Source organism: Bidens hawaiensis, unplaced genomic scaffold (assembly GCF_021521415.1).
Source record: "Bidens hawaiensis isolate Kalapana, Puna unplaced genomic scaffold, B.hawaiensis_p1.1 tig00038007_1, whole genome shotgun sequence".
Classification (NCBI taxonomy): Eukaryota; Viridiplantae; Streptophyta; class Magnoliopsida; order Asterales; family Asteraceae; genus Bidens; species Bidens hawaiensis.
Genome location: NW_027496644.1, coordinates 129505 through 180330, shown reverse-complemented (window position 1 = coordinate 180330; position 50826 = coordinate 129505). Strand labels below are relative to the sequence as shown.

Below are 50826 nucleotides of genomic sequence, written 5' to 3'. Positions count from 1 at the left end.
ATGTCAAACGGGTCAGATGGGTTGTTGAAGACCTGGTAGTAGATGACCGATTAAATTGGAATTGGAATTGGAATTGAACGTGGAGTTTTATGCATGTGCTTTTATCTCTCTTTGGTTTTTTATAAATAGACGCATTATTTATTTTGTTTGAAGACCTGGTAGTAGATACGTTAGTGTGTAGCTTGGGGCCTACCTGCCGATACTGTTTTTGGCGAGACTTGATTTATTTGACCAACAAAATACAACACTAATCAGATTATAAAGCATTATATAGGTTGACCAAGTCAAAGGAGGTCGTTAATTTTACTTGAGGCTTTTGTGGTGGAAGATGGCACGCGTGTACATAAGTGTACGAGTTATATAATCAATCCGTTGCCACAGCAAGAAATTTGCCAAGATCTCCAGAGTGATTTTAGTTCTCTCTTTCTTTTAGACGTTAATAAAGTATAAATTAAACTGAAAAGCAGTGATTACATCAAAACAGAAGGCAAGCAGGCAACAAGCTGTTTGTCTTATATGGTGTACCCGATAGGCCGCGTATAGTGTACCCGATAATATTAAGGGGTGTGTGGGACATCCCAGACACCCTTTAATAGCGGCCTATATCACTATAAACCCCCTATTAAGGGGTGTTTGTCTTATATGGTGTACCCGATAGGCCACGTATAGTGCAATACGCGACCTATATGATACAATATGACAACTTAGGTTATTTCAAAAACAGTCCTACGTTGTTAGTCATACCCTATCTATGCGCGGCCTATTGGTCCAGATTAAATAATAATATTAAATAATTAATAATTAATAATAATAGTAATTAAATAATAATAATAATAATAAATAATGATAATAATATTAAATAATAATAGATATTATAAAAAATAATAATAATTAAATAATAACAATAGCCAAACCAATTTTAATGAAATGGAGGGTTAAAAAGACCTTATAAGCCGCGTATAGTGCTATACGCGGCCTATAAAGACCCTTATAACCCTCCCTTTCATCAAAAGAGATCACATCTACACACAAACATTTAAACAAACACACACGTAAACACACCCATCGCTGTCTATTACTTCTTTTTTTAATTATTATTATTATTTAATCATTATTATTAATTATTATTTAATAATATTTATTATTATTTATTTATTAAAGATGGCAGACAAGGTGGAGATGGAGATCGGCATGCGCCCCTTACATCCAGTGCCTTTAGTCTAGCATGCCTCAATAGCAGCAGCGCCTCTTACCACCGCCATCTACATTTGTCACGAGGCGAGCACGTCGGGCGTTAGACGCGAATGAAGCGCCAACGTGGACGACGCCGGTCAGGAATCGGCCGTAGACGCAGGGCCGACAACCACGCCGATGTTCACGATGCGATGTTTACGGACCCCGACATCGACGCCACCCCCGCTTTTATAGTTTGTATATATATATTTTTTATTTTGTACAAACTCGATATTTTGTATATAATAATGTTTTGGTTTGGTATATATACGTGTTTATTGTTGTGATGTATACGTGTTTATTGTTTTGTTTTGAAAAAAAATTATTAAAAAACACACATCATTGTAAAAAAAATATTATTATATAAATAAAAAAAGGAAACAAAAAAATAAATGAAAAGAAAAAACCATAACAAAATTATAATAAAAATATAATAAGACAAAAATGATAAGTTTTTCTACAAAACCCCCCCTCATAGGCCGTATATAGTCCTATAAGGGGTTTTTTTTAGAATAACCTTATGGTGTCCCATATGTTAACGATACGACGTTTACGGCCTCCAACATCGACGACACCCCTGTTTTTATAGTTTGTATATAATTTGTTTTATTTTGTAAAAACTCGATATTTTGTATATAATAATGTTTTGGTTTGGTGTATATACGTGTTTATTGTTTTGGTGTATACGTGTTTATTTTTTTGTTTTGAAAATTTTTTTGTTACAAAAAACACATCTTTTTTTTTTAAAAAAAAGTTATTATATAAATAAAAAAAGAACAAAAACATAAAATTAAAACATAAAAAGAAAAGAAAGAAAACATAAAAATATTAAAATAAAAAACATAATAAGACAACATGATGGGTTTTTCTAAAAAAACCCCTCATAGGCCGCATGTAGTCCTATAAGGTGTTTTTTTAGAAAAACCCATGGTGTCCATAGAAAATGGCAATATTAATTGCAGAATTTTCCACAAGACTATTAAATGCAGAAATATAAGTCATCGCTACAGTTATTTAGGAACATGTTGGTCGTACTAATACGGGTCGGGCGTCAGTTTTGGTGAATGGGTCCCCGATACTTGCTTTCGGGGTCTCTGCCAAGGTGACCCTTTATCACCATTCTTATTCATCATTGCCATGGAGGCGTTAACGGTGATGATGAAGCGGGCAGAAGATACATGTGTCTTCCGGGGGCTGAGATGTGGTCATCATGGGCCGAACGTGTCTCATCTCATCTATGCTGATGATGTGGTTTTTGTGGGGGAGTGGGGAGATTTAAACGCTCAAAATATTTGTCGTATACTTAGATGTTTTCACATGGTGTAGGGGTTAAGAGTGAATATGTCAAAGTGTCGGGTCTTTGGGATGTGTGTGTCTCCGGAAGATATACAACAGATTGCGAGTTTGCTCCGATGTCGGGTGGGGAATTTCCCGTTCAAACATCTAGGTCTACAAATTGGTGGTAATATGAACCTCATCTCGGCATGGGATCCGGTAGTGGAATGTTTCAAAAAAAAGGTTGTCAATTTGGAAAGCGAAGGTGTTGTCTTTTGGGGGGCGGGCCATGTAACATTCGTCAATTTCGGGTCTTGATTCGTATTCATTTTGTAAACTTTTATTATGTAAACCGACCCGTTTTGTAAACCGAAACCTTGGATATAATCAAAATGATGGATTTTATGTTACCATATAGTTTTACACTTGTTGGGTCTTGAAAACATTCATTTCGGTCCTTAAAACGCGTAAAAACCACTTAAAACGAACTTCGGGGACCAAATCTGCCATTTTTCAAAGTTTTGGAAAATCTGTTATTCAACCCCATCGCGCCACGCGATGGGGGATAAACATGGTGGTCGCGTAGCGCGATGGGCTGCAGATCAGAAGCCCGCTAATTTGTTTGTTTGTGCTTTGTTTTGATCATTTTTGCATGAAAACTCTTGTGTTTAACACCCATATTTGACCACCAACATCACTCTATATATACACCCTCATTTCCCTTCATTTTTTCCTGCTACATCTCTAAGTTCTCTCTCAAATTTCATAGATTCAAGGTTGTTTATTTATGTGTTTTTGAAGGTTTGACTTCCAAAAGTCAAATTGAGTTTATTCTTTCATTCTAATTAGCTTGTGTAGTTGGATTAATACTTGTTTATGATGGCACAACATATATATAATATAATACCCCTTGTTACCTTTGGTAGTTAATTCTCTGGTTCTGATCGTTGAGGTTTCGGACCTTGTAAGGCAAGGCTTCATGGAGGACTTCGTGTCCTTGATATATATATATATATATATATATACACCTATATAACTTGTTTATACATATTATTCATGCTTAACTTCTACTCATTTATATTTATTTACAAGTTCCATGGTTATGGGTTTCAAGAGTTTATGCTTCGGTTTAACCGTAAATAGCTCAACGTCGTAAACCGAACTTTGCTTTACTAGTTTTTGTTAAATACTTGTTTAAACATGTTTAATGTTAGATCTCAGTTTATAAAATCATTTTTATGAGTTCTATGGTTATGGGTTTGTAGATTCTAAACTCGGTCTTAACCCGAAACTAGATCCGAACCGTAAACCGAACTTTTGTTTAAAGACTTTATTGTTAACTTCTTGGTTGTAAAACTTGGGTATTTTCATTTATACATTATTATACAAGATCTAAGGTATTTGGGGATGTGGAAACCATATATGAACTTGTTGTGAGATGGAAACCAAAGAAATCCGATTTTTACTCGCTTAAGACACACAAGTGTGTTTCTAGCTATCAAGACTTGTATATATCTTTAAAAATAGCTTACAAAATGATTTTAATTATTTTCTTAAGTACTTGGAAATGTTGGATCCTACTTGATCTCATAATAAAGTTTGGACCGACAAAACCGAACACTCGCTTAACGTACGTTGTTAGTTCTAAAACAATAGATCTACATACTTGGTTAAGTCTTATTAAGTTTTATTGAGTTATCTCATAACATTCATTATTTTGGAAAGTTGACTTTGGGTTTGACCAATTATCAAGACCTGAATCAACAACCCGAACACTCGTTAAAGACCCGTTTTAGTATCTTTAACCCAAAGGAACTTGCATTTTTGCATTTTTCCCACCTTATTACTTAACATGTGTTGAGTAAATATTAAGGTTAGATACATTAACCCGATTTCGAGCAAACTTACATTTTTAAAGAATTATTATTATAAATTCTTAAATAGTTACATTTTAAACCTTGAACTTTAATTGTTTACTTTTCGCAACAATTATTTTATTTAAAGATCTTCAAGACAACCTTTCTAAATCCAAGACTTCTTTCCTTTTAGGCATTGTTCGTTAAACTCGTCGTTCCAGCAAATCTCCAAATTATCAACTTTTCAAATTTATTACTTGAACGTGAGTACTTCATCCCCCGTTTTCCATCTATTGTTTTGGGGGTGACATTTCATACTTATTCAACTAAATGTTTTATACTTGAATCTTAAACCACAAACGTTATTGTATACTTTACTTAAATGATTGCTCGATTTGGTGTTCTATGATTATATGCTTATGTGTTTATCGCTTTTGGTTGGTGGAACTATAAAATCCTAGTCTATTTGGCATCCCCTTATAGCAAGGTGTCGTTAACGTAATGCAATTAACGATAACTATAAAATCCTAGACTATTTGACATCCCCTTATAGTTAGGTGTCGCTAACTTAATTCTATTAGCGATTTTATCCAAATTATTGCTTTTATTTATTGTTTCGTATACGAGTTTTGTGACTTTTCTTATTATATATTTATATGCTCAAAATTATGAATTGTTCACCAACCTTTGTGTTGATAAACTTTATTTTATGAAATGTTACAGGTTTGCATCATGGTTGATTTGGGATTGTGAAGAAAACGTCATCAATACCTTTAGGATATTAGCAAAAATGAACAATATCTGATTTGCTATGTTTTGTTATATTTTGTTGTGACTATCTTATGAATATTGTTATGAGACATTTTAGATGTTGAGAAATGAATTGAGTTTGTTAAATATTGTCGATTTAAATAGTGTCATGCGCTTATGAGCAATCGTTGCACCCCGACATGTTCCTCCGCCTCTGGTCGGGTGTGACAGGCCACGGTTATTAAGTCAGTTGAACGCCTTACAGACTTACTATATCTCTTTGTTTCATCCCAGATGGAGTGTTAGAAAAGTTGGAGCATCTTAGAAGAATTTCCTTTTGTGTGTGTGTGGTGGTGGTGGTGGGGGTGGGGGGGAAGATAAATAGAAGATTAATTGGGTTGCTTGGCATCGGGTTACCGCGCCAAAGGAATATGGTGGACTCGGCTTTGGTTCACTCAGGGTTCAAATTTCGCTATGTTGACAAAATGGTGGTGACGATTTAAAGGAGAGCGAGATAGATCGTGGAGAAGGGTGGTTTGGTCGATACATCATTCATCAAGGGACTGGCAAAGTATTCCGGCGAAACTTTCGGTTCCAGGATCATGGAAACGGATTAAGAGGTCAGTGGATGAGTTGGCTTTGTTGGGTTAGATTGGATGTACTGATAAAACTAGTGCTAAAAAGTGGAAACAACACGTTATTTTGGCTCGATTAATGGATTGGAGATGATATACTTCGGGTCAAATTCCCCCTTTTGTATGGATTAGAGAGACAAAAAGGGTGTAATGTAGCAAGTCGTTTGGTGATGGTGGATGGTGTTATTTGCAGCACTTCGAGTTGGGCGAGAGCGCCGCAACTGGGGCCGGAAATTGAGGAGCTAAGACAATTGCTTCTGCTATGTCAAGAAGTGGTTCTAGTGGCTGGATCCGACTCGATAAATTGGGTTTTGGATAATACAGGAGCGTATTCAACTTCTACATTGAAAGAGAAAATTAGAGAAGTTTGTTATGTTAACCCAAGTTATACATTTGTATGGAATAATCGGTGAAGAAACGTGGATCTACTCGCTGGTAGCAGATCTACTTTCCTCGGGTTTTGATTGTACTATTTCACCGATGGTTCTTCTGGATCTGTGTTCTTCCACCTACAAAATGAACAACGCCGTTAACTTACCCCTCAGAAAGGGACAGAGGGGTCCTCTTTGGGGTAACCCTCCGGCGTGAGAATAAGTATATGGTGGAGAAGATAATAATAATGTGTGAGTAAGGGAATCTCAAGAGTATTGCTTAATAGCTGAATACTGTATGATTGTGTGACTGTGTGTTTGTATGTAACTGACTGTGAGTGAATGTAATTCAATATGATTGAATGTGATATCACTGCCTGTAACTGTCAATGATTTGAGTATGAATGTGTCCATCAAAGTGGAGTTGATGCTGTATTTATAGTGCTAGGGTTTCCACTGGTTGGGCTCAACCTCGTTGGCCTCCTCCAATCGCACTGCGCCACGTGTCCTCTGGGACACCTGGCGCTTTCTCGTTGGTTGTAATCACGTGGTAGCACATGTGTCATGCTGAGTTGTCGACCTTTCATTTGGCAGCTGTCAACATCAGCATATTCTTACTCCTTAAAAAGATGCCTTCTGGAAGGTTGTCTGACGTGCACAATCAAGGTTGCCCTAATCCTGATTTGGATAAGGACGAGGTCGATTACGTGCATGTGTGATATGCGCCAATCCTGAGGATGCGCGAGGTCTTCTCTTTATTCTCACGCGCAGATATTTCATGCGCAGATGTGATATGCACGAGCATGTGATATGCGCCGCGCGCATATGTGATGCGCGAGCATATGTGTGCCTGGGCAGATGTGATATGCACGAGCATGTGATATGCGCCGCGCGCATATGTGATGCGCGAGCATATGTGTGCCTGGGCATATGATGCCTGAGCATGTTTTGTATGCGCCATGCGCATAGGTTTTGGCTTTGTGCCTTCATAATGTGTTTATCTTGTGGGTTGACCCGCCTTGCTCGGTGTTGAGGCGGGTACATACCTCTTCAAGCCCCCCCAGTCTAATGTGTGTCTTATCTCGCGCTAGCGCGGTAAGATAGATATTAGACTTACTGATGGGGTTTTGTCGTTTTCTTGGTTGTTTCCATCGTTGCGCGAAGTTCTATCCATTTGGTTGAAACGAAGGGTCCAAACACGTGGTTGGTTGGTGGTGTCGTGCGCCGTAAACGTGTCAGACGTTTCGTGTGCTCGAGGTGCTACAGTTGCCTTTCATGTCCCCTCGCACAGCTGTCTGGAACACGTGTCGCGCTCTCATTGGTTTGCACCTGCGAGTGGGGGCGCGTCTCTGCTCCGTGGCAGGTCCGTTACGTTTTTATGTCCCCTCAACAGTGTTAGGGACACGTGCCGCGCCCTCGTTGGCTTACACCTGCGAGTGGGGGCGCGTGAAATCCGATCAGTTACCACTTTTCTCTCTCCTGGGCCTATAAAAGCAGGCCCTTAGGAAAAATTTTTTATCTTCATCTTCATTGTTGCTAATTTTCGAATTTCTGCCTTTCATATTCTGAGTTGAGTGTATTCATCGTTTCGAATCTTCAATTATCTGCTGCTGCAGTTGTATGTCTGATAGTTCAGACTCCTCTAACCCCTCAATCACCTCTATTGCCTCTCGAAGACGCCGTGTGAAATCTGTGGTGATGTCGACATTAAAGCAAAAGGGCAAGGGGAAGAGGGTTGTTGAGACCACATCGGAGGAAGTAGGGAGGACCAATGCCACGAAAAGGTGGAATGAAATCCCCTGCAAATTGAGGCAGGCCGATCTCGACAGCCTCATCTCGTCACAGGGTTTTCTCCCTGTGTTTGGCTGCATGTTGCCTGTAGCCGGGCAAACGGCGGCGGACCCGCCTCCCGGCTATATTTCATTGTACACCCATTTTTTCACCCACTGCAACCTTCGTCTTCCGATGACAAGGTTTGTAGGCGCGGTGTTACGGTTTTTCGGGATTCATATATCCCAAGTCCATCCGTTTGGACTTGTGCGCATGACTCATTTCGAGTTCATGTGCAAATCACAGCGCGAGGAGCCCACCCCTCGGCGCTTTCAATTTTTTTACAAGCCCAAGATCCAAGATTCTTGGATCTCCTTTATTCCTCGCAGTCAGAAGGTTAAGTGCAGCACCGTGTCATTCAAGAGCCTTCATGACTGGTCTGAGAGGTTCTTCTACATCAGGGCTGGTGTAATCCCCATCCGCGTGACGATGCGCGCGATCGATTCTGCGCCCGCGGATGCGGATGTTATTAAGAACCCAACCGGCGCCTGGGTTAAGAAACTGACCACCGAACCATCCCCCGCCAAGAAAATTCGCGAGGAGGCGCTGGTGGGGGTCGGCATGAGTAAGCTGTGGACCGACAGCGCGCTTGAGCCCGTTATCCAAGTCGACGGGTTGTGTAAGTTTATTTCATTGCTTTATTTCTTTTTCTGCGCGAACATAATTCTTTTTGCTGATATCACTTGACTTGTTTTTGCGCAGTCACCAAGGATTATATCCACGCCGCTTATGATGATCAAGTGGAGGGTGGCTCCGTCGCGCTTGGCGCTGGGGAGGTGGGCTTCCCAGATCGCTTCGATGACATGTTCATCCCTGTCGATCTGGCATTTGACTTTGATAGCGACGCGCCTGGTAAGCCTTCGCACTTATGCTTATACCTTTAGAATACCAAATTTTGCTAACACTTGTGTTGCATGTATTGTAGATGCGCTGGAGAACTACGAGCTGGAGCTCGCGGAAGAGGAGGAGGAGGAAGAGGAGGCGCCCCTACTAAAGCGCAAAGCTAAGGGGAAATCCGGCGCAGGGGGCAGTAAGAGACAGAAGAAAGACGACACCCTTGTCGCTCATCCCCCATGCTCAAACGAAGGGACCTGAGGAAACCCAGGTGTTTACCACCAAGGTTTCTTTAGCTTCCCTGCCTGTGAAAGTGGGCAGACCTCCTGTCCACTTGAGGTATGGTGGCGTGACCTCCTCCCTTCGCGCGGCTGAAGAAAGAAGCAGTGCCGCGCCTGCGAAAGGTATACTTTGCTTACCCATAATTCTGATTGAACTTTTATTACATCTTTTCGCATTTGAATGTTTGCAGGACCGGCGACGGTAGCAGATCAACCTCAGGCGCAACAAGGTGCTGAGGCTGCGCCGGGGGCTGCTTCGAAGTCCCCTGTTCTACCATCAGAAAAGGGTAGAATGAATTTTATGGCGATGTTCAACGCGCGAACTGAATTGCGCGAAGGTATGTTTTGCGCCATTGTCTTCTGAATTTTTTTGTTTTGATCAAATCATAAACCTTCTTTTGTTGTTGATTTGTTCATAGGAGTTGTAGCTGGCGTACAAGCTGCTGGTGACACTCCTGGCGCCGTTGCCGGCGCCGCTGGTTCTGGTCCTGCTCCTGCTAGTGCTGAGTCTCCCCTTATTGGGATTACAAAGGAGCAGGAAGCCGTATTGCGCGCCGAACTGGCGGCGTCGAGACCTCCCTCACCTCCTCCTACGCGCAGCCCTCTCCGCGAGGCTGGTTTGGAGCCCTCCAGGTCGCAGGAGAAGAGGCCTATTGAAGAAGATGAGGAGGATGAGGGGGCTCAAGCTGAAGACTCCTTGGGAGACCGCGCCAGCCCTGCGATGCCACAAGACTTCGCAGCGCAGACTTCTGGTGGGGCTGGCGCTAACTTTTCTGCTTCATCCCCGCAGGTATGTTTTAATTTGTTGCTCCGCTGTGCGTACCTCCATATAAGTATGTTTTATGACTTAGAACATTTCTTGTGTTTTGCAGGAAGGTGACCACGTTTACCGCCCGAGATGGAATATTAATGAAGACAGTTCCTTCCAATCCATGGGCGTATGCGAGGACTTCTGGGCTCATGCCGTGCCTCCTACTGAAAGGAGGTATCAGGAGGAGCGCACCCGCGCTGACTTGCTCAACGATCACATTTTCGCTGGGTCAGCTTTCTTTGCTGCCTCCCAAGAGCTTCATCGTGATTATATTAAAGTACGCGATGCTCTTGTGGCAACCCAGCAAGAGGCTAAGGTGGCTGCCTGGAACCTTTCTGATGCTCGCGCACGAGCTGAGAAACTCCAGGCGGAGCTCAGCAAAAACCGAGCAAGTGCCAACACCGCCTTTATTAAGCGCGGGCATGAGCTCCAAGCTGCGCGGGAGAAGCAGCAGGTGGCGGAGGCCGAAGTTGCCAAGTACGCGCGGAGAGTGCGTGTCTTGGAACAGCAGGCGGAGGCGCGTGACCAAGCTATCGTCCAGAGTATCACTGAGAAATCATCACTGGAGAGCGAGGTTGCGCGCCTGAAGAAGGAGTTGGCGGCCGCGCAGGCCGATAGGGATGAGGCCTTGGTGACGGCAGCGTCTAGCCAGGAAGCACTTGATGCTGCGCAGGCGGAGAAAGAAAAAATTTTGGCGGCAGCAGCGTCTGATAAAGAGGAGCTAAAAAAGACCAAGGAAACTGTTGAGTTATTAAACTCCCAGGTTCCTGCCCTCGAGACGTCTGTTGCTGGCCTCGCGTAGGATCGCCAATGGCTGGTGTCACAGGGCATGACTCGTTGCGCTTTGGCGATGCAATATTCTGCCGAGTTTCAGGCCCTTGTGATGGACTGCAATGCTGCCGCGCGCCTTGTGGGTCGAGCTGAAGGGTTTACGGATGGGTATGAATATGGGATGTTGAAGAAGAACCCATCCGAGTACCCTTACAAGAGCGACGCGGCCTGCGCGGACATGGCCGCGGTGGGGGAGAAGTACATGAATACTCCCATCCCCATCCTTGTGCAGGTACCTTGACCTTAATGAATTTTTCTTGATTAATTTTCCAAGTTTTTTGTACTCAATCCTTTTTTAATGATTTGCAGATAGCTGCGCTTGCTGACCAGCCCGACCTCGGCGCGCTAAAGAAGTTGCTCGATGAATGCGAGGGGGCTGGTGGCGATGATGGTGGCGCGGGGGATGTTGCCCCTGCCAGCGGCTCTGGCGCGGCGAAAGAATCTGCTCCTGACACCGTCGTGATAGAAGACTCCATTGAGGAGGAAGAACTTGACTATGGTCAGTTCGGAGATGAGGAGCGGGCCGCGCCAGATGCTGCGGGAGATGATGAGGGTGATGAAGTGGCTGACGTCGACGTGGAGACTTGAGAAGCCCTTCATCTTTCTAATTTTTTTTTTTTGTTTTTTGTTATACTTGTAATTTGTAACCCATCACACTTGTAAATTTCAATGCTATGGAATGAAATTTGTTTTCCCTTTTTCACATCTTGCGCATTTCCATTCATCTCTTCATGTTTGCTTGTATAGATATAAGATATGCTTGCACGTTAAAATAAGAACAAGGTTGTAAGGAAATTATTTACTTAACCATAGTCCTATTTTGTAAGTGGTTTCGCAGTATCTTGTTTATGCTGACATGCGCGATGACTTTTCACTACTCCTTTTTTGCGCGTGTTTGTCGCGCGTTTTTTATATGAGTTTTAGCCATTACATGTCAGCATGTGTTACTCAGATATCCACTTTTATTCCGCGCGCGACCTCGACCTGAGACCTTAACAACTATGATTTGGCATGTACTTTGCCTTAGTTGTGTTTAGGGATTTTTATGATCAGGCTGCGCGGGATGTAAGATGGATGTTTGTGAGTGTTTTGAGCTAAGGCTCTTTGTTTTGGGCTAAGGCCCTGACGTTTTTAGAGTTAAGACTCGTTAACGTGTTTGAGCTAAGGCTCGTAGGTTTGGGCTAATGCCCTGACGTTTTAGAGTTAAGACTCGTTAACGCGTTTGAGCTAAGGCTCGCGCATGTATGTTTTACTTCGTTTTATTTTGTTTTTGAAGTCAATATAGTGTTGTCATATTGCTCCAAATTAACAAAGGAAGTGTGAAACATGTATGCAAAGGTAATAGAACAAATATTGAAAGATAGCGCGAATCATCATTCATGATGGCTTAAAAGCCTTGATTACATATTTGAATTTTTACATGAAGCATTTTCTAAGCTGTGCTGCGTTCCACGCGCGCGGTATCTTTTTTCCATTCAAATCTTTTAAAGTGTACGCGCCTTTCCCCAATTCTTCTGAGATTTGATAAGGTCCTTCCCAATTGGGGGACATTTTTCCTGGGGGTATTGCGCGGCTAGCTTCATTGTTTCGAAGGACAAAATCATTTTTCTTGAAGTGGCACTCTTTAACGCGCTGATTATAATATTTTTCCAGCTTTTTCTTGTATTTGGCTTCATTGATGATAGCCGCTTCTCTGCGCCCTTCAAGCAAGTTAAGGTCCAATCTTCTTTCGCGCTCGTTATCAGTCTTGCTCATCATGAGTACCCTATGGGATGGGCATCCAATTTCTGCTGGGATCATAGCCTCTGTCCCATAGGTTAGGCTGAACGGGGATTCGCCATTGCTAGTTTTGCTTAATGTCCTGTGCGCCCACGGGACATTAGGTAACTCTTCGACCCAAGAATGGGATTCTCCCTCCAACCTTTTCTTCAGCCCATTTAACAAACTTTGATTCGCGCGCTCCACTTGGCCATTCCCCTGAGGGTGGTAGACCGAAGTGAAGATTTGGTTGATGTGTAATTCTTTGAGCCAGCTGGATATCTTCCTGTCAGTGAATTGTTTGCCATTGTCGCTCACAATTTCCATAGGAAGGCCAAAACGGCAAATGATGTGGCTCCAGATAAATTGCTTCATCGCCTCAGCTGTGATTTTTGCTAGTGGCTTGGCCTCAACCCATTTAGTGAAATAGTCTACCGCCACTACCAAAAATTTCACTCGCCCTTGCGCTTGCGGCAGGGGCCCCACAATATCAATGGCCCATTTGTGGAAAGGCCATGCGGAGGTCACTGGAATCAAGTTGTTCTTTGGCCGCATGGTGCTTGGCGCGTAGCTCTGACATGCCTTGCATTTTTGGATTTCTTTTAGCGCATCCAAGTACATGCCTGGCCAATAGTAGCCTGAGCTCATTGCCTTGGCAACCACCATGCGCGGGCCAGCGTGTATTCCGCAGATTCCTTCGTGAATTTCCCTAATCACATAGCTTGCTTCTTCAGCATCCAGGCATTTCATGAGTGGTCCAAGATAAGAGCGTCGATATAATGTACCATCAAGTAGTTCATAGTTCTGCGCCTTGTGTCTTATCTTTCTCGCCTGTGCGCGATCGTCCGGTAACTTCCCCTCCTTCAGGAATTCCATTATTGGAGTTATCCAGGATGAAGGGGTTGTATGAATTACAAGGACAGATTGCGTTTGCACTGACGGGTTGCTCATCACTTCCACCCTGACATCTTTGCCAAAGTGATCAAAATTAGTTGATGCCATCTTACTCAACGCGTCAGCGGCCTTGTTTTCGCTGCGCGAGATGTGTATGATTTTGAAGAAGTCAAAATGCTCAACGAGCTTTTTTGCCTGCTCTAGATATAGAGGCATGGTGTTCTCATTGGCATCGTAAAGGCCATTGACCTGTGCAGCTACCAAGTAAGAATCAACATGGGCCTCTAGCCTTTTAACTCCAAACTTGCGCGCAATGCGCAGACCAGCCAGCAGGGCTTCATACTCAGCCTCATTGTTGGTACTCTTGAAGTCCAACCTAATAGCATAAGTATATTCATGATTATCAGGGTCCACCAGTTTGAGGCCTGCGCCGGACCCTTCGCTGTTGGAGGCTCCATCAGTGAATAGCCTCCAAACATCTTCTTCATCATTTGCTCGCGGAGGGTCTACCTCGCGCTGAGCTTCTTTAATCTTTCCCTCTGGGATTTCCGTGATGAAATCCGCTAAAACTTGACCCTTTATTGCTGGACGGGGCTTATAAGTGATCGTGTGTTCACCCAATTCCAGCGCCCACTTTGTCAGTCTTCCGGAGAGCGCGGGGCGTCGCAAGACTTGCTGGATGTTGTAACCTGTCAGAACTTCAATCGGATGACCATTGAAGTATCTGTGAAGCTTGCGCGACGCGTGTGTTAGTGACAAAACTAACTTTTCCATGATGGAATAGCGCGTCTCAGGGTCTGTCAGCACCCGACTCACGTAGTATATTGGCGTTTGGATCCCCTTGCGATCCACCAATAATACTGCGCCGATGGCGCGGTCTCCAGCTGACAAGTACAATGTAAGGGCTTCGCCAGGAAGTGGAGCTGTGAGCGCGGGCAGCTTTATGAGACATTCTTTTATCTCACTGAAAGCTTGCTCAGCCTCAGGCGTCCACTTGAATTGGCTCTTCTTCAAGCAGTTCCTCAAAGTGTTAACGAATGGAGTAGATTTGCTGGCGTGGTTCGCTAGGAACCTGTTGATTGACACCAATCTACCATTCAGCTTCTGAACCTCTTTCATGGTGGATGGTGAAGGCATGTCAAGGATGGCTTCCACCTTTTCAGGGTTCACCTTGAAACCATCCTTAGTGACCATTACACCAAGAAATTTCCCCTCTTCCGCGCCGAAAGTACATTTGCTCGGGTTGAGCTTCATGTTGACTTCCGTTAACCGCTGAAGAGTTTCCTCGATGTCTTTGAGCATTTGTCTCTCCTCCCTGCTCTTGATCACCAAATCATCAACGTAGACTTCTAGATTTCTTCCGATTTGTTCACTGAAAACCGAATCCATAAGTCTCTGATAAGTGGCGCCCGCATTCTTTAAACCAAAGGGCATTTTTGTGTAACAAAAAACACCCTTGTCGGTTCTGAAGGCAGTCTTGTCTTCGTCTTGTGGTGCCATTTGAATCTGGTGATAGCCTTTGTAGGCATCCAGGAAACATTTGAGCTTGAATGGCGCCACGGAGTCCACCTTTGCGTCGATGTTTGGGAGGGGGTAACAGTCTTTCGGACATGCTTTGTTGAGGTCCTTGAAGTCAATACACATCCTCCATGACCCGTTGCTTTTCTTTACCATCACAGGATTGGCTACCCACGTCTGGTATCGGATCGGGCGGATGATGTTTGCGCGCAACAGGTCCTCAACTTGCTCATTCATGGCCTTCGCCTTTTCATCCCCCATGATTCTCTTTTTCTGAGCAATTGGCTCCACCGATTTGAACGTGTTAAGAGAATGTTGCGCCAAGTCTCGCGGGACCCCAGTCATATCGGAGTGTTGCCACGCGAAGACCGACGTGTATTTTGTGAGCAACCTTTTCATTCTCAATCTCGTTTCGTCTGAAATGGTAGCGCCAATTGTGACCGTTTGTTCTGGGAATTTTGGGTTTAAAATCCACTTCTCTGGCGCATTGTCCGCCATTGGAAGTTTCATTCTCCCTTCCCGCGGCGTACTTGTCACTGCGCACAAATGATCGCGGTAAACAAATGTTACGCCTGTTGGTGTAGGGAACCCCAATGCGCCGTGCGCTGGCGACGGTACAGCATTAAATTGGGCAATCGTTCCCCTACCCAGGATCATATTGTGACATGACGTGGTGGGCAAGACCAAGAAGTTGACAACCTCGGCTCGCTTGTGCTCATCATCCCCCATAGTCAATTCAAACTGAATTTGACCTAGGGGATGGATGATTTCATTTGAAACACCACAAATTGGTGCGTTCACTATCTCTAGCCGCGCTTGGTCTGCCGGGTCTAACTTTCTGAAACATTGCTCATACATAATGTCAGATTCGCTTCCAGTGTCCACCAGGACCTTTGACACTTCGTAATGAGCAATGTGTGTGGTGATGACGAGAGGGCTGCTGATTGAAGGGCCTCCCCTGATTCTTGGGAAGATAACTTGCTGCTCGCGCCAATCTCCGCTGATTTGGGCGCTTCTCTTTTTTGACGTCTGCCCTTGTCGCCCCCCCTCAGCCACACAGATTCTTTTGTATTTCTTGCTGGCAGAGGCTCCTTCCGGTTGCTCATCTTCTATTCTTGGGTTTTTCACCAAGTGAGCCAGCCTGCCTGCTTTTACATCCTTCTCGATCGCATCCTTTAAATGATGGCATGCGTCGGTGTTGTGGCCCGGGGACCTGTGAAATTCACAATATTTGCCACTGTTTTGCGGTCCCTTGTAGTGTAGCTGCTTGGGGGGCTTGAATTGGACATTCTCAGTACTTAACACCTGTGAAGGTGTTTTAGTGAGGGGAGTCCATATTCTTGGCAGAGGTCTGCTAGGATCTCTGCCGCCCTCCCTCTTGTCACCCTCCCCGCGATTAAGAACATCTTTTTGGGGCTGGGGTGAGCTTGGTTGCGTTTGCTTTTCTGCGGAAGAAAAACTTGTTGGTTGCAACCTGGACCATACAGAGTTCTGTTTGGCCCTCTTCTCTTTGCTGCGCGGTGATTCAGCCTGATGCGCTCTTTCTCTTGCCCTATCTTGGGCAATCTGCTTTTCATTTCTCGCGAAGACTCGCGATGCTTCCATCAGTTTTGCCCAAGTGGTGGGCATACCATCTCTGCTTACGAGAGCTCGGCGGAGTTGATCACTGCGCGCGCCTTGTATAAAAGCCACGCGCAGGAGTTGCTCAGTTATACCCCCGATTGCCAGAGACTCCTGATTGAAACGAGTGATGTAGTCCTCAATCGTTTCATCATTCCTGCGCACGCAGTGCATGATGTCATCAGGATCGCGCGTGTGTCTGCGCTGCTGTACGAAGTGGGCTTGGAACTTTTCCAATAGTTCCTCGAACCCATCAATTTGCCCAGTCGGCAAGCTCTCGAACCAGACCTGCGCCGCGCCCGTAAGGCAGCGGGCAAACATGTGACACCATGTTGGCATCGTCCAGCTCTCTAGGTTTCCCGTGTTATAGAAACCTTGCAAAAAGTCATCTGGATCTGTTGTACCATCATATTTGCCCAGACCACTTGGCATCTTGGTCTTGTGCTGGATTGGGGCCTTAGCGATGCGCTCAGTAAATTTTGAGTGCTTCACTAAGATGGCCGGCCTGTACGGCGTGGTTACGTCCACTTGCCCCCTCACTGGCGGGCTGTACGGCATGTGCAGATCCAGATCTGCTCTGGCTCCAGGCGCCATGTTCACAGGCGCGCGGAGTTGTGAGCCTCCTGCATGAGTATCTCGCGTCTTCCTCATGCTATGCACTTCTTCATCACTGAACTCAGTGTGTGCAGTGTGAACAAAATGTCCTTCTTCCGGCGCGCGCGGCCTTTTTGTAGTCTGCTTATCAAACGCTTGCCTTTGTGTTTGGTCGGCTAGCTTTTTCTGTTTGACCATTTCATTGTACTTTTCCATTAAACGCCGCTGCTCGTTTATGAGCCATTCATTCGGATCATTTGTTTCTTCTTCTGGACCCATTGGTCCTTTCAGTTTCGCGCCGGCAAGATTTTGTAACGTGAGATCGTCTGGGGGAGTTTCAGTCTGGCCGTGAGGGGTTGTGATGAAGGGACGGTTACTGGTGGTGCGCGTAGAATCACGTGGCACCCTCAGAAACTGTTGTCCCTCATTGACACCCTCACGTTCAATATCCTCCAGAGCTTGATCAGCGTTACGAATGCCAGAAACCATGGTAATTGATTTTTTTTTTATGTAGATCTGATGAGATCTGATTGCCGTTTGTAACAGTGGATGGCGCCAATGAAGAAACGTGGATCTACTCGCTGGTAGCAGATCTACTTTCCTCGGGTTTTGATTGTACTATTTCACCGATGGTTCTTCTGGATCTGTGTTCTTCCACCTACAAAATGAACAACGCCGTTAACTTACCCCTCAGAAAGGGACAGAGGGGTCCTCTTTGGGGTAACCCTCCGGCGTGAGAATAAGTATATGGTGGAGAAGATAATAATAATGTGTGAGTAAGGGAATCTCAAGAGTATTGCTTAATAGCTGAATACTGTATGATTGTGTGACTGTGTGTTTGTATGTAACTGACTGTGAGTGAATGTAATTCAATATGATTGAATGTGATATCACTGCCTGTAACTGTCAATGATTTGAGTATGAATTTGTCCATCAAAGTGGAGTTGATGCTGTATTTATAGTGCTAGGGTTTCCACTGGTTGGGCTCAACCTCGTTGGCCTCCTCCAATCGCACTGCGCCACGTGTCCTCTGGGACACCTGGCGCTTTCTCGTTGGTTGTAATCACGTGGTAGCACATGTGTCATGCTGAGTTGTCGACCTTTCATTTGGCAGCTGTCAACATCAGCATATTCTTACTCCTTAAAAAGATGCCTTCTGGAAGGTTGTCTGACGTGCACAATCAAGGTTGCCCTAATCCTGATTTGGATAAGGACGAGGTCGATTACGTGCATGTGTGTTATGCGCCAATCCTGAGGATGCGCGAGGTCTTCTCTTTATTCTCACGCGCAGATATTTCATGCGCAGATGTGATATGCACGAGCATGTGATATGCGCCGCGCGCTGGTGCGCCGCGCGCATATGTGATGCGCGAGCATATGTGTGCCTGGGCAGATGTGATATGCACGAGCATGTGATATGCGCCGCGCGCATATGTGATGCGCGAGCATATGTGTGCCTGGGCATATGATGCCTGAGCATGTTTTGTATGCGCCATGCGCATAGGTTTTGACTTTGTGCCTTCATAATGTGTTTATCTTGTGGGTTGACCCGCCTTGCTCGGTGTTGAGGCGGGTACATACCTCTTCAATCGGGTTCCGGGTAAAGTGGGTATTCTTGCTTGGCACGCGGAGCTCAATAGGGTCCCGGTTCACGCCTTGCTGGCCAAACGGGGTATTATGGTTGGCCAGGTGGCCTGGCCGGCTTGCGGTGAATCGGACGAGACAACCGAGCATGTCTTTATTTCTTGAAGTTTGGCTCAAGAAGTATGGCATGCTATTACATTATGGTGTAAGTACATCATTTCTTCGCGTTTAACATTCGAGATATTCTTGACTTATACAAGTATACTAAGTTTCCTAAAAGAAAGGCAAAATTTTTTCACACGGTTTGTCTTGCTTCGATGTGGTGCTTATGGAAGGCACGAAACGAGATGGTGTTTAATGGACAGGTGGTAACTGTGGAAAGGGTGGTGGGAGATATTAAGGCTCTTAGTTTTCTTTGGGGTTAAAAATAGATCGGGTAATGTGTATTTGTTATGGAAGGGGTGAAGTAGATTTAATGTTTAAGTAGATGGTTTTGTTTGGTTATGTTGTTTCCTGCTGGAGGTTAGGTGGTGTGGTTTAGCTTCTGGCTAGACCATCTTTGTTGCAAGCATGGTGGTTTTAATATAATCGTTTCTGTTTGCCATTTATTGGTGGACTCGAGATTCAAAACTTGAAGGTTAGATAGCTTTCCACCAATCCACAAAGGGATAGTACCCGTGAACAGATTGTTCCCTAAATCCAAGGTGACCAATTCTGTCAAGTTTTGTAAGGACACAGGGATATCCCCCTCAAATCTGTTGTTGTGCATGTGCAACGAGGTTAGATATTTTAGAAAACCCAACGAACTTGGAACATAACCACTTATGTTGATATTTGAAAGATCCAACACTTGCAAAATAATCAAATTCCCTAAGCACTGCGGAAACCTTCCAGAAAACTTATTTTTTGATAAATCCAACACCTGAATCCTAGGAGCCTTGCATAAGAGTACTGGAATGCTTCCTGTGAAACGGTTTTTTGAGAGATTAACAATTTCTAGATTTGGGTGGATTATCTTATTTGTTTGCAGAATGTTTCCTGACAATAAGTTATCCGAGAGATCCAAAATATTTACATTTGACGGAAATTTAGCTAATGAACCCTCAAATTTGTTTGAGTTCATTTTTAGGATCCGGCCCCTTATCTGGTTACTACTATCAGCATCAAAGTGCGGCAGTTTGCCACGAATCTGGTTATTGGACAAATCCAAGTGAACAATATGAGACACGATGTTCTCAAACAACACTGGCATTGTATCTCTAATAGTCGAGTTAGAAAGATCTAACTTCCAAAGATTAGTTTGTGTTAGAAGCCAATTCGGGAAGTGGGGTCCGATGTTGCAAGAACTTGCTACAAATATCCGCAGTTGGAAGGGAGGAATCCATCTAGAATTGAAATTCAAGGCTAACGAATTCGATGACAACACCATATAAGTTAGATTATTAAGCAAGGTGAAGTGAGTTTCAGAAAACGCCCCAACCAATGAATTACGGGAGACATCTAGATACTTGAGCTGTGAAAGTTTCCCAAGACCCATGGGAATGTTCCCACATAATTGGTTATCATTAAGATTTAGGACTTCTAGCCTCAAGAGTTGTCCAAGGCTTGTGGGAATATGACCAGAAAACATGTTATCTGCAAGATTCAGTTGAACGAGGCTGCTCAGATTACATAAAAGATCTGGCATCAAAGTATCAAAAGAATTGTGTGAGAGGTCGATGGAAACAAGAGCACTGAACATTCCAAGAAAATCAGGAATTTTACCATGGAAGGAGTTACCGCAAAGGTTTAGATGAATGAGGCCAGTATGGTTTGATAACCATACAGGAATGGTCGAATTGATGTCATTCAAAGAGAGGTCGAGTGAATTTAGAGATGTGAAATTGGTGAATTTAATGAAAGGGATATTGACATCAGACCAAGCCAGGTTTAATGTAAGCAAAGAAGGGAGCATGTTAACTGGATCAAACCAATCAATAAGTTTACCTATAGTTATTCCTGATAAATCCAAGTACCTTAACGACAGTAGCGAAGACACCCATCCCAAATCATCCATGATTGGCACTTGTGCGTATTTAGTAAAACCGGTAGCGACCTGATAATCATCGATAATTTTATCAAAACAATTAATATCAAGATATTGTAACCTTGAGAGATTTCCTAGATGATGAGGAACTATCCCAGAAAAACCTGTGTGTGACAAGTTAAGATATTCCAAACGTTTAAATGATCCTAAGAATTGAGGAATGTTCCCTGAAAAATTGTTCATGCTCAAGTCCAAGTAACGCAGATGTTTCAAATTCTGTAACGAAGAACTCAACTCACCGTTGAGCCATTTTTCATGAAGATCCAGTTTGACGACATGACTGTTTCGACGGTCACACCCAACTGCATGCCATTCACAGCATTGTACCCCTCTCCATGTTGACATAAAATTAAATCTGTCTTTGACGCTTTGTTTGAAAAGAAGAAGGGATTCCCTCTCCCTTTGGATACATGTAACATTTGAAGAAGTGGTAATTATGCTTGTGCCAAGTGTTTGGGAGAATAGGAAGGTTAAAATGACAAGATAACTGGTTTTCTTTTTCATTTTGGAGTAGGATAAAGTTCAAAGTCACAAGCAGGCGAGGATGATGTGTAGCATATTATAGCAATGCAAAAACAAAAATTTATATTTACCTTATTTTTTTAAGTTATAACATATACTTTTGGTTAGAATTTAACTGCAGATTTAAAGTCCTTTCAGCAGTTGGTGGCCACAAGTACATGTAGTTATTTGTGGGCTTTTGCCAAACTCTGCTTGGCTGCAGGTTGTTTGCATCGAACCTTTCCTATCAGTTGCTAAAGGTATAAATTTTAGATCAAATAATATATTATATGAATTGTATATATTTTGGCTTACTTAAAATGTATGCACACTCTATATAGAAAAATAGGATAAAGTTCGTGTGATACACGAGTGGTTAAAAAAATAAAACAAAAAGTTAAATTTAATAATATACATAATAACATATCTTATGAATTCATAAGATAAATAATTTACTAAAATACATAGATTAGTAAGAATAATTTGTATTTGTATTTTAAAAGAAATCAAAATGGAAGGTCGTGAATCTATAGCAATTAAGAAAAAGAGAATGGTAACATCAATTCAACCTAATGGAGTTGGTAAGTCATAAACATTTTAAAATCACGGTATTGAATGACATGTGAAAAAATGGTGTTGCTTTAACAAGATAGGTAGATAACATATTTTTGCTTAGATGTCATCACCACATCACTCTCAACAATTTTTTGACGAACTTAATTCCAAAATGGGGTGGGGAAAAAATTATTTACCAAACTAGGGGATTCTAAAAATATTTATCAAATTAGGTTTTTATTTTCTTTATTTTTTTATTTATGTGATTTTAACTTAAAAAAAAAGATACGGTGTTCTCAGGCGTGATTCCAAACTATTGTTCCAATCAGACGCCGTTATAATCACATAGTCAAGTTTGATTCTATAGCAGGCTTGACCGATTCTTTAAGTTTGACCACTGGTTTCGATTTATTCTTTAAGTTTAATCGCATGTTGGATTACATGTAAATTTAGTTTCTTTATTCACTCCTCACTCTCCTTCTATGTATTCCTCATAGTCTATAACACATGAAAAAAAAGGGTATAGATAAAATAAATCATTCATTAGATAGATGCATGCCTTCAGAGACACAAGCTAGGGTGGAAGTAAATTAGCATATCCTAAATGTTTTATGAAATGCACAATAAGATAAAAACAAAAATCCAAATTATAGTAAATATTATTATTATTATTAATTTATTATTATTATTATTATCATCCGATTTTTCTATATTAAAAATGTATATCTGGGTCTAGACCGAGTGCGAAGACTTTGACATCAGATTTGGAGTAATCTGCTCAGGGAGTCTTAAGTCTTTGAAAGTTGTTGGGCACTCACTTTCACTTCCAACTCTTTTAAAAGAGTCCAAGTCTTTCACAATCTGGTCGGCTACCTGATTTCAACAGAATCTTCTCTCTTTATACTGTAGTTGTATCATTTAATTAAGAACTAGATTTTCACCCGGCACAGCGCGTCGGGGCAGTTGGAAATCCCAACATTGAAACCTTGTTGTTGGTAGAACTTGAGTGTTCGTAAAGCCCGAGCTTTATACAGATGAGTCCATTCGAATTCAGTTATATCGTTTACAGTCGTTACGGTAAAGACATCATTAAAATATAATAAAAATATATTTGTTAAATTAAATATGAAAAAATAAATTATTTATAATTACGTTTGTTTGATCGGTAAACCCAGGCGGTGGTAAAACCCAAGCGTTGTCGGGTCCTGGGCATTAAGACGGTGACTGGACATGAATTCGGTCGGTTCCGTCTAGGCTACGTTTGTCATGGTACCGGAGCTATAAAAAGAGAAAAATACAAAAAAAATGAGTGGATCAATGGTGTAGTGTCAGTAAGTAAACTCGAGCGTGGTAAAACGGAGTGTTGTCGATCCTAGGCGTTGAGACGTTGAGTCTATGCAAATTCGGTCGGTTTCCGTCACGTTCATTATGACAACAAAATTTAAACAACCAAAAGAAAAAAACATAATTGTCATTCGGTTTGCTTCTGTTATGTTCGCTACGATACAAGAAAGACAAAAAAAACAAAAACAAAATACTAAGGACAAGTAAGGTGCCGCCAAGAAGTCCAATGACGACTTAGCGGCACGAAACTTGTTTTGTATATATATATATTAGATAATGGGTCGATTCTTGTATTATTAAACCTCATACAACTCATAAGCATAAAATAATAAAATTAGTTTATACGGAAATGAGGCAAATTAGCGGAGCGGGTCTTGTCCATAGGCTTGGCATTGACCTCATACAAGGATCGGCGGGCGCCGGGCATCTAGGGCATGTTAAACTTTAGATAAATGAATCAAGAAGAACAAACACCATATTGCATAAAACGTTTATGTGTCTCTTTTTATTAATATTAAACAAGAACATAATTCATACTACTAAATATAACACTTTTGATGTCTTTATATGACACCCACAATTCTAATCCTACTCAAACTAAGAAACATAATCAAACTAGATCGACTTCTACTTTATTTAATAATAAATAAAAGATAACTTTTGCACCAAGTTATTCAACTTGGTCCAGATCTCCACCAAACCACTCTTTGAGATCCTCCGTACCAAGTTTTACATTAAGGTCCTTCAAGTTGGCGTTGCTCCAAATTTTACACTCCCTCTTAATACCAACTTTTATAGTTCCTCCAAGATCTTTCACACCTTGTAGCACTCGAACCTCTCTTTGAGCTTAATTCTTGGAGTCGACTTTATAACATCAATAGAAGGATTCTTTTTCCTTGTTAACAATTGAGCTATTTTCGAGATTACTACTGTTTAGAACTGCATCTTCTGGTTTTAGATAGGAAACAAGTTTTGCTTTATTAACCTCATGACTAACTATCATGGTACTCTGAGCAATTCTTCATTTTCACTTGATGCATGCTTCCTCTCGAACTCAACTCCTTTATTTGTTCATTAATTCGGATCACCCGAACTTGCATGAACCTCATGCAAACTCCAACATCAACTTTGTTGGTTTGTTGATCTTAACATTTTCTGTTCCACCATGAGAATCCGTAACATGAGACGGAACTATCTCCTCGTGCACTTCATCCAACACGGTTTCTTTCACGTTTTGTTCGGCAACTGTCACGGTTACATATTGATCAATCATACTTTTTCTTTAACCACAATTTCCTCATCTAAACTTAAAATAACAGTAGATGATTCCAAGGTTACATTCAACGGATTCGACTATGGCACTACTTCTTGACTTGTACACCAACAAGAGCCTACTTCAATCAATTCATCTAACATATTCGGTTTGAATTCGTTGACAGCTACGTAATTATTATAAACCTTGTCCATATTAGCCTCCACTTCTCATGGTTCATCTTTTTCAACAAAAACTGTATTACCTTCTTCCCTATGTTCTCGGTAGGACTTTGTCATATGCCTTTTTCGTCCACAGTTATAGAACCTAAATGGAAAGTGCTTTGATTGGTACCTTGATTCCTTGTCTCGGTTCTTTTCGTCCGATGAATCTTCTTCAAATTTTTAACTCGACTATTTCTGTTCCATTCTTTTTTCTTCGGTCGGACTCTTTTCTCCCAACATTTACCCTTGCCTTTCTCGTCGTTACGAATCTGATTTTCATTGAACCAATATTTTTCCTTTCTTCCGACATACAAGGCTTTGCTATCGGTTTTAATCGTACACCGGCTAACTGTTTTGATAAGGCTTCTTGTTCAGCAAGAATATTTTCGAACTCAGTATTGGGTCGCCCACCCTTGAATAATGGTAACAATGTTACGATACTTGTCCAACAAGAATATTTTGATAAGGCTTCTTGTCCAGTAAGAATATTTTCGAACTCAGTTATAGTCGATTGGGTCGCCCACCCTTGAATAATGGTAACAATGTTACGATACTTTAGCCTTAAATCAAGGATGAATATCTGCTTCATACGAGCACCTGAACCCTAGACTGTGGATCGAGTTCTTCAATTTCGCGAAATAGATTTTTGACTTTACAAAAATATTGTGTGATAAGAAGATCTCCTTGGTAAACTGTCATAACCAACATTCGACTAGTTGTAATCGAGCATCGTTCTTCTTCATGAATAAAGTCTCCAACATATGCCCCTTACTTTGGTTAATCTCCAACTAACATTCGGCTGCAGGCCGGGCGTGAACGACGTGGCCGCCGCGCACACTACTACACCCTTTCCGTGGATGGGGGCGCAGACGGCGGTCGTGGACGAGACCGCAGGGCAAAAAAGAGTCGTTGGCTGTGTAATTGGTCAAAAGAGCCGTTGGGCTTTGTGGATTTTTTTTTTCTTCTTTTTAACCTATAAATACAAATTCACATACTTCATTTTAATTAAAACTCAACTCATTCTCTCTTATTCTTTTAAAAACCCACATTTTCCCTCTACCAAAACTATATTTCTCTCCATATTTATAAATGGCATTGTCTTCATATTGTCTTCATCTTCCAATTCTTCCGAAAAAGACAAATGTGATATTCCAAGACAAGAATCAACGATTACCAATGAACAACGACTCGACAACATAAATGTCATCAAGAGCCGTGAGATACACGGCAACGCTCGGCATGAGTTGTTCGATCATTTGTGGGATAGAAGACCCGGTAATCTTGTATTAGACTAGCAATATTTTAAATTATTATTAATGTAATGTTTTATATTAGCATCAATGTAATGTTTTATATTATTATTAATGTAATGTTTTAAATTATTATTTAATGTTATATTTAAAATTAATAATAAAAAATTGGATCAACTCCGGATCACCTGGACCACTACACCCTCGGGGCTTGATCCTGTGTCACGTCAGCGACTATGTGGCGTACATATATTGGACCACTTAAGCCCCACTACCTTTAGCCTTAACGATTGTAGCTTCATGGGGATTTAAAATAATTTCACCGTTTTATTATTTCACTTTTAAATAATTGGTGTATATCTGGCCGGAAAGATTTATAAGTTAGCCTAATACATTTAGTTAACATTTTAACAGTTTACTTGGCCCAATAAATAAAAACAATATTTTGGTATACTAAAAGAACAAGCAGGGCCGGTCCAAGGGCTGTGCAGCCTGTGCAAATGCACATGCCAAAAAATCTGTCCCAAAAATAAGCAAACCGTGTTATTGATATTGTTAAATGAAAACACACACTGGGTAAACAATATTGCCAATTAGCTCAAATGGTTGGCTGTTTTGTTAGTCTATCCTTTCCCTCAAGGGTACAGGTTTGATTCTTCATTCTTGCTTTTACCAACCTTTTATTTTTGTTTTTTTGTTTTTTGGACTACATGATGGACAACACCAAATTTTCTTTCTTTTTTTTTTGTTGATTACGTAGTTGAATACTTTCTTTATATTAAGATTTTATTATATTTTTATATATAAATTTTATAACCAGAATAATATAATTATTAAATTTTAAACCCAATTAAAACTTATAAAAGCTCTCAACTAATTTACAAATAAAATATATTTGCTTTTTAACCCAAATATACAAGTTAAGCTAGGGTCATTTTCTTGTTCTTATATATTATAAGACAATTTTATATTTAGAGGCCTAATTTTTATACTCGTACGGGTCTACGAGAACCTTTGAATTCTCAGAGACGGAATTCTCAGAGACGGCCCTGAGAACAAGTTTTCAACTTCATTAATATTTTAGTCACTGAAATGATTTTTATGATTTAATATGAAATTTAAATGTTTTAAATAGATACATTAATATTTTTTAAGATATATAAATAATTTTAAAAGGTAACAAAATATAGGAAGAAATTGGATGAGTGTAACCTTATGCCACAGTCACACCTTGTCATTCAGGTTAGCTAATCAATTTCGTGTATTCTGATTTAAAATGCTGAATAATTTCCAAAATAGCTTATATTCGCCCTAACGAAAATGTAAGAAATCGATCTATACATGCTTTTTTTATCCTTTGGCTGATTAGACTAGTTCGATAGTCTGCAACCAGTGAATTTGAATGCTTATTATGGTGAGATACTTAATTGATAGTGGCTTAGAACTAGTCATTTCAAAATGGCCAAAATGGTCTTCTGAATTAATGCTTCTATTGGGTGTTCTAGTTAAAGTTTCAGATGCACATAAACTGTTTAATGAGATGCTTGAGAGAAAACTCAACTGAACCATTGATTGTACTCATGCTTGTATTTTTAATGTAATAACCCAGCCGAAATCTAGAGCAACACATCAACAGGTAAATGAGCTTTAGCTCACTACTAGTAGTAGTAGTACGTAGTTGCTAACCTGGCTTAACCGAACCTAACTCGAGACTACTTCATGAACACAAACAGATAGGATATGCACAACTCTCAGCGACTCTTTTGGCATAACTGAACCTGACTTGAAACTACTTCACGAACACAAACATAAGGGATTTGCACAGCTCTCATGCGACTCTTTTTCTTATTAAACTTGCAAAAACCAAATACAATAAACACAAAGACATGACCGTCTACTTATACTAATTGATTATTTGACTCCTACTCAAACAAGAATAATTCAAACGGATAACTCAAAACATTCAAATAAATAAGTTAAAACAAATAAAATATTATTATTTCTTCTCCACGCAAAATCTTCCAACTCTTTTTTAACTCAGACTTTAATTTCGATCATATGACCTTTAGCACATGCATCGAACATTGTATATTGCTTTGGATGCGTAAATAAGGGAAAGTTGTATGATAACAGAAATGCGCGTGTACAAGAGTTTTTAGTTATTATTTGTTATTTTGACAATTGCGTAAACCAGTGTTTGGGAAGTACCTCATTTATCCTCCTCAGGCGAGCAAGATTTAGTGAAACTGATACAGTTAGCCAACCGCAGATATTTTCAAGAGTCCCAAAATAAGCCACCCTCCAGCTCCTGATGAAATGCAAACTACCAAGCAGTCCCATGAAACCAACAACAAAACCTAGGCCCATCCCAATAAAAAACCAAAACTGTTCAGTATCATCTTGACCTTCATCCTTGCTAACATGATTATATGATGCAACATTTCCTTTGCAACTCCGTGATACTTGTGGCCCACATAGTCCGTCGTTCCCTTCATAAATAGAGGGGTCTGTAAGAGTCTGCAGTTGATTTCCAATCGGAATTGCACCAGATAAGTCGTTGAATGATAGACTCAAGTAGCTTAGAAAGTTGAGACTAGTCAAACTTTGAGGAATCTGACCAAACAACATGTTCATTGACAAATCTAAAGATTCCAATTGCTTTAAATCTCCAACGATCACTGGAATTCGCCCCTTTAGAAGATTTCCGGAAAGATTTAAATTGTTTAGCCCCACAAGATTCATTAAAGCATTAGGAATTTCTCCAACAATATTGTTCCTTGAGAGGTCTAAGAATGTCGTAAGTTGCAATATTATCTTGGTGTACCGCGACTTCCTTCGTTTCATGGAAGCCAAAATATTTTCTTCATAATATATATAAGAAGAGTACATGTCTCTTCTCGTGATCATTTCACTCAAATTTCCAATACAACGAGGTATTGTCCCTGTTATGTTATTATGTGCCAAGCTTAAATAGTGAAGAGCAGCTGACAAAGTTATAGAGGAATCCTTCCGGTAAACTTATTTGATTCAAGATTCAAAATTTCAAGGCTAGTTAGCTTTTCACCAATACAGAAAGGGATATTTCCCGTGAACAAATTGTTCCCTAAATCCATGGTGAGCAATATCATCAAGTTTTGTAAGGACGTCGGAACATCCCCCTCAAATCTGTTGCTTTGCAAGTGCAATGATTGTAGATATTTTAGAGAACCCAATGAGCTTGGAACAGTACCGGTTATATTGTTATTTGTAAGATCCATCACATACAAATCAGGCAGGTTCCCAAAGCATGCGGGAAGTCTTCCAAGAAAATTATTTTGTGATAAATCCAAAACTTGGATACTATGAACCTTGCATAAGTGTACTGGAATGCTTCCTGTGAAACGGTTCTTTGAGAGATTAACAACTTTTAGACTTGGATTCATTGTCCCATTTGTTTGAGGAATGTATCCCGACAATAAGTTATTTGAGAGATCCAAAAGTTTAACATTTGACGGAAATGCAGTAAGTGATCCATCAAATTTGTTTGAGTTCATCTTTAGGATCCGGTTCCCTATCTGGTTACTTCCATTGCCATGAAATGGCGGTAGTTCGCCACTGATCTTGTTATTGGACACATCCAGGGTAAAAATACGAGACATGATGTTCTCAAACCAATCTGGTATCGTATCACTAATACTAGAGTTAGAAAGATCTAACACCTGAAGATTTATCTGTGTTTGAAGCCAACGCGGGAAGTGGGGTCCAATATTGGAGGAACTTGCAGAAAATACCTGCAGTTGGAAGGGAGCAATCCACCGAGAGCTGAAATTCAATGCTAATGAGTTTGATGACAATGCCAAAGGCTTTAGATTCCTTAGCTTGGTGAAGTGAGTTTCAGATAGAACCCCAACAAATGAATTATAAGAGAGATCTAGAATCTTGAGTTCTGAAAGTTTCCCGAGGCTTGCAGGAATAGAACCAGAAAACATGTTTCTCGAAAGGTCAAGACGAATGAGGCTGCTTAAATTACACAAATGATTTGGAATCGAAGTATCGAAGTAGTTGTACGAGAGGTCGATGGTCGCAAGTTCGTTGAACATCCCAAGAAAATGAGGAATGTTACCATGGAAGTAGTTAGCGTTAAGGTCTAGATGCATGAGGCTGGTAAGGTTTGATAACCAGACTGGAATAGTCGAATTGATGTAATTGTAAGAGAGGCCGAGTGAATTAAGAGACGTGAAATTGACGAACTTAACGGAAGGTATATAATTAATATCACACTTTTCCAGGTTCAGTGTAAGCAAATAACCGAGCATATTAACTCGATGGAGCCAATCAATATGTTTACCAATGGTTATCCCTGATAAATCCAAGTGCCTTAATGACGATAGGGAAGACACCCATACTAAATCATCTATATTAGGCCCTTCTGAGAATGTACCATAACCGTCACTTATATGATGCTCATCATACAGGGCAAAAATATTCCTAAGATCAAGATATTGTAACCTTGATAGATTTCCTAGATGATGAGGAACTACTCCAGCAAGACCCGAGCCTGACAAATTTAGGTACTTCAAATGTTCAAATGATCCTAAGAATTCAGGAATGTTACCTGAGAAACTGTTCATGCTCAAGTCCAAGTAACGCAAATGCTTCAAATTCTGTAACGAAGGACTCAACTCCCCTTCGAGCGACTTGATTTTGAATAACATTGTGGCATTCAAAGGCACCGGAATTCGAAGATCAAGTTTGACAACATGACCATTTCGACTATCACAATCAACTCCATGCCATTCACAACACTCTACTCCTCTCCATGTTGTCAAAAGATTAGATCTGTCTGTAAGGGCTTGTTTGAATAGAAGAAGGGACTGCCTCTCTCTTTGGATACATGTAACATTTGATGAAGTGGTGATGATGCCTAAGCCAAATGTTTGGAAGACAACGGATACAAAAATGACAAGAAAACAGGTTTCCATTTTAGAGTGGGATAAAGTTCATATAATAAATATTTTTTATAATGCAAAAATAAAGTTTCAAAAATTAAATCATAGTCAACAATACCGGAATTTTCCACAAGAAAAGTACAGATTTGGAGTCATTCGCTTAAGTCAATCAGTGGCCACACTTTGTTGGACTTTAAATATTTCGCTATCAACGGTGGTTAGCAACAGTTTTGCGCGGAAGGATATCTAATATTTATGGTTGATTTAGATCACATTTAATTGGTATAATAAATAATAACTTTTTTTAGTGATAAAGAATCTTACGTGTAAACCTACTTTTTGGGGGCTATGTTGGAATTGATGTCATTCAAAGAGAGGTCGAGTGAAATAAGAGTCGTGAAATTGGCGAATTTAATGAAAGGGATATAACTAATATCGGACCATGCCAGGTTTAATTTAAGCAAAGAAGGGAGCATGTTAACTGAATGGAGCCAATCAATAAGTATGGTTACCAATGGTTATCCCTGATAAATCCAAGTACGTTAATGACGTTAGTGAAGACAACCACCCCAAATCATCTATGCTTGTTTGTGACGATTGATAACCATACTCTTCAAACACATTCTTAAAATCAAGATATTGTAACCTTGAGAGATTTCCTAGATGATGAGGCACTTTTCCAGAAAAAACATGAGCCCGACAAGTTAAGGTATTCCAAACATTCAAACGATCCTAAGAATTCAGGAATGTTCCCTGAGAAATTGTTTATGCTCAAGTCCAAGTAACGTAAATGCTTCAAGTTCTGTAGGGAATGACTCAACTCACCTCCGAGCACAGTATAACGGAGCTGAAAATCCCAAGGAGATCGAAGATCAAGTTTGACAACATGGCCATTTCGACTGTCACACCCAACTCCATGCCATTCACAGCATTCTAAGCATTATATATACTTTGGGTTTTACCTTATTAGTTATTTTATCTCAACTCTGCTTGGCTGTGACAAATATCAAATATAATTTCATTATTGCTTACTACATACATCATTTGAAAATAAAATAAGTGTGTTATGGTTACATGTAAAGTTAGTTTCTTTATTCACTCCTCACTTTCCTTCTATATTGTATTCCTCATAATCTATTACACGGTAATAAAATCAAAGATATAATAACAGTTGGCCACTCACTTTCACTTCCAAGTTCCAACACATTCAAAAGACTCCAAGTCTTTCACAATCTGGTTTTTACTTGTTTTTTCAGCAGTTGGTGGGGCCACACACATACTTGTAGTTATTGGTGGACTTTGACTTATGGGTTATTTTGCAGTCAACACTGGTTGGCTGCAAAAACTATTAAGAGTTGACTGAATTTTTAATATCAAATATTTTACTTCAATATATTTATAAAATCATGTTTTTATGTTTTGATTGATATCCTGACTATCTGCATATGCAGCAAGCAATAACAGGAAAACATGTAACATTGCTGGTAAATATCGTCAAGTACACGATAACCAAACATGATTGCGATAAAGTTTTCTTAAAACAACAGATTAATAACAACAAACACTGAACAAAATATTTCAGCTATGAAACAAAAAATATCCTAGCATCTTCGAACCCAAAACACATCCACTTAAGAAAGGGTAGCAACAAATAGTTCTGTAGTTATGAAGAAATATTATTAGTAACTCACTTTTGACAATCATGTGATATGTGTGTTCGTGAATCATGAGAACACTTCCTCCTTAGCCGAGCAAGATTCAGTAGAAGTAACACAGTTAGCCAACTGCAAACACTCTCAAGAATCTTGAAGTAAGACAGCCTCCAAGTCTTGATGAAGTACAAGCTGCAAACTAGTCCCATGAATCCTGCAAAGAAACCCGATCCCATGCCACCATAAAACCACATGCCTTCATGTTCACCAACATGATAATATGTTGAACTGTTTCCTTTGCAGCTCCTTGATACTTGTGGCCCACATAGTCCCCCGTTCCCTTCATAGATATATGGATCTGCAAGAGTCTGAAGCTGATTTCCAATCGGGATTGCACCAGATAAGTTGTTGTGCGATAGGTTCAAGTAGCTTAGAAAGTTCAAGCTAGTTAAACTTTGAGGAATCTGACCATACAACATGTTCATTGACAAATCTAAAGATTCCATTTGACTTAGGTTTCCTATCGTCATTGGAATCAGTCCTTTGAGTTGGTTTCTTGAAAGATTCAAGCTCTTCAATCCTACAAGGTTCATCAAAGCATCTGGAATTTCACCTGTAATGTTGTTGCTAGAGAGATCTAAGGAAGTGAGAAACCTTATTGTCGTGGTGTACACCAGCTGAACTCCCTTCATGGAAGCCACAATGTTTTCTATATAGTAACTAACTGTATAGTGTCCTAAGTCAACTGGATTGGTGATCATACCACTTAAATTACTGAAGCAACGAGGAATCGTCCCACTTATATTATTTTGTGCCAAGTTTAAAAGTTGAAGAGCGTTGAGTTGACAAAGTTGCAGTGGAATCTTACCCGTAAACTTATTTGATTCGAGGTTCAAGATTCTAAGGCTTGATAGGTTTTCTCCAATCCAGAAAGGGATACTACCCTCTAAAAAATTATTCCCTATATCCATTGTAACCAACCATGTCAAGTTCTTAAAAGATAGCGGAAGATACCCCTAAAATCTATTGTTGTGCAAGTGCAATGACTCGAGTTTGGTAAGAGAACCCAATGAACTTGGAACAGAACCAGTTATGGTGTTATTTGAAAGATCCAACGCTTGCAACCGAATCAGATTCTCTAAACACCCAGGAAGCCGTCCGGTAAACCTATTTTGTGATAAATCCAAAACCTGAATTGAAGGTGCCCTGCACAAACGTACTGGAATGCTTCCAGTGAAACGGTTGTTTGAGAGATTAACAACTTCCAGACTTGGATTCACTGTTCCATCCGTTTGAGCAACATGTCCAGACAGCAAGTTATTTGAGAGATCCAGAATCCTTACATCATTTGGAAATGTAACTAGTGATCCCTCAAATTTGTTCGAGTTCATCTTCAAGGTACTAATCTTGTTATTGGAACCAAACCGTGGTAGTTTGCCACCAATCTTGTTATTGGACAAATCCAAGTAATCAATATGATTCAAGATTTTCTCAAACCACTCAGGTATTGTATCTCTAACACTTGAGTTAGAAAGATCTAACCACTGTAGATGTGTCTGTGTTTGAAGCCAATTCGGGAAGTGGGGTCCAATGTTGCAGGAACCTGCGTCAAATGTCTGCAGCTCGAAAGGGGGAATCCACTGAGAGCTGAAATTCAAAGAAAAAGAACTCCACGACAACTCTAAATGAATTAGATTCTTTAGCTTTGTGAAGTGAGCTTCAGAAAGAACCCCAACCAATGAATTGTAGGAGAGATCTAGACTCTTGAGCTTTGAAAGTTGTGAAAGACTCTCAGGGATTGTATCTCTAACACTCGAGTTAGAAAGATCTAACCACTGCAGATTTGTCTGTGTTTGAAGCCAATTCGGGAAGTGGGGTCCGACGTTGCAGGAACCAGCCTTCAATGTCTGCAGCTGGAAGGGAGGAATCCATTGAGTGCTTAAATTCAATGCTAACAAATTCCGTGAAAACTCTAAATGAATTAGATTCTTTAGCTTTGTGAAGTGAGTTTCAGAAAGGGCCCCAACAAATGAATTGTAGGAGAGATCTAGACTCCTGAGCTTTGAAAGTTGCCCAAGACTCATGGGAATGTTCCCACTCAAATGGTTATAACTAAGATATAGGGCTTCTAACCTCAAGATTTGTCCAAGGCATGAAGGAATATGTCCAGAAAACATGTTCCATGAAAGGTCTAGACGAACAAGGCTGCTCAGATTACATAATAGATTTGGAATTGAAGTTTTAAAGGAGTTGCCTGAGAGGTCGATGGAAGCAAGAGCGTTGAAACTTCCAACAAATTCAGGAACTTTACCATGGATTTGGTTTCTATGAAGGTTTAGATGCATGAGGCCAGTAAGGTTTGATAACCATGAAGGAATGGAGGAATTGATGCCATTCAAAGAGAGGTCGAGTGAACTAAGAGACGTGAAATTGGCGAATTTAATGGCAGGGATATAATTGAGATTTGACCATGCGAGGTTTAATGTAAACAAAGAAGGGAGCATGTTAACTGGATGGAGCCAATCAGTATGGTTACCAATGGTTATACCTGATAAATCCAAGTATGTTAATGACGATAGTGAAGACACCGAACCCAAATCATCGATAACTGGCACTTGTACGAATTTACTGTAAGTGAATGCTCTATGCTGATCATCATAATATGGAAAACAGTTTCTAAAATCAAGATATTGTAACCTTGAGAGATTTCCTAGATGATGAGGCACTTTTCCAGAAAAACCTGAGCATGGCAAATTAAGGTATTCCAAGCGTTTAAACGATCCTAAGAACTCAGGAATGTTTCCTGAGAAACTGTTCATGCTCAGGTCCATATAACGCAAATGCTTCAAATTCTTTAACGAAGGATTTAACTCACCTTCCAGCCATTTTTTGTGACTGTATGCATTATTTTCCAAAGACACTGATGATCGAAGATCAAGTTTGACAACATGACCATTTCGACTATCACACCCGACTCCATGCCATTCACAACATTCTAATCCAGTCCATGTTGACAGAAGATGATGTGAGTTTGTAAGAGCTTGTTTGAATAGAAGAAGGGATTCTCTCTCTGTTTGGATACATGTAACATTTGAAGAAGTGGTAATGACAAATGGTTGGAAGAAGAGGAAGGTTAAAATGACAAGAAAACTGGTTTCCATTGTTGGGAGTAGGATAAATTTCAAAGTCATAAGCGGGGAGGAGAATGTATAACAGCGTATTAAAGAATCTTTATATTTTTAAATAAAAAACAATACTTTAGTTTAGACTTGTCCACAAGTCCTTTTAGCAGTTGGTGGCCAAACCCATACTTTTTTATTCAACCGCCAACTTTGCTTGGCTGCAGGTTTTTTTGGCTTACTAAAAACTATTTGTAAAAGTGATAATCGTTAATTCATAATCTATCCATTCCTCATAATTTATAGCACAACAAGGCCAATTTCCTTTATTAATTCATTATTAAGATGAGAATCAGCATAACAGATATAAAAACAGTTGCTTTCATGAGGCATGCCAGCTTGAATTAATTAACGACTACGAAATTTTTTTATATAAAGTACAGAGTCACAAGCAGGGGTGGTGGAAGTAAATAGCATATCTTTTTTTTTTAAACGACAAGAAAACTGGTGCTCATTCTGGAGTACGATAAAGTTCAGTCTCACGTGCGGGAGAGGAGGATGTATTTATAGAATCTTTTTGTAAAAATAATTCTGATTTTTTTTTTTAAAAAAAAATTAAAAGGGTACATTGGTTTAACCTGATTTGGAGGTATGAAAGTACCCAATCCATGCAGCCAGATGCAAGAAATCTAAAAAACGATTACACGGAGTAGTAGTTAACTTCATGATTTAAATAGTCTAAGAAATTATGAATTATAATCGATCATGTACTAAATGAAATTGAAGCATCCAAGCCCCAAAACGATCAATATGTTATTTTTATTATCCCATTTAAGATAAAAAGTAATTAGACAAACTAGTTTGAAATGCAACACAAATATAAACCGAAATTAAAGTTAACCCACAACAAAATTCATCATTTAGACTTCATTTATATAAATTGACTAAAGGGGCCTATATCTTTATGGGCTAAAGTCCATTGGGCCTTCCTTCCATCAGACGTTTTATGCCTTCCTTCTTGATTTATTTTATATTCCGAAAATTTATCTAATACATGTTAAAGTACTTTTTTATTTGCTTCAAAATGGCCTTCAATTTTGTTACTTAAGGGGTAATACGGTCATATTCTAAAGTTATTATAGTGTTGGATTTAGAGACTTTAATTAGGTTGTTTTCTTACAACATGGAAAGGCGAGGGTTATAATGTGGCAAGCTAGAAATTTGGTCGTTAGCTGGTGTAGGGGTGGCTATAAGCTCGTTAACGGCTACTACACTTCTCGCGATTTCATTCATCATTTTCGTTCTCTTTCATAATTTTATAGATCTCGCTACTAGGTTTTCAAGTGTACTTTGTGTGTTTATACAATTCATTTGCGCATTGAACAGAAGAAATCGAGATTAATAAAGAGGGAAAATATTTGCTTCTAGAGTGCAAAATCACAATAACATGGAACATTGGAACTTGATAAAAATTTATAACTCCCCTCGTTCGTGACTGCCACCAAAGGTCATTAATATTGATGGTCATCGTTTAATTATCTTTTCATTTGCTCTCTGTTTACCTCGTTTCTCTTACTTTTTGAAAGGTTTGAGGGTGCTCACCAGTCACCACTTGTTTGACGAAATGTTTGAACCAATTTGGTGCTTGATGATATGCTTCGTAATCTGTTTACTACCTTTGATGTATGTTTTTGCATAAAGCTATTCTTAAGATGTATTGTTGATTATTACTAGATGTTTGTTGTTGTATTGAGCTGCTTTGTGGTCTGCCTGTTTTTTAAGGTCATATATACTAAACAGCTTTAAGCGCTTCTTACTCACAAATATCCAAATATATGAAGAACAAATCGGATTTTGATAGTGAAATTGCAGCCAGTCAGGATACAAAATGTAAGAGTTTTTTCACAAAGCTTTAGAAACTTGTACGTACAATCAATAAATGCTGATGCCGATATTCATTGTTGTTTCGATTGTTAACGTCCATCCACAAAAGTCTGCAAATGATGATATCAATCGCTTGGATGCTTAGTTGTAGTTGATATCTGGTAGAGTGACTTGTTTAAAATTCAAAACAGATTGGGTCGGACTGGTCTACCTGCTCGTACTTTTTTGGAGGGTCTTCATTTATTTGACCAACAAAATAAAACACAAACTAAAAACTAAACAGATTTGACGCTGTGACCTTTGAGTATCTTATTTTAATTTTTTAGTATAAATAGGAGCACATGGTTGTTTGTTTTTCAGTTTTTTATTGATATTTATTACTTAGAACCTTTGATTCGATTATGGTCTTTGATTAATCATAAGTGTTCCATTTCCGCATCATTTGTACTCCTTGTCTTCTGATTTTAAATACGGAAGAATACACAGAAAAATTTATTTTTTTTGCCCTGATCAGCATATCATTTGTTTATTACAAGTATGTTTATCAGTTAATCTTACAGAAAAATAACATCCAATGAAGAACATCCTATTCATCAGTACCAAGGTTTTGAAGAACGAATTGGATTTTGAATGTGAACTCACAGCCAATAGGGATAAAAACAACTGATGCTGATGCCAACAAACATACAACACAAACCAAAAAACTAAACTGGTTGACACGGCTGCTATTACCCAGAACATAATGCTGTATTTTTTATAAATTCTACATATTTCATGGTGTCTTTTTGGCTTTCATATTACCGAGCATTATATAAGTTGACCAAGTCGAAGGAGGTCCTACTGTTCAGGTTGCATTGGCAAATAAGGCTTTTGTGCTGGAAAAGGTACAAGTCTGGACACGTAACATACGCATATTGCTTATGTTAATAGATAATAGGAGTTAATTACAAGTCTGGTATACATGTATTGATAGTTGCTCTCTACTTTTCTAACATTATAAGTATGCTCCCCAATAATTTGTTACAGGTAATACTAGTGCTCCCTAGCATGAATGACCATCAAAATTTTCAGTTAAGGGATTCCACGGGAGCCTAAACATAGCTTGAGTAATATTTTCTTTGTTTATATGACGTACGAGACTTTATGGAGCATATATTTTATTCTATTATCAACATAGATAATCAAAAGTCTGCAAATAGCTAGGGGCTACACATATGGGTATTAACAGTGATGGTACATAAAAATGTTTCAGTCATATCTTAAATCCTTCAGTGTTTTTATATAAGTTAATTACAAATCTTTACTATATTAAACATTTTGTGGAGTTTTATTTGATTCATGCACCTGAAACATTGAACATGAATGCTTCGTTGATAAATGATGTTGTAATGTGTACTTTCAAATTCAGATAGTTCAAGAAGCTTGCTCGTTCTTCCTTTAATTTGGCGAGATATTTGATAGGGATTGATAATGGCTTTTAACTAATCATATTAAGATAAGCAGATTGAGCAAACGGGCCAAAATGGGATAAGGGTCAAGTTTAACTTGAATGTCGAAACAAGTTTAACATCATTATCTCTGTGTATAATGATATTCATTTATCACGAAAAAGATTATAATTATGTATAAAATTCAAGACTGGGAAATATGGCCCATTCTTCAAGAAATCAGTTGATTTGTGAAACAAAAAGTTCATATAGGTTCCTGATTCATTTGGGTCGGTTTCTTATAAGTGGTAACATGAGTACTATCATATATACCTATGACAGTTAATGAGAATATACATGAACAAAATTTTAGATAAATTTTCACAAAATGATAGAATATTCAATCTTGCACAATATATAACACACTTTGTTTCTATGAAATACAAAGTTCTTACACAAACATGATGAGATGAACATTTCTTGAAACAGCAGTGTTAACAACAATAAAAACATTGAAAAACATACTTCAGAATATTCTAGTATCTTCGATATCCATGATGTAACTTCATCATCCCTGAACACATCCACTAAAGAAGGGTATCTACAAATATCAGAATAACATTAACAAAGTCATGAGTGGTAAATATCTAGAACAATACCTTTGCAGTGACTTGTAATTTTGACAATCTTTTATGCTTGTATAAATGGAATGCTATGTGGAAAACATATATATAATTATGGAATAAACTTTTTGCTCATCTTAATTTTAACAATCACTTGAAATCTGGTGTATGTGAATCCAAGAATGTACCTGCTCATTAAATGTCCTCTTTACGCGGGCAAGATTCACTAGAATTGACACTGTTAGCCAACCGTAAACATTTTCAAGCATGTCAAAGTAAGCTACCCTCCAGCTTCTGATGAAATGCAAACTACCAAGTAGTCCTATAAATCCAACAACCACCCCTGGGCCCATGCCAAAATAAAACCACAAGCCTTCATCATCATATTGATCGTCATGTTTACCAACATGATTATATGATGAATTGTTATCTTTGCAACTCCTTGATAATGGTGGTCCACATAGACCGTCATTCCCATCGTAAATAGAGTGGTCCACAAGAGTCTGCAGCTGATTTCCAGCCGGGATTGCACCCGATAGGTTGTTAAACGACAAGTTCAAATATCTTAGAAAGTTCAAGTTAATCAGACTTTGTGGAATCCGACCAGACAACATGTTAATTGACAAATCTAAAGATTCCATTTGACTTAGATTTCCAATCGTCCTTGGAATGTGTCCTTTGAGTTGGTTTCTTGAAAGATTCAAGTTCTTCAATCCCACAAGGTTCATCTAAGCATCTGGAATTTCTCCTGTAATGTTGTTGCTTGAGAGATCTAAGGATTTGAGATAACCTATTGTCATGGTGTACACCAGCTGAATTCCCTTCATGGAAGCCAAAATGTTCTCTGTATAGTAATTAACTGAATAGTATTCCAAGTTAACTGGATCGGTGGTCATCATGCCACTTAAATTACGGAAGCAAGGAGGAATCCTCCCACTTATATTGTTTTGTGCCAAGTTTAAAAGTTGTAGAGCAGTGAGTTGACAAAGTTGCAGCGGAATCTTACCTGTAAACTTATTTGACTGGAGATTCAAAATTCTAAGGCTTGATAGGTTTTCTCCAATCCAGAAAGGGATACTGCCCACTAAATAATTGTTCCCTATATCCATTGTGTCCAACCATGTCAACTTCTGTAGAGATAGCGGAATTTTCCCCTCAAATTTATTGTTGTGCAAGTGCAATGAATAGAGACTTCCAAGAGAACCCAATGAACTTGGAACAACACCGGTTATGGCGTTATTTGAAAGGTCCAACACTTGCAAATTAATCAGTGATAAATCCAAAACCTCGATCCTAGTAGCCCTGCACAAGTGTACTGGAATGCTTCCAGTGATTAATAGCTTCCAGACTTGGGTTCACTGTTCCATCTGTTTCAGGAATATGCCCTGACAGTAAGTTATCTGAGAGATCCAAAATTTTTACATTTGATGGAAATATAGCTAGTGATCCCTAAAATTTGTTTGACTTCATCAAAAGGATCCCATCATATGTCTCATTACTGCTAAGAAAATGAAATTTTGGAAGTTTGCCTCTGATCTTGTTATTGGACAAATCCAAGTAATAAATTTGATTTAAGGTGTTCTCAAACCACTCAGGTATTGTATCTACACTTGAGTTAGAAATATCTAACCTCTGAAGACTTGTTTGTCTTTGAAGCCAATTCGGGAAGTGGGGTCCGATGTTGCAGGAACCTGCCACAAATGTCTGCAGCTGGAAGGGGGGAATCCATTGAGAGCTGAAATTCAATGCTAATGAATTCGCCTACAACTCTAAATGATTAAGATTCTTTAGCGTTGTGAAGTGATTTTCAGAAAGAACCCCGACCAATGAATTGTAGGAGAGATCTAGACTCTTGAGCATTGAAAGTTTTCCAAGACTTATGGGAATCTCCCCACTCAGTTGGTTAATAGAAAGATATAGGGCCTCTAACCGGAAGAGTAGTCCAAGGCATGCGGGAATACGGCCACTAAACTTGTTTTGAGAAAGGTCCAGATGAACGAGGCTGCTCAAATTACAAAAGAGATCTGGCAACGAAGAATCAAAAGAATTGTCTGAGAGGTCGATGGAAGCAAGATCGTCGAACCTTCCCAAAAATCCGGAACTTTACCATGGAATTGGTTTTTATCAAGTTTTAGATGTGTGAGGGTAGTAAGGTTTGATAACCATACAGGAATGGTGGAATTGATGCCATTGTAAGAGAGGTCAAGTGAACTAAGAGACGTGAAATTGGCGAATTTAATGAAACGGATATTGATATCTGAGGATATCATGTTTAATGTATGCAAAGAAGGGAGCATGTTAACCGGATGTAACTAATCAATATCGTTACCAATGGTTATCCCTGATAAATCCAAGTATGTTAATGACAATAGCGAAGACACCCATCCCAAATCATCTATGCTTGTTTGTGAGGATTTACTATAACCCACAGGTTTATGATGATAATCATACTGTTCAAACACATTCTTAAAATCAAGATATTGTAACCTTGAGAGATTTCCTAGATGATGAGGAACTATTCCATAAAAACCTGCGTGCGACAAGTTAAGGTATTCCAAACCTTTAAACGATCCTAAGAATTCAGGAATGTTTCCTGAGAAAGCATTCAGGCTCAAGTCCAAGTAACGCAAATGTTTCAAGTTCTGTAGCGAAGGACTCAACTCTCCTTTGAGCCCTAAGTTATCGATGAACAAAAATGCATTTACAGGCAATGGAGGTCGAATGTCAAGTTTAACAACATGACCATTTTGACTATCACACCCGACTCCATGTCATTCACAGCATTCTAATCCGCTCCATGTTGACAGAAGATGATACGAGTCTGTAAGGGCGTGTTTGAATTGAAGAAGGGATTCCCTCTCCGTTTGGATACATGTAACATCTGAGGAAGCGGTAAGGGTTCTTGTGCCAAGTGTTTGGAAGAAGAGGAGGGTGAAAATAACAGGAAATATGTTTTCCATTTTGGTGTAGGATAAAGTTTTAAGTCACAAGCAGGGGAGGAGGATATAGCATATTATAAACTCTTTTATGTAATGCAAAAATAATAACTTAATAAATAGAAGTAGAATTTATATAGTACATAAACTCTCTGAATCATGTTAGTAAAAATCCTGGTTAATTACTTTACTCTGAATATTTTTGGACATTAAGTGTTCCAGCCTTCCAGGTCTACTTGTTGTGCACCAGAAGTCACATGTTTATTACTCGAACTTGCTTTGACCCATTACCCGACCCACAAAACTGATGAGAAATTAAAAGTTGACTGTTCTAGTTTGAAATTGCTTTTACCCTTCTACCAGCCCACACCAAAACCCGCATGTAACTATAACTACTGCTTTTATCTTATTCAACCTTCTGTATCAGTCTTGATTTCTTTGTAGAAAACAATAAGAATTATTATAAACTGAAACTGAATAATATATGATTTCATATTTGCAATTTAAAATAGTTGTATTGAAACGATAATGAGTGTAATATAGTTTAACACGATGACTGTATAGGCCGCTTCAGTTCGGTTAGGTTTGGTCATGATACTGGTTCAGTAAAATTGTGTTGTGCAGTAATATATCGGTTCAGTTCAATTTTAACCAAAAAAGTTGGTTCTCAGAAAATAGGTAGCTTAACAAACCATCTGATTTTTTGGGTATAATTTCAGCATATTCGGTCACAGTTTGGTCATCCATAATCAACATGTATATTTAAAAATGCATAATTTTGTATTTATGCATCTATTTATCTATTGTCTCGCTAACATGTAACAATGGTTGAATGAAAAATTTCAAGAAGACTGGTATCCACTTTAGAGTTGGATAGATGGTATTCCAAACCTTCAAACGATCCTAAGAATTCAGGAATGTTTCCTGAGAAAGTGTTCAGGCTCAAGTCCAAGTAACGCAAATGTTTCAAGTTCTGTAGCAAAGGACTCAACTCTCCTTTGAGCCCTAAGTTATCGATGAACAAAAATGCGTTTACTTGCAATGGAGCTCGAAGGGCAAGTTTAACAACATGACCATTTTGACTATCACACTCGACACCATGCCATTCACAGCATTCTAGCCCGCTCCATGTTGACAGAAGATGATACGAGTCTGTAAGGGCTTGTTTGAATAGAATAAGAGATTTTCACTCTCGTTGGATACATGTAACATTTGAAGAAGTGGTAATCATGCTTGTGCCAAACGTTTGGAAGAAGATGAATGTTAAAATGACAAGAAAACTGGTTTCCATTTTGGTGTAGGATTAAGTTTTAAGTCACAAGCAGGGGAGGAGGATATAGCATATTATAAACTCTTTTATGTAATGCAAAAATAATAACTTAATAAATAGAAGTAGAATTTATATAGTACATAAACTCTCTGAATCATGTTAGTAAAATCCCTGGTTAATTACTTTACTCTAAATTTTTTTGGACATTTAAGTGTTCCTGCCTACCAGGTCAACTTGATGTGAACCAGAAGTCACATGTTTATTACTCGAACTTGCTTTGACCCATTACCAGACCCACAAAAAGAGTTGCTTGGTATGACCCGGCCTGTTAACTGATAAGAAATTAAAAGTTGACTGTTCTAGTTTGAACTTATTTTTACTCTTCTACCAGCCCATGCCAAAACCCGCATGTAACTATAACTACTGCTTTTATCTTATTCATCCTTCTGTATCAGTCTTGATTTCTTTGTAGAAAACAGTAAGAGTTATTATAAACTGAAACTGAATAATATATGATTTCATATTTGCAATTTAAAATAGTTGTAGTGAAACGATAGTGAGAGTAATATCGTTTAACACGATGACTATATATATAGGCCGCTTCAGTTCAGTTAGGTTTGGTCATAATACTGGTTCAGTAAAATTGTGTTGTGCAGTAATATATCGGTTCAGTTCAATTTTAACCAAAAAAGTCGGTTCTCAGAAAATAGGTAGCTTAACAAACCATCTGATTTTTTCGGTATAATTTTCAGTATATTCGTTCAGGATATTTGGTCACAGTTTGGTCATCCATAATCAACATTTAAGTTTAAAAATGCATAATTTTGTATTTATGCATCTATTGTCTCGCTAACATGTAACAATGGTTAAGTGAAAAATTTTAAGAAAACTGGTATCCACTTTAGAGTAGGATAAAGCTCAATTATAGAAGCTGGGGAGGATATATGTCATATAATAAATAAAATTAATCAGAATAATTGGGTTCATATATACAAGATCAGTCCACAAGACTTTGACAAGCATATTTGGAGTCATCCTCAAAAGACTCAAAAGTCTTCAAGGAGACTCTGCCACAGTCCACACGCACATACTTGATAATTGTAAGCTATCTGGCTGCAATTTTTTGCACCTCAACTTTCTTATCCGTTTCCTTTACAGGTTATATCTTTTTCAAATAACAGTTTATTATTAACTTTTTTAGCTCATCGAAATTTGTTTTAGAATTTAAATGTCATTAATAAGTAACAGAATTTTAAAATTCAAATAAAATAATAGAGGAAGTAGAACCAAGTCAAAGCATATAAGCAGAAGAAATTCATTAAATTCATATTTTTGTATATATTTTACCCACAAACTGAAAACTAAACGGGTTGGCACTGCCACTATTACCCACTATTACCAAGTCGAAGGAGATTTCTAAATAAACATCCATGCATAAAATTATGTATAAAAACACATTATTCTGGTATGTATCCTCTTGTAGAACCATTAGCTTAAAGGCACGTCAATGATAGTAGTAATTAACTAGATAAACCAATGAAACGAAACATAAATCTATATAAATTTACCTCTCGGGTTTTGTAAACTTTGGAATGTTGAGTGATAACATAAATGAACTTGTACAGGAGTTTTTGTTTATTAATCTTTATGTTAACGATTACATGAACTGGTGTTTGAGAACGTATCTCATTCGACAACTTTCCTCCTTAGGCAAGCCAGGCTCAGTAGAATTGATTTCCTTAGCCAACCATAAACAATTTCGAGAGTCTCAAAGTAGGCCGACATCCAGGACTTGAAAAAGTGCAAACTCCCAACTAGTCCCACAAATCCGACAACAAACCCCGGGCCCATTCCTATATAAAACCACACGTCTGCGGGATCATCTTGACCTTCATCCTCACTAACATGATTGTATGGTACACCATTTCCATTGCAACTCCTCGAAACGGGAGGCCCGCATAGTCCAATGTTCCCTTCATAAATCGACACATCACTTAGAGTCTGGAGCTGATTTCCAACTGGAATTGGGCCAGATAAGTTATTGAAAGACAGGTTCAAGTAACTTAAAAAGTGCAATCTAGTCAAACTCTGGGGAATCCGACCTGATAGCTTGTTCATAGACAAATCTAAAGATTCCAATTGCCTTAGATTTCCAATGCTCATTGGGATATGTCCTTCTAGAAGGTTTCCCGAAAGATTCAAATTTATCAACCCCACAAGGTACATTAAAGCATCGGGAATTTCTCCAACAATTTTGTTGTTTGAGAGATCTAAGGACCTAAGATATTTTATTGTCGTAGTGTACAACAACTGCCCTCCCTTCATGGAAGTCAAAATATTTTCTTCATAGTTCATAACGGAAGTGCCATCATCAGAAGTCGTGGTCATAGCACTTAAATTTCGAAAGCAATGAGGGATTGTCCCTGTTATGTTATTGTGTGCCAAGCTTAAATATCGAAGAGCTTTGAGTTGACAAAGCTGTAGCGGAATCTTGCCTTTAAACTTATTTAACTGGAGATTCAAAACTTCAAGGTTAGATAGCTTTTCTCCAATCCAGAAAGGGATAGTTCCCATGAACAAATTGTTACCTATATCCAGAGTGTTCAATTGAGTCAACTTTTGAAAGGACAATGGAATATCCCCCTCGAATTTGTTGCCCTGCAAATGCAATGAGTAAAGTTGTTCTAGAGAACCCAATGAACTTGGAACACTGCCGGTTATGGTGTTATTTCCAACATCTATCACATACAAATTAATCGAGTTTCCTAAGCATCCTGGAAGCCATCCAGAAAAGTTATTTTGTGATAAATCCAAAACCTGGATGCTAAGAACCTTGCAAAAGTGTAGTGGAATGCTTCCTGCAAAACGGTTTTTTGAGAGATTAACAACTTCCAGACGTGGGTTCGTTGTTCCATCCGTATGAGGAACATTTCCAGATAGTAAGTTATCTGAGAGATCCAAGAATTTCACATTTGATGGAAATGTAGCTATTGATCCCTCAAATTTGTTTGAGTTCAATTTAAGGATTCCATCCTCCATTTGGTTGCTGCTATCAAAATGAATTCGTGGCATTTTGCCACTGATCTGGTTATTTGACATATCTAAGTGAAGAATATGAGACAAAATGTTCTCAAACCACTCTGGTAAAGTATCTCTAATACTCGAATTAAAAAGATCTATCCTTTGAAGTTTTGTCTGTGTTTGAAACCAATTCGGGAAGTGGGGTCCAATGTTGCATGAAGCTGCATAAAATACCTGCAGTTGGAAGGGAGGGATCCACTGAGAGCTAAAATTTAATACTAACGAATTTGACGACAAAACCAGATTATTTAGATTGTTTAGCATGGTGAAGTGTGTTTCAGAAAGAACCCCGGCCAGTGAGTTAAGTGAGAGATCTAGATTCTTGAGTTTTGAAAGCTTCCCAAGACTTAAGGGAATGTTCCCACTCAATTGATTAAAATGAAGGTATAAGTCTTCTAGCCTTAAGAGTAGACCAAAGCTTGTGGGAATTTGACCAGAAAACATGTTTTCGGAAAGGTCCAGGTGAACGAGGCTGCTCAAATTACATAAATGATCTGGTATCAAAGTATCAAAGGAATTTAGCGAGAGTTTTAGGGAAGCAAGAGCACTGAACATTCCTAAAAATTCAGGAATTTCTCCGTAGATTAGGTTAGATTGAAGGTTTAGATGCATGAGATCAGTAAGGTTTGATAACCAGACAGGAATGGTGGAATTGATGTAATTGCCAGAGAGATCGAGTGAATTAAGAGATGTAAAATTGACAAATTCAATGGAAGGGATTTTGATATCACAATCTGCCAGGTTCAATGTACGCAAAGACGAGAGCCTGTTAACTGGATGGAACCAATCTATATGTTTACCTATTATTATCCCTGATAAGTCCAAGTGCCTTAATGACGATAATGAAGACACCCATCCCAAATCATCCTTGATATACATTGAACCTGGGGCAATAAAATTGGGAAGGGTCTGATGATAATCGCTATAGGTGTTGCCCATGTAAAAAGAATTCCTAAGATCAAGATATTGCAACCTTGAGAGATTTCCTAGATGATGAGGAACTACTCCTTCGAAACTTAAGCCTGACATGTTAAGGTATTCCAAATGTTTAAAAGATCCTAAGTATTTAGGAATGCTTCCCGAAAATGAGTTCATGCTTAAGTCCAAGTAACGCAAATGCTTCAAATTCATTAACGAGTGACTCAACGTACCTTCAAGCTGCTGTATTTTACTGTTGGACATTATCATGTCGAAAGACACTTTAGCTCGTAGATCAAGTTTAACAACATGACCATTTTGGCTGTCACACCCAACTCCGTGCCATTCACAACATTCAACTCCTCTCCATGTTGACAGAAGATTATATCTGTCTGTGAGGCTTTGTTTGAATACAAGAAGGGACCGCCTCTCATTTTCGATACATGTAACATTTGAAGAAGACGTAATCATGGTGTTGCCGCATGTGCCAAACCTTTGCAAGAAGTACAGGAATGTAAAAATTACAAGAAAACTGGTTTCCATTTTGGAGTAAGATGATGTTCAGAGTCACATGCAGACATACAGTGGAGGATATATGGCATATCATAACATCTTGTAAGTATAATAATAACCGATTTAGTCATCGCTCCATGTTCTTTTAGAAGTTTGTGGGCCACGCACATGCTTGTACTTAATGATAGACGTTGACTTATTTGCAATTTTGCAGTCAACTTTGGTTGCTTGCACAACTATTAAGGGTTGGAATTGATTAATTTATAAAATAATGTGTTTTATATATATCAGAGAATCCCAGATGACCATTGAGGTATCATTTGAAGACTTAATTGGAAGGACCGGTTTTGTTTATTTAAGTCTTTCGTATTTGTATCGTATTAGTTTACGTTTATGTTTGTTTACAGTTGTATGTTTTGGGCCCGAGCCTCTTGTAATTGAAGCCCATTGGGCTATTATATATGAAAGAGTGTATGATAATACACACACTATATATAGTGTGTGTATAGCATACACAAGAGTAACCCTTTGCATTATTATTTCTACATACTTACAAACTCTCTCTACTTCCCTCCCCTCTCAAAACTTTCGGCCCACTTGATATCACCACAAGATCCGATATCTCGGTCTAGTTAGTTGTTTCCGCCAACTAGTTGTGAGGTTTATCCAAAAACGACTAGTACTTAATTTGTTGTGTTGTTTGATCTGGTCACGGGACCTATATTATTCTTGATTTATTAAGTGATTATTGTCACCCCAATATATATTCTAGACAAACTTATTATAAAATAATCCATATTATTCATACCATACTAAACAAATATTAATATAAACCTAACAAAACAAACCTCGAACTTTAATCACTTAACAAATCAAGATTAACTCTCCATTCACCCCCTTAATCTTGAATTGTATTTCTTCTTGCATTTGTTCATCCTTTACAACTGACTATAGCATACTTGCTTCACCGATTCTTCAAACTTAGCATTCGTTCTCCCGTACTTAACTTTGAAGCCATGCTGAGAAAGAATCGGTGAAGCAAGTATGCTATAGTGTAAAGGAGGAACAAATGATTAAAGTTCGAGGTTTGTTTTGTTAGGTTTATATGAAGTCATTTGGTAGTTCACGCATTCCTTCACATTTTGAACTCCACTTAGCCAGTTCATCAAATGTTATATCTCTGCTTATGACAACACTTCTTGGTGTAGAGTCATATAGTCTGTATGCTTTTGAATTTGGTGAATAACCAATAAAATACATTAGTTTTTTAATCAGTTTTTTCCTATTTTGCTTATGTTCTAGTCCATAAGTAACGCATTCAAATATTTTTAGATAATGAACAAAGTGTATGTGATCAAATCATACTTCATATGGAGTTCTTTGATCAAGTGCAAGGGTTGGTGACAAATTTATGATATAGACGATTGTGGCTATAGCTTCTCCAAAAAACCTTTGCTAAGATTCTTCTTATACAACATGCTAGTTTCCATCTCAACTATGGTCATGTTCTTTCTCTCTAAGACTCCATTCTACAAGAGTATACAAAGCGGTTAAGTCTCTTCTTATGCCTTGATTTGCACAGAAATTCATGAATTCATGAGATATAAACTCTCCTATATCCGATCTTAGGGCCTTGATCTTCAACCCCGTCTTAGTCTCAACCATATCCTTATACAACTTAAACTTGTCAAACAATTCCAATTTTTCTTTTAAAAAATAGACCCATGTCATCCAGCTATAGTCATTGGTAAATAAAAGGAACATTTTATTACCTCCAAGAGAATAAGTTGGCATTGGACCACACACATCTGCATGCACTAGACCAAGTATTTGTTTTGTTCTAGACCCATGCAATGGAAATGACTCATGTTCCCTTTTTCGTTGCTCAAAGCCTCACACATCCCAATACTTTACCTTTGGCAAACCATACACCATTCCCTTTGACTCAAATCTTGAAGGCTCCTCTCATGCAAATGACCATACCTCAAATGCCAAATATGAGTTTCATCATTTATTGCAGATAACCCAACTTCATTAGTTCTTGAAATGTCAAGTGGGAAGTTGTTTCCTGGCATTGGAATGGTGCAAACAACTTTATTAGTGTTCTTGTTTATGATCATGCATACTCCCTCATCAAACAACAACTTATGTCCGGTTGTCATTAATTGTCCTACACTTAGGAGATTGTAATCGAACTCTGGTGCAAATTGGACATCTCTAATGACTTTGCGTTTCCCAGTCATTGCATTGAGCCTCACAGTACCTTTTCCTTCCACTTGAATCTTCTTTCCATTCCCCATTCGACCTTTACTTTCTTGGTGCCATCAATGTCTTCAAACAAGGCTTTTTGCCCTGTCATATGGTTTGAACAACCGCTATCTAGCAACCACACATCTCTTACGGTTTTGTTGGCTTGAACCATGAGTGCATCTTCTTCTTCACATGCAGATGCCATATGCACATGGCCCTCTTATTCCTCATTTTCTCCTTCAACGCGTGCTCCTTCTTGAGGCTCATTCCAACAGTCTCTACTTATGTGCTCAATTAAATTTGTTACAATTGTAACATTGGACACCACCTCTTCCTCA

The 50826-nt window shown here is 39.2% G+C and overlaps 4 protein-coding genes and 2 pseudogenes across 4 annotated transcripts; all 6 read right to left on the bottom strand.

Annotated features, from left to right (window-relative positions):
• Positions 1-19198: 19198 nt before the first annotated feature.
• On the bottom strand, positions 19199-20731 carry LOC143589897 (uncharacterized). The gene has a single exon (XM_077070526.1). It carries the CDS (start codon positions 20729-20731, stop codon positions 19199-19201), a length of 1533 nt encoding a protein of 510 aa, XP_076926641.1.
• Positions 20732-24266: 3535 nt separating this feature from the next.
• Positions 24267-30848, bottom strand: LOC143589896 (receptor-like protein EIX2). The gene is given in 4 exon segments (XM_077070525.1): positions 24267-24406; positions 24950-25049; positions 28096-28871; positions 28874-30848. Coding segments are annotated over 4 exon segments (2991 nt in total).
• A 1574-nt stretch (positions 30849-32422) lies between these two features.
• LOC143589888 (receptor-like protein EIX1) lies at positions 32423-35763 on the bottom strand (annotated as a pseudogene).
• A 3686-nt stretch (positions 35764-39449) lies between these two features.
• LOC143589891 (receptor-like protein EIX2) lies at positions 39450-42734 on the bottom strand (annotated as a pseudogene).
• Positions 42735-45144: 2410 nt separating this feature from the next.
• Positions 45145-48459, bottom strand: LOC143589892 (receptor-like protein EIX2). Its single transcript, XM_077070522.1, has one exon. The coding sequence runs from the start codon at positions 48266-48268 to the stop codon at positions 45413-45415; it is 2856 nt and encodes a 951-aa protein (XP_076926637.1). The 5' UTR covers positions 48269-48459; the 3' UTR covers positions 45145-45412.
• Positions 48460-50148: 1689 nt separating this feature from the next.
• Positions 50149-50538, bottom strand: LOC143589895 (uncharacterized). Its single transcript, XM_077070524.1, has one exon. It carries the CDS (start codon positions 50536-50538, stop codon positions 50149-50151), a length of 390 nt encoding a protein of 129 aa, XP_076926639.1.
• Between the last annotated feature and the right edge of the window lie 288 nt (positions 50539-50826).

Excerpts from the sequence above, each read along its gene's own strand:
- LOC143589895 (XM_077070524.1), bottom strand. The coding sequence starts at position 50,538 with ATGGGGAATGGAAAGAAGATTCAAGTGGAAGGAAAAGGTACTGTGAGG.
- LOC143589897 (XM_077070526.1), bottom strand. The coding sequence starts at position 20,731 with ATGGATGATTTGGGATGGGTGTCTTCGCTACTGTCGTTAAGGTACTTG.
- LOC143589892 (XM_077070522.1), bottom strand. The coding sequence starts at position 48,268 with ATGGAAACCAGTTTTCTTGTAATTTTTACATTCCTGTACTTCTTGCAA.